The sequence below is a fragment of the Scomber scombrus genome, chromosome 7, assembly GCF_963691925.1.
Source record: "Scomber scombrus chromosome 7, fScoSco1.1, whole genome shotgun sequence".
In the NCBI taxonomy this organism is placed as follows: Eukaryota; Metazoa; Chordata; class Actinopteri; order Scombriformes; family Scombridae; genus Scomber; species Scomber scombrus.
Window position 1 is genome coordinate 2,392,511 of NC_084976.1, and position 72,089 is coordinate 2,464,599.

The following is a 72,089-nucleotide window of genomic DNA, read 5'->3' on the forward strand; positions in this document are numbered from 1 at the left end:
TCATTTTGCAGTGACTTCACCCTTACATACTGTTCATATTCTAACACATTCATACATTCCCCATTAGTTATTAAAACATGTTTGATTCATTATTCAAAATCACTATTTTATGGTCCAGGAGAACATTTGAACACATTTGAATGCTGATTTTTGATTCTTTCTTTTTTTTCAGCTGCACAAACATTTAAAAAAGCATTTTATTTGCAGTGTTGTATACTGTGGGTCACATTATGAAAAGTCCAGCTAAAATAAATGTGTATATGGGTCAGATTTGACCCTGAACAGTATGTAAGGGTTCAAACTTATATTTTCTATGAACTGTATTACATTCTGGTCTATTAAAGCAAAACAACATTATTTGAATGTTTTAGTTCACTAAAACATATTTTCTTTGTTTTCATTTCATCGATTTTAACTCTCACTTTTTGAAGTAGGTCAGAGAAAAGGTAACTAGCTGCTCTGCTCCGTAGGGGTGGAAACTATTAAACAAGTCGCACTGTTGGCCACATTACACTAACCAATGATGCAAAATACCTGCTGTTATCTCATTAATACACAATAGCTGTGTCTCATTTCAGAAGCGTCTACTTGAGTCTGCTTTACTTGAGCAAATGTGTTAGAATGTGGCAACAAGGCTGGAAATAAAGCTCTTATCCAAATTTAGAGGACAGAACCAGTGTATCTTAAAATCGTATAAAAAGCCAGTCACTTGTGTCTGAGGTTAAAGGCTCTCTTTTGAAAGCATTGGCGTTGATGCGTTTGCATTTTCAGTTGCGTCCAATGAAATGAGAGCTGCCTTTTTATGCCTCTGCACACTTGGCCAATCACCTGGAGGTTCTGTGTGAAACCACCTTATCCAAGATCCAGCAGCAGCCGCTTAGTCAGCATCTCATGTGTGTGTTTCAAAGCTGCTAAACCTTCCATGCTGTATTGAGTATTGAGACATGGCCGGAATGCCTCATGCTTTACATTTTCAGCCTCACTGACAACACCGCAGCACTTAAATTCCCCCCATGTGACCCAGTGATGATCTATCTGTTGTTTTCCATTTATTTATATGATCAGAAACTGATGAATGGAAACAGAAATGTAATGTATAAAATAGCTGGACTTGTGTTTTCAGGAGGAATTTTATTTTCTTTAAAAAGACACCACACATTCATCTACTATACCTTCTATGTCTCATAATCACACTTGCCTTATGGGGAAAAAAGGGTTAGATGGATGGAATGAGTTTGGTGTATTTAACACATTTATTTAAAATCTTAATAGAGATTTTGATCCAAAGATGAAACACACAGCATGTTGTGTGTTTGTGGGTGTGTGTGTGTGAGGGAAGAAGGGCAGTTTATGTTATCTCCAGGAGTAGATCTCAATGCAGGTGTGTGAAACATGCATCTTCCCACTGCAGGATCACCAAACTTGTCACGTCTGTTTCGTAAAAGAACCCCCCCCCCCCCCCCCCCCCCCCCCCCCCCTCCTCCTCCTCCTCCATAGAATTCTTCCTCAGTTTCTCAGACGTGTCCTCAGCTGAAAACGACTTCCAGAAGCCAATGAGACGCTTCAGTCACTGGGGTAGAGAAATGTGACCAGACAAACTTGAAGCAGCAGAACCAGACTGCAGGATGGAACAGAAAGATGTTCCCACTTCAGAGTTTTTGAGAACAGAAGTGTGCAATGGTTGGAATTTTGAAATCATTTGATTTGTCTTCTGCTGATAAATCTGTAAGAATGTGTAGAACATGTTCCAAATAAAAACCTGACTTTATGTGAGCAGATCCTGATTGATCCTTCTTGTTGCAGGCCGAGTTATTCCATACTTTTTATCTGACTCTGATGTTCTGCCTTTAAACTCTTTGACTTTGTCCTCCTACGTGTCCTTTGACATAAATGACTGATAACCTTCATTGGAAAAGACCGACCATAAAGCAAAGTGCTATCTCAGAGGTGAGCTGTGGTAGATGGATTACCTGAAGCAGCCTGAAGCAATGTTCAGATAGTCAGTAACACTGTGTGAAAAAAAACACAATGCAGAGGCTCCAGAATAAAACAAATTTTAAAAAAACTCAACTTGGCTCAACTTTTCCCACAATGCAATGCTATGTCATCCAGCAATAACTGTGTCAACCAATCAATTCATACAAATGCACATTTCTGGAAGATTAGTTTGTAACAGGAACAGGGGTAATTCCAATGTTTATGTGGGGATCTTCCAGATGGAGGATGATCGTCATTGTGATAACTTTCCAGGGTTGTAAAATCTTGTCATGGTTTTACAAACCTCTGGTCAGAAGTGTGGTGTCCGATAACCTCTCAGGGATATACACGCCCACACCAACACAGCCCTGTGCTTTGTCTGTTTGGTTTGTTTGAAGGAGTCTTATAGATGTGAACACCCTCAGTGACAGCTTTACTAACACTTATGGCTATTACTTCATCTCGGTTCAATTCAAACTTTTTTATTTAAAAAAAAAAAATCAATTTATTTAATAACTTACAATTCAAATTTTGAAACTTTAACAAAACGAAACAGCAAAAAAAATTATAATAATAAAATAAATACATTTAAATAAATGAATAAACAAAATAAAAAATGTGTATGAATCAATCTGGGGCCACAACTCATTTTGGCCCCTCTGGTCTATTGGGTTGATCCGGCCCTGCTGCTTGGCATTTGCCTGCTTTGCTCCAAGTCCAGCCTTTGGATTACATAATGATTGTCATTATAATTTCAATTAAATTATCGCTTCCTGAAAATCCCAAAATGATGTCAGGTGTGATTCTGATGGAATGTATTTACTTTTCATTTGGCCTCATACTTTGATTAAACATGGTTTTCAGCTGCAGGCCACTCTGGAAATTCAGCATCTCAAAAACCCATAAGAGAAGTAGAGTGAGAATATGTGTTGTGTATGTGACTCTATAATATTAAGAAAAAGGCAGTGAAGACTTGATCTTTTAACAATATAATCAGCTTGTTGTGACTGCTTTGGGAACTTAATCATATGGAGTATTTTTCGATCGTCATATTTTCCACAGGCTCAGTCTAATTACCAGTACATTTGCAGTTGAAGCGAAGGTTAAACCAGCGTCAACCATTTCGTGCGCCTGCAGCATCCCGGATGATTTTCTCACCACAGGCTGGATCCCATTACTAGCCGGCCGCACTGATCCAGCACAGCCAGGGAGCCTCTGCTCTGCCATCTCCATCCTGCGCTGTGCGCTCTGCGCTCTGCGCGGTGGAAAAGGACAACAGCCTGGAATTGAAACTCACTTTGTATCAGCATGACAACAATTTGCTGTTAAAAAATTAGAATATTTCAATAATATGTTGAATGATGTCCTACCTACATGTGGATTGTAATGCACTGTGAATTCCTTTATTTAAAAACTACAATTTAGTGTCTAAAGGTCGCTTTGTACTCATAGAAAAAACACTGAAAATATTCCTATGAAACTGACCTGTAGACCTGTATATGTTGATATAATGAGCACAATAAATACAGTCTATATTCCCTTATATCATGATAATATACTGGAGCTGTTTCAGAACATATTGCCACCAAATTGAAATTGAACATTTGTTCACAGTGAAAGGTTTGAACGCGCCATGATTCAACTGAGAAGATGAACAGCTCCTCAGAAAATACATCATGTTTGACTTTTCATTTCACACAAGTTTAAAACCAATTTCAAATTTAATTTTTACATGTAAATCAGAACACGCGTAGACGTCGCCTGTGTGCGTTCACACTAAAACACACACACACACACACACACACACACACACACACACACACACACACACACACATAGCATCAGCAATGTTGAACAATGTGTGAAGAAGCGTGTGTGTGTGTGTGTGTGTGTATTCTCGGCAGGCCTCCGCCTCACATGAACACAGTGCAGAATGCTGTATGTGCTCCAAACTCTATTGAAAAAGCAGCTTCTTTAAAGATAACTTCAAAATCTTCACTTTCTTATTTCTTAGTTCGAACAAATGCTTTGAATCTACTGTTAAAGTCAACAGCGACAGGTATTCTCCGTTTTCTAACTGTATGTTAATGAAGTAACATGTCACTTTTTTACCATTTAATAGACTATTTATATTCACTTATTTGTACTATATAATTCCAGTTTACAGTTCTCAGAGATGGTCATTTATTGTGTATATTTCTTCAGTATATTGAGAGCTACTAAACTGTTTTAACAAACAAGGAATGTGACTCCACATTCCTTGTTTGTTTAAACATAGTACTCTGCTATTAAAGCTGTACTAGGCCTGTTTAAGTGGTTTGTGGCACACATAAAAAAGCCTGTAAAATTGAAGGTGTATTAAAATAAACAGAGCATGTGGGCCAAATATTGAATGAAAGAAAGGCTGCTCCGAATTCTCAAATTCCTTTCAGTTTACTACATGCGTCATTTAGTTGATAGGTAATCAATAATGTAGAATGTAATATTATAAGAGAGCTTTCTCCATAATAAAGTGAACGGACGGTGCCGGCTTTGTGGGATTTTTCAATTCAGTTTGGACCAGAGGTGAACATTTTTCACCAGCCAATCCCCGTTCCTCACGGAGTTTGTAATTATAGCGGATAGCCAATGGGTACAGGGACTGAGTAACCTATTGTCCAATAGGAGCGGAGTCGCCTCGTGTGGGCGGATCTAGGCTGCAGCAGTGAGGAGGCTGGATGCGCTGCTGTGAACTCTCAGGATGGAAGATATGCGGAGCTTTTTGGAGATTCTGTCTTGACACTTTGAAGCCCGGCCGGTTTAGTTTAGCTAACTGTCGGTTATATCTGCGATAAGGTAAGGAAGGAAACATATATACAGATGTGTTGTTAAGTTTCAATTCAAATACAGCCGCTACATTTCTTTCTCAGATTCAAACAAGTGTTAGTTAGTTTTTGACGTTAGCCAGCGACTCACTGTGCCTATTATAGGCAGACTCGCTGATGCCTTCGCTAAACTAGCTTATAAACACAACTCTGTCTGGTTCATTGTTCATTCTACAGGGCTGAATGTCTCCAGAGGTTCCATAGTTTCCTGTAACATCAGGTATGATGGGTGCGGGTCAGCGGGGAGCCCTCTAATGGGCTGGAAACACCGCCTACACCCCGCTAATCCAGGATACAACCGCCTGGAAATATGGGAACGTTTGTCCGAAGCAGCTGTGGATGTTAGGCCGAGCAGAGGACGTTCATACAGGGGATACACGCTGCTCTACATGCCCGTGACAAGGAGAGGAGACACCTGCACTGACTGAGCTGCTGGAGCACACACACACAGAGAGACACAGACATGAAGGAGAAATCTAAAAACGCCGCGCGGACTCGGCGGGAAAAGGAGAACAGTGAGTTTTATGAACTAGCCAAACTGTTGCCTCTGCCGTCTGCTATCACCTCCCAGCTGGATAAAGCCTCCATCATCAGACTCACTACAAGCTACCTGAAGATGAGAATAGTCTTCCCTCAAGGTAAGATGGCTGCTTTAAAACAACAACAACAAGCCTGTTAACATCAGTCTATTTACTGGACCAATGCACATATCATGATTCATTATTATTATTATTATTATTATTATTACTATTATTATTATTAGTAGTAGTAGTAGTATTCATATTATTATTATTACTACTTTTATTTGTATTATTATTGTTATTATTATGTCAATTTTTTCGTTATTTAATAATTCCTTAATTTACGGAGACAATTTAATTGTAGTTTTCCGTTTTGAAAAAAAAAAAGATTTCCTGTATGGAAATGTTATGTTCAAACCCCCAAACTTAAAAAAAAAAAATTACATTTACAAGAACGAAAAATGTATCATACCGACAATTTAATATTAGTTTTCCATTTTTGAAAGAAGAAAAATAACAGATTTCCTGTAGGCCTATTGAAATTGTATGTTCAAACCACAAAACTTTATTTTATTTATAATATACAAGAACGAAATCATACCACCCTTTAAAATATTGAATTTGGTTTACGGGGAAAATAATAAGGATAATAATAAATAAGCGTTCATGTTCTGGTACGTCGCGCACCTGATATTTGATTTTATTCTCACAGTTTACGTCATAAAAAAGGATGTTTGCGTGTCTGTGCTTAAGGAAATAAATGAAACTTAAATAATCTAAACTACTGCACACTATTCTAATCAATCACTATTTATAATATTTTATTCCGTCATATTTCCCGCAGTTTGTGTAAAATCCATCTCATCGCTGCCATGTTGAAAAATAATTCAATATTCCTATGAAGTGAAAATGACAGTAGTGCGGGATGAATATTCTCCGTGCGTGGAGTCCGCACAGACCTCCTGTGTGTGTCCCCCTATGTGTGTCCCCTGTCAGTGATGTGGTTTCTCTGCGGGGCCCCAGGCGGCCCCTGCCAGCAAGATTAGCTGTGGCTGAGGCTCCATCCTGCGTGACTGCAGCAGAGCCGCGGATATTAGTATGATGTGCACGTCTGATCCCTCAACATATGGAGCTCCTTGTAACAGTAAAGGAGGCTGCTGGTGGGTGGAGAAGGTGGAGTGACAAAGAACCTACAGGGAAAAATCCAACTAATACTGATCATTGTCATCAATGCTGCAAACTCACATGCTGCAACACAGTACACCAAACAGTCAAAGTAGAGGGTTTGTGTGTGTGTGTGTGTGTGTGTGTGTGTGTGTGTGTGTGTGTGTGTGTGTGTGTGTGTGTGTGTGTGTGTGTGTGTGTGTGTGTGTGTGTGTGTGTGTGTGCTTTAACAAATCTGTAGCAATAATTCCCTGTATTGATTATATTCCTGAGGTACTGTTTAAATAAAGCCAGCAGACTGGAGAAACAAGCATGACACATTATCTGAAAGTAGACTATTTGTGTCAGTGCATCTATATGCTGGAAACCTATTGCTGATTATTATTATCATTAAAGTATGTTTAAAAGATGAGATACAAATCTTTTAAAACACACATGTTGTAACAAAAAATAAATGTTATGGTGAATAATAAGCTGATACAAATTGTTGAAGTAATCCAATCAGCTTGAAATCCACGTGTGATTATATGTATATATCTTACTACAAAAAATTGACATAGGCTACAATTATTATGATCAGTTCTGCTGCATTAAAATACATAGTGATTGGTTAAAGAAATCATTTATTATCTAACCACAGAACCAGAAACCCCAAAAAACTACAACATGAGCTTGTAATATTGTTAGATGAGGATGGAAGTGTGGAGGCCACAGGAAGATCACACTGTATTATTGTTAATGTGCATTTAATGATAATGATCCATGAAGCTTCATAAAGAGATGTTGATGCTTATTCAGTGGACACAGCACATGACTGTATTTTGATTGAATATTACAAAAAAAACTTGTAATGGTGCTGTGATTGTGTTACTGTATATCGGCTCTGGTCCATATTGTGCATTTGTTGCATGAGTGCAGGATGTGTGTCTGTCACACTGCTGCTTCACATGTGTGTGGAAACAGCAGCGTGCATCACCCCGCTCTGTGAATAATGAAGGAGACAATCTTCCTCACGCAGCCTGCAGGCCTCCACTCCTCCACTCCTCCACTCCTCCACTCCTCCGTCCTGTACAGGCGGGGGCTGTTGTTTTTTTTTTCTCCATTAAATCACTGCTGCTGTTTTAAAGGCTGGACCTCTTTACTGAGGCTGCTCACACCTTTACACACACACACACATACACACACACACACACACACACACACACACACACACACACACACACACACACTCAACAGCAGCCACATGTGATGATTTAGTCATGAAGGAGCCCATCTGAGAGGGGTTGAGTGATTTTGCACAAGTGTGGAGAAAAAAAGCTGAACATGCTCTTAATTTTTAGGATGTGCAACAAAGGATTTTTTTTACGTGACTTGGTGGTGGGGGAGGGGGGTGACTTTTATTTATGTCTCTCAGAGTGGTCAGAAACATGACCTTTGACCTCAACAATGTTGTCCATACCGGGTTAAATTACATGACACCCCACACACAAATATCTTGATGAATTATTTCCACGGAAGTCGTGAAAGAGATTTAAACACCAATAACTAATATTATATTTACCATATTTATTTTTACTATAATAATGATTTTATTATATTCATTTATTTATTTATTTAGAACTTGAAAAAACACTACTGAAAGTCATAAAAAAAAGCTGTAGCAAAGCAAGTTATGAGGAAAAAATAAATAATCATTTGTAATATTATTGACACTTTGTGGCTTTTTCCAGAGCTTTCTACCACAGCATAGCTTCTTCTCTTCTCCGCTTTTTATGGACACTTTTTGTCTGCGTTGACTTCAAAGTTTAGTGTGATATAGAAAATGTATTTAGGACTGTATAAGTAGTTGTGTGGAATAGTGGAACTTCTTATATCTGCATGTGTTGTTTATTATTGCGAACGCGGGATTTCATTTTCTCAGCTCTGATTGGCTGAATCACAATTTAAACGCTTAAAACTATTTAAGCGTTGCTCTGTTTACAATTATATGATGATAATAATAATAATAATAATAATAATAATAATAATAATAATAATAATAGAAATAATAATAACTGCGACTGTCGTATAGTCATGTTCAGTGAGTGACCACACGAAATGTAGCCGCCAAATTTATTATTCTAATTACTAATCAGGTAGGTTATAGAAGTATTATTATTATTGTTGTTGTTGTTGTTGTTGTTGTTGTTGTTGTTGTTGTTGTTGTTGTTGTTGTTGTTAAATGATGTGTTTTTTCTAGATGACGCTCTGTGTCACAGTCAGTAGTTCCAGGCCTCAGTGTGAGTCTGCAGATGACTTTTAATAACGTTTATGTACCATCAAAATCAAAGCAGCTCTGCTCCTGTTCATTAAATCAGTGAGTGATTGAGCTGTGAGAATATTTATACCTCTGTGATAAATAACTGAATGTGGAATAAACAGCAAATCATTTATCACACACAGAAATGTCATGATGCTGTAATTAGAGCTCTGATTGTTTTATTGATGGAAAGATCTGTGTTTTATTTGTCATATTTCATGATGCTTTGATATAAAAAATATTTGAAAGAAAATATGACACTTTTGGTTGACAAATGTATAAATCTGATCACGTGATCATTAGAGAGAGAGAAAGGGGAAACAAAGCTGCGACATTTTTTCTTGTCGTGAAGCAGAACAGTCTGTTTTTTACACACACACACACGCGTATCCACACACACACACATGTATTCACACAAGCACATAACAGTCATGCCGCTGTCTGTACTGACTTGAATCAAACCGAGATGGAAGAATGCATTTTATTTATCTGTGTATGAAGGATCACAGATGCGCTGCTCTAATCATTAAAAAAGATTACACTGTGCTAAAGCACGTCTTGTCTATACACAACAATAATTAATACATAGATAAACATTCAAATAATAATTTAATCAGTTGAAATATTTTTTAGAAATAGATAGAAGATGCTGATGAGTTGATTTTTTACTCTCTTCACACAAAGCACACAGTGTAACCCTGCTGTGTACATGAGCTGCAGTGATGTGAGCAGGTTTACATTCATTGATTCCTGGAGCAGGTCAACATCCAACACGATCCTCACTGACCCGCAGCGTCTTTATTCACACACACACACACACACACACGCACACACACACACACACACAGACAGTCTATGTGCTGTTTAACGCCATATTTCTCTGTAAACGCGTCAGATTGAAGCTTTTTATTGTCTCTCATTGGTGATCAGCTGAGCATGTACATAATTAACTTCACTCAATGAAATAGTTTTTTTTCTCGTTGCAGCAGTCACTGTTCTATAGAATGTGTGTTTGAATGCAAATAGCGTTAGTTTGAAATTAGCAGCACTAAGTCAAACATTAAGAAACGAACAGCAAAGCCACGCGGTGTGCTATTAAATATTCCTCTTTATCTTTATGTAGCCTATCTGTAGCATGAAGTGGAAGCCGCTGGTTTATTTATTTATGTATGTATTTATTTGTTTTAATCGGAACCCGTGTGTATTTGTTGGAGCAGTGTGATAGTGTGTGTAGAGCAAACAGCAGCAGCAGCAGGGCTCCCTGCATGCCGCCTGTTTATTGTGCAGCGCGGGATTTCCATGAGAATGGAGAGCTGCTGTTTGCTCTGTGCCTCCTGCGATCTCACGCGTTTTTTTGTTTTTTTTGTTGTTGTTGTTTTTAGACAGTCGTGTGGAGGGTTTGTGATAATATACAGGACATTTGTCATTATCCCAATTGGACATTCACATAGGTCCACTCCCAGTCTATTTTTAGCTGCTGTGTATTTTTAGAGCTGTAGGCAGCAGGCCATAAGCTTAACACATTGTAGGAGTTTGCACCGTGTTGATTTTAGACTTATGATGCTGAAAGTTGCAATTTAATGATCCCTCACTCTCAATTGTAAACCACTGAACCCCTCAATTCACTTGAAGTAAATACTCATATTCTATAGAATTTTTTTCTGATGATTTAATGCAGTGAAATGTGCGCAGTCTTTCTAATAAAAGGCTATTCAGTGATTGTGTGCTGAAGGATAGGGGAATAAAACATCCTATAGAGATTAGACTCTATTTAAAAACCAGCTTAAGTCTCACAGACATTATTGTAACCATTATTAGTTCTCACACTAACTGGAATGAAAGCCTTTTCAGTTATAATAATAATAATTACGTACCTATAATTGAATGATGTTTTCACACACATTTAGTTAGGAGGATTACAGCCTTTTGGTTGACAGCACAATGGTTTTCAACAGATTAGTTCCCGTCTGCTCCTGTTGTAAAATGAAAAGAGGTTTTATTGAATGATGTGTATTTTTGCTTTGTGTGTGTTTATGTGTGTGTGTTATTTGTTCACCAGGCCTCGGGGAGTCCTGGGGTCATGTGAGCCGCACCTCTCTGGACGGGGTCAGCCAGGAATTAGGCTCTCACCTCTTACAGGTACTCCTCTTAATATTAATATTAATATTCACACCTCATAAGCAACAGAACAAATGTACACAAATGTGTGTTTGACATGTCAGAATGTCCTTAAAATGTTTATTAAAAAATGCAGAATTATTTGGATCATTCAGCTCTTTATTATTATTGTTATTATTATAATATTATTCAGTCATATGTAGACAGTATGTGAGGCTTAGTGTCTGCTGCCGTCCGTCTGCCTCCTGCTGCCTTCATTCTAGTGCTTGAACAGTGAAATGAGCTGAACACATTGACGGTCACGTACAGAGTCTCCTCTCACATCAGCAGCTACACAATGGAGCTGCTGCACGGCTGCAGGCTACAGGCTACAGGCTGGCTACACAAGGAGCCCAACACAGCTTCTTTTTTTTTCTTTTTTTTTGATAGCCAGTCAGCTTCCACAGGCTCTCAGAGTTGCAGAGTAGTAAAAAGAGGACCGCTGAGCTACATGATGTCAAACAGAAAAGCGGAAGAAGAAGACAGGCTGGTTTCTAAATGTTTAGAATGATGACGCAGGTCTACTGCTGGGACCGTGTGCTATCTAGAGCTAGTTAGCCATACACGGCTACAAGCTAACACCTATGATACCAACTTGTTTGTTAAATAATTCATTTTCATTATTAGTATAGTTCCTTTTCATCTTTAATGCATTGTTATATATATATATATTTTTTAAAATATTATTGTTATCAATGAGTAATGCAAATAGGACACTAGTAATAAATGTATATCCACACACTCACATGTACACTTACACACAGTTAGCTAGCTAGCTAAAAAGAATGCAGTCTAACACAACACACCTGTAATAATGATTACTCTCAAAAAGGTCATAATGTTCAAATAAATGTTTTAAATATATTTATTGTGAAGCATCCATTACAAGCATAGCTTCTTTTCATATAAGTGATTAACATCAAAACACATCTGAAAAGTAACATCTGAATAAAATAAAGCTTTTACACGGTATAAAACAGTATACAAAGATTGATTAAACAAATCAAAATACACTAACAGCAAAATTGGTGATACCACAATATTCATGACACCAACTGTATAAAGTCGTTAAATTGTTTTGTTATATCGTTTAGATATTTTTTAAATAGTGCAGTGCACTTTTGCTGGCACTTTTTGCACACTGAGTATTTTATTATTTATTACATATATATATAAAAGCCTACAAATATTTGTTTTATTAGTAAAGGTCTTTACAAGTCTTAAATAATGATTTAAAACTTTCTAGGTTCTGAGCAGTTGGGATATTATAAGGTAGACTGTTCCACAAGTTTGGAGCAGCCACCGCAAAGGCTCTGTCACTCAGCATAATACAAGAGCACCACAAATTACAACCTTCAAAGGAATGTGAATCAATAGTTCCCTATTACTGTTTCAACACAAACATCAGAGCATTAGAACCTTTATGAAGTGGACCTAATAAACCGACAGCTGAGTGTATATTTAGTGTTCCTTTAAAAGCACATTCAACATTAGTTATTATTTCTGACTTAATGTTGACACCTGCCGTTCTCACAGTAGCTCTGCACATTCATTTATAGTCTAATGACACACAGTACAGTCATAATAATGAGACATTAGCAGTGCAAACACACACTGTGTCCATTGGAGTGCATTAAAGACAGTGGTAGTGAATCATTTATTGCTGTTGATATTCAGTATGGTGACTTCTTTATTGTTTGTTTCAGACATTAGACGGCTTCATTTTTGTGGTGGCTCCAGACGGGAAAATAATGTACATATCAGAGACGGCCTCAGTCCACTTGGGCCTGTCACAGGTTGGTTTAAAAAAAATTTAAAAAAAGTTATGTGACTTGTTCTGGTGCGTGAAACATCACAGTTCTGAGATGAATGTTCATTCCAACAGGTAGAGTTAACAGGAAACAGCATTTATGAGTACATCCATCCTGCAGACCATGACGAAATGACAGCCGTCCTCACCGCACACCAGCCGTACCACTCACATTTTGTTCAAGGTAATGATCCACTCACGCAGGTTGTGCTTTATGTGACGTATGACCTGGAATCATCTCACAGCAAGTAACTTGTTTCCTCTTTTTTATATATATATATATATATTCTTCTCTGCAGAATATGAGATGGAGCGCTCCTTCTTTCTGAGAATGAAATGTGTCCTGGCTAAAAGAAACGCTGGTCTAACCTGTGGAGGCTACAAGGTGGGAAGATGTCCATATGTCAAGTCAAAGCAACCATAAGAATACAAACAGTGTAAAAGTCAGACTTTGAATCCTTACAGTAGATTTGCAGTTGTTTTTTTTAAAGGTGATATATAATTGTACATTTGGCTGTTTACAGGAGAAATTGCTCTCAAATGTATGTTTTATAAATAGATTTCTGATGATTGAACTTGACCTCAGCAGAAGTAGTTAAGCTCATGAGAACATCAGAATGGTTTGTGATTTTAGGTTAATGGATTATCCTCTCTGGACCGTGAATATCTATGCCTAATATCATGTCTGGTATATGTCAGTATTGGGTTGAAAATGTTGACTAAGACCACAGACACAATAGAAGATGGAACCTGATTCTTCACCATTCAAGCACTAGACACCAAACTCAATTTTCAACTCAAGGTTTACTTACTTGTTTGTTCAATTGTGTCACAAAGGCTGAATCATCCTCAGCAACAGTTGTTGCAGCTGTTCAAACTTTCCATTATTCCAAGTGCTTTTAGAACCTCTTATCCACATGACTTACAAGTTCAGCTGTTCCATCTATTGGGGAAACTGAGTGATATGACTGAAAGCTCTGGAACTAACAATATATGCACTGACATACACTGCTAAAGTCCAAAATGACAAGAGAATGTCCCTCACACTGTCTAAAACTCTTTTAGCCAAGTTGGCATATGTGACTCCATCAGACATGCTTTCCTGACTTCTAACCCATCATCCTGAATATGTTATTAAAGAATAAAATGATGTGTATTCACACTGTCCATGTCCATGTTTGAACTCTTGGCTCAGGTGATTCACTGTAGTGGCTACCTGAAGATCCGTCAGTACAGTCTGGACATGTCTCCGTTTGACGGCTGCTATCAGAACGTGGGGCTGGTGGCCGTCGGTCACTCGTTGCCACCCAGCGCCGTCACTGAGATCAAACTGCACAGCAACATGTTCATGTTCAGAGCCAGTCTGGACATGAAGCTCATCTTCCTCGACTCACGGTACGTTCTGTGTGACACATTCTTCCTTTACTGTATTCAACAGCTGACACACATTTATATTCAGGTGCAGTGTGCTTAATGACCATTGAGACTATGTGGGTGTGTGTCCCTGTGTGTTGCACAGGGTTGCAGAGCTGACGGGCTATGAGCCTCAGGATCTAATAGAGAAGACTCTCTATCACCATGTTCACAGCTGTGACTCCTTCCACCTGCGTTGTGCACATCACTTGTGTGAGTTAGGTTTGTTAAACCTTCCTACAAACTCTGTCACAACACACACACTGTTCCATACAAACATAGTACATCAGGTTATGCTACACTATGTTGCTGCAATATGTCATGTTCTGTTATATTATGTAATCTAAAGTTTTGTCATGTTATGGTATTTTATGTACCGTTAAGTCATGTAATTTCATGTCACGTTATGCCATGCTAATGTATGTTAGGTTAGGCTAGGTTACGCTATATTGTTAGGTTAGGTTAGGCTATGATATGGTATGTTAGGTTAGGTTATATTAGCTTAGGTTAGTCTATGCTAGGTTAGGTTAGGTTAGGTAAGGTTACGTTATATTAGGTTAGGTAATGTTACGTTAAGTTATATTAGGTTAGGTTAAGTAAGGTTATATTAAGTTAGGTTATATTAGGTTAGTTTAATTAAGGTTATATTAAGTTAGGTTATGTTAGGTTAGGTTAAGTAAGGTTATATTAGGTTAGGTTAAGTAAGGTTATATTAAGTTAGGTTATATTAGGTTAGTTTAATTAAGGTTATATTAAGTTAGGTTATGTTAGGTTAGGTTAAGTAAGGTTATATTAGGTTAGGTTAGGTTAAGTAAGGTTATATTAAGTAAGGTTATATTAGGTTAGGTTAAGTAAGGTTATATTAAGTTAGGTTATATTAGGTTAGGTTAGGTTAGGCAAGTTGCTGTTGTTCTGAATGAATAATGTTATTTAGTGCATGCTTTATTTGTTTTACATGGTTTTTTTACCTACTAATTATGTTTCTTCATTTTCTTCCTCATCTTGGTCTTGCAGTGCTGGTGAAAGGTCAGGTCACCACTAAGTACTACCGATTCTTGGCCAAACAAGGTGGCTGGGTCTGGGTTCAGAGTTATGCAACCATAGTACACAACAGCCGCTCGTCCAGACCTCACTGCATCGTCAGTGTCAACTACGTCCTCACGTGAGTATGCTTCTCCTAAACACTGCCGGGGTTACCCTCATGAATCTGACAAACTGTTGTTATGTTTGTGTCTTGGTGCTTGAGTAGTCAGTTCTGTGATGTTGTTGCACTCAATGACTTCTTTATCTGTCAGCCATAGTAATACTGCTGCTTATACTAACTGCCAGTGTGTGGCACAAGCAGCTGTGTTATCTGTAAAAAAGCTAATTGGCCAGATATGTTGACACAGAAGCACTTAGCTTTGTTTTTAGTTACACTGTGTAGCAATTGGTGCCTTCATGACCTAAAAAAACTGTTACTATAATTATGATTTAGTGATAGTGTTTACCTCAATAATCCATCTTTGGTAAATTCAACGTTTTAAAAACTATTATATATTTGATTTAGTAGTTAATTATACAAAAGTGTCTGAAAAGAATATAAATATGGAAGTGAAAAAAGTGACAGTATTTATGACAAATTCAGATTTATGAATGTGAGTTACACAGACAGAGTAGAGGAGTCAGAAAGTAGACAGACAGACAGCCTTTTCAGTGGACTTTTTGACAGTAGATAAAACAGAATAATGCAAAAATGACTTCAAAGTTTATGTTTTAGGCCACATTTGTTAAACACAAATGGAGCATCAGCAGCAGGTGTAGACAGATAATATATTGGTTCAAATTATGTTCAGTTCCTTCAGGTGGACAACTGGGAAACATGTCTGAAGCATGTCGGCTGTAGGCAGGGTGTGACTGCACATTTCACCAACAAACTAAAGATGGCTCATGTACTTTAAGTGCCTCAGAAAAGTGATGGATGGATGGTTGTTAATGTAACACCCACTGTTGGTCATCCAGCCAGTCTGACCACAGCAACTCAAAGACACATTCCACAAATTCAAATGTTTTCTACTTTTTAATCCAAGCTGGAAACAAATGTGAAAACCCTGTACAGATACACTAAAGGTTGAATATCATTTATATATATATATGAAAATGCTATAAATGACTACTTTAAACATGTGTAGTGATACATACAGATTGGAAGGTAGTCGGCAGGTGTCAGTCAGATGGTTTGGTGTGACAGCTCCAGGGCACAGAAGGGAAGCAGTGATCTCTGTTGTGCTGTCATTCTCTGCTTTGATAAGATAATGAATGTGTTGGTACTCAAGATTTACGCAAACAGTTGCTGAGAAGCAATTAACTGAAGGTTAATTGGCAATATGACACGCGTTTGAATCTGCAAACGGATGAAGGAAAGTTTGTCAGGTCATATTCTCTTCATTTTTTTGTCTTTGTTGTCAGGGTTAGCCGGAGTTAGTTAGAGACAAAGGAAATGTGATTCTGATTTATTTTAGGAATACCAGAACTTTCCTGTTCTCTCTACCTTTGATGGTGGTAGACATTCCTGCTCTATCTGCTGTATCTGCTCTCCTGTGTGCCAGTTATGTCAGCTTGTCTGAGCCCTTTGTTGCAAAGTTTGCCAAGTGTGCTCATGTGTTGGCTGCTACCTGTGGCGGCCTCACCGTGGCAGCGTCAGTCACCTGGTAGAGTTTATCTAAGACTGGCAGTTCACATATAAACACAGGCAGGACTGTGTTTGGGGGGGGGGGGGGGGTTCACCAGCCGCTATTCTACACAAACAGTCCAGCAGCACTGCGTTACCACCAAAGTCCTCATTACTTCTCACTTCTTCCCAATAAATCAAAGTATAATCATGAACCACACTCTAATAACTAAGTGAGGGACACCATTTACTCGCCTATTATCCCATTATTTTATTACCCCTGATGTGTGTATTTCACAGATGTACCAGCGAGTGGGGGGAATGAATAAAGCCTATAAAAGCCTCCATTAAGCAGGCGTGGCTGGCTGCATTCATAGGCAGAGAACAACTGTGTTTATGGCCTTTTAATTAATAGGCTGTGAACTTGATAAGTGTTTATAGGCTCCAGCTTGCTGTGTGGGGGGGGTCAGGCTTATTTTTCTCCCTTTCTCCACTTGCTCCGCTTTTGTGAATCTTTTTGAGATGCAACGTCGGAAATGAGACAATAGGCCCTCTCTTTCTGTGCGTCGTACGCCGGACAAAAGAGAGACAGTTTGAGGTAGACTGGAGGTAAGCTTTTGTCAAACGTTGTTATCAAGACTCACCCGGTAGCTTTAGCGTATATATATGGATAACACAGGTGATAAGGGTAATTCACCTGCGTGTGAACTCCCACTGTGTGTTCAGCTCTGATAACCTCGGCACCTCCGGCCGACCTGCCACCGCTAACCACAACCTGACAGTGATTTAGCAACACTTTTTTTGAATAAAGGCATGTCTACAGCGAAAGCACGCAACCACATGTTTTACTTGTCTGTCTCTCACAACAGTTGTGCTGTCTGTTTGATAAGTCCTGCTGCCGCTCACAGCAAACTCGTTACTCTGCTGTCTTACACGCACACACCAGCACTCTGTTGAAATCCTTCAACACAACACTGGTGCCCGATACGAAGACTCCCAATGATTTATCTACATTCTGACACATTTAGTGAGATAAAATCACTCTATGTATACATTGGCAAAAAAAAAAAAAAAAAAAAGGTCTGGGCTCTCATTGCTATCTTTGGTCCAGAGTGAGAGCTCATAACTTTCTTCCTTATTTCTTTCTTCTTCTTTTTTTAATATATTGCAACAGTCCACTTACACATGGATGTTTTGGCCTTTGCCTTCAGAATTCTCAGGAAATATCTGGATCTCAATTACCAGCATGTATCCTCAACATGTGTTCAGCAGGTGTCTTATATAAATGACTCTATAGCATATATTTCTGTGGACGCTGCTTAGTGGTTGATAGTCAAGTAATAAATAAGATACTGAATTAATTTAGGATGAAAATAAATCAACATAGGAGCCTCCAGAACAGCCTCAGAGATCGTTGTCATGGACTGTTTTGATGATGATGATTGAGGGAGTTGTCACGTCAAGCCGAAATCTAACATAGGTGTTTAGGTAGGTCAAGATGTGGAGGCCACAGACTACGATTCAGTCATCTTTATACTCATCCAAGCATCCACTGAGCTCTCATGTGAGCATCTGTATTTATTCTGTTTCTCTACACTTCTATTCAAGTTTTCCCTTTAATTGCTCATCTGTCTGTATGTCGCTATTCATAATAAAATAGAGTAGATGAAATACAGAGCTGAAAGAACATGAGGCGGCTCTTGAGTTAATGCTTACAAATGTGTGTAAAGTTCACCTTAATCGACCATGACATTTTAAACACATCTGTGTAAAAACTCCAGACGGTGGAGTGATTTGACATTTGACAAAATGCCAACACAGCTAACAAAGGCATTCATAAATACTGTGCTGCCATCATGTTCAAAACAATGACAGTAGATGATAAAAACGATATTTTAACACTCTATAACTGTAACTGATGCAAATCCTAACAAATGCTTCTGCTCATATGTATGAATCAGTGTGTGTTGTGTGTGTTTGCGTAGAGAGACACTGAGAAAAGTGGAAGGATGGATCACTATTTGTCTCAAGTAAACCCCGTCCAGGTTTTTCTGTCATCTCAAACTTGATTCATCATCCATGGCGAAGATCTGCGGAGCACTTTAGTGAGAAATCAATTCCCATTTCCCAGCAGAGGAACGTCCAAGCTTCTCCTACGGGCCTGATTTAGCCAGACATAGCCTTTAATCTCCCCGTGTATTTGATTGGACAGCTTTCCCTCTGTAGAGTGTTTGTCGAAGGCCTTGCTGCAATCCTTCTGGTAAAACAAGCATCCCAACAGCCGTTCCAGCCCTCTTAGCACCCCCACCCCTCCTAACATTCACACTCTCACGCACAAACATACATGTCTCAGTACCATGATGAGGCTCTAATTGCTAAACAGATGTTAATGAATTTTTGCACCTATAGAAAAAGCAAACACGGAGGTACATGTGGGCTGTTTGTGTCTTTTAATACAGAGGTTCTCAAAATGTTTAGAGCCAAGAACCACCTCATAATCACAGCATTTATACTCTTAGATTGCCATTGGAACTATTTGTATTCTAAAACGTTTCAAAACTTAAATAATCAGACCTGTTTCATAGTGATAAACAGAAACACATTTCTATTTGAATCATGTTAACACCACTTACATACTTTAAAACATTTTATTCACATTACATTTGGATCGAACTTGTAAAGATTTATTCTCAAATGTTGTCCTCCCAGGGAACTTCTCTGCAGAACAGAAAGTCCTCCAAAATGTTCCCTGAACTAAAACAGTTAACTGAGCCACATTGGTAATGTCAGTCTATTCATCCAGCTGAATAGAAAACAGTCGACTGGAACAAAATCTATCCAATAGTTGTGAATGAATGTCATCTGAGAGTTCTCACACTAGGGCCGTTTCCACTGCAGGAACTTCAGGGTAATTTCACAGGGCCGTGACCGTTGGTGTGTGTCTCCATAGCAGAATTCCTGGGTGGGGCTTGAGGTTGACTCGGTGCTGATGGGCTAACTCAAAGCGGGATGTGACGTCAACAGGCAGAGCCAAAATAAGCGCCATTTTTAAAACCCAGCAGAAGAACGCAGCAATCGAAACTGTTTCAGAATGATTAGGTCACCTCCAGAGTCAGGTGGGTCCTATCAATGTCCTACTCTGCAATGGAGACACAACGGCTGAGAGGACATTCCTGTTAAGTTCCTGCCTCCCAAATTTTACTAGGAACTTTGCCTCTGTCTCAAGCAGAACTTCAGACATTTGAAACACCACTGGAAGTATGAATTCTTGTGCAGTTGTGTGTGGCTTCTTACTTTTAGCAATCCATTGAGACACCAAACAAGAAGCCTTTTGTGCTTTCTCTGAAGTCGTGGGCAGGTTCACCATCCATGTTTTCAGGTGTATTTCTCGCTCTTTCTATGGAAAATGTATTTTGTTTTGCTTTTAAACCAGATGGCTCTTTGGCTAGTCTGGCTTCATGGCTTCATTCACTAGCACCTGAAGACACATGATGCGTTTTGGTCTTCCAACACTGTTCTCAATAAAAACAAACGTCATATTTTCTTATTTTAGCTAGTTTGCTTAGCATCACTTGACAACGTGGATTGACTCAAATATTTCTCCATGCATCACAGCTGGCTAACTGGTTAGCTGGCTAATAAGTCAAGCTAAGCAGCTTCAGGAATGGTTCATTGTGCCCGAAAACATATCAGAGTTTCTAACCAGCTAACCTGGGTGGGAGTGATGGACACAACATGTGTTACATAACCCTAGATTCTATGAGTATAGGAATACTGCTGTTATGACACAGCAAGTCATTTCAATCAGGAGAGACAAGTGAATAGAAAGATATTTATTGTAAATATGTAATGAACAAAATCTTAGTAATGACAAAGTCTTTGGCGCCAATGAGACTAAAGAGAAGATGGAATATGGGAATAGACTGCAGATCCTGTAAAGAATGGCGGAGATGGGGAGGTGGTGGGGCGCAGGAACAGCTGTATGACAGGACTGAAGCAAAGGGAGAGAGGCACATTTAAACGGACCGCTACAGGATGATAGGCTAAGGCTGAAGTGTGGTGTTTTGCTATTAGTTGCTGAGATTGACAGGTGACTGGCAACAATTGAGATAACGCCCTAGACATAGAAATCTAGGTAATAGATGAGCATGCTTGAAGGAGGCAGAAGTTACCAGTTATGCCTGTATGATTTAGAGACTTCTGACTGAACCTTCGCTAAGCTTCATTTCTAGCAAGTTATTTCAGACCCCACTGCTTTAATAAACAGCCTTTCTATAGGACTGGGATCTCTGCTTGTGTAATTATGTCCTGTATTAAATCAATGACATGCAAATGCTAAATATGTACAATATTGCTGAGAATGCACCACATGGACTGTATGTTTGTGTCTTTAGGGAAACGGAGTACAAAGGCCTCCAGCTTTCTCTGGACCAGGTCACAACCAAGACCTCTTTCCCCTACAGCAGCAGCAGCACTGCCAGCAGCCTGACAGAGAACTGCAGAACACCCAAGAGCAGATTATCCCGACCCAAGACCAAAGCTAGACTCTCACCCTACACACAGGTGAGGACCCAATGTCTTACTGGACTGTCCCTGAGCTCTATGTCACACTAACACCTGAATACGTAGTCTCAATCTCACAGGAGCTTCATATTAAGGTCTCCTGGTTTACTACAGCTTGGATCTTTATCTTTGTACTCATCAAGTTCAGTGCTGAGATCTGGAAACAAGAAAATACGATGCGGCAAGAAAACAAAACCAAAACACAAGCAGTCAAACAATCGAACAGGTTGTAAAGGAACCAACGATTATCTAAAGCACTTTAGATAATGCAGTGACCTGAAGAATGAGATCACAGACACAAGCAGCTGGAACGTTTTTTTTATTGGCTCTCCCTCAAGGGACAGGATGAGGAGACATCTGGAAGGAGCTCAAAGTAGAACGGCTGCTCCATCACACTGGAAGGAGTCGGCCGAGCGAGTTTTGACGTCTGATTAGAATGTCTCCTGGAGCCCTGGGTGGACACAAACGACACCAGAGGGATTATTTATCCCATCTGGACTGGGAACACCTCAGACTATGAAGACAAATCTCTGGACTACTGGGACCTGTATTTAAATTAGCAGCCGGGAATGGATGAATTATATTTGGAGGTGAAAACAAAATCAAACAGCATTAGAAATGTTGGTAATAATCCTTCATGCACTGCTCATGTCCCAGCTTTCTCTTTAGTGATGCTTCATTTCCAGATCTCAGCAAATACCCTGGTAAATATCAATAGAAAAGAGGGCCAAACCTACACACATATGATCATTAGTGTCAATAAAAAAGAAATAGATCATTTGTTCCAACACAGAGCAACATTCATTCCAGCTAAAGTTGCTCATTGCTCATCAACATTAACCACAATAGTTCTTCAGGCTTCACTTGCACATTACAGACATGAAAGGAATGGAAAAAATGTATTGGATTGGCTCTTAACTTTTAAATATTTATTGGATTTTGAATCTTGTTTCCATGTGTGTTACTCCTATTGTTCAGTCATTTGGTTTTGTTATATGTGGGTTATGTAAGTGTGTTTTGTGGGTTTTGATGTTTAGTTTGCTCTGTGTTTCTCTCGTGTGTTTGTGTGCTCCTCCTCACACCTGTCCTGTATCTTCCTCGTTAGCCCTGCTGTGTCTTTCCCCGCCTTTTCCAACCTGTTCTCCATTCCCTCATTAGCTCTGTTAGTATTTAAGTTTTCTGTGACCTCAAAAAGATTAGATCCAGATAAAGTACATGGGGCTCTTAGTATAATACATGACCTTAATACTAATAAACCCTGCCTTAATTGTTTCATTGGAGGCTGAAAAGGTGTGTGACCAGGTGGAGTGCTCCTCTTTATCACACTGCTGTTCACACTACACTCAGTGTTTTAGGAGTAATTTTTGGAGTTAAGTTTTTGGAATAAAAGTGGGGAGTTAACATCTTCACATTTCTTTATACACTGATAATGTTCTTTTGTAATTACAAAAGCCTGAAATTTCAGTTTCTGCAGTCTTAAATAAATTGCCATATTCAAATTGTGGTTATACAATTAACTTAGATGACTCTTCTCTTTTTCCTTTCAACACTCCATTTTATTTACTACTGAAATCTCCTTTTTATATATCAACTTTATAATTGCAGATTTTAACACTTTATTTTTAATTTCATACAAAGAAATTGACATTTTCAAAGTTCATCAAGTCAAAGGAATTAGGAGGAAGAGTAAGAGCCCTGCCTGATTTACTGCTCAGCTCTAATATGATCAAATAAAAGAATTTGATCAGCTGGTTCTTGAAGAGGACCACAAAAGTATTTATCTCTAGTAAAACCCTCAAAACCAGCCTGACTCTGACTCTTAATGGAAACATCATTTGGAGGTGTCGTTTAGTCCAGTCCAGACTGTCGTTTAGTGCAGTGCCCCCCCCCCCACCCCACCCACCCACCCACCACAAGATTTAAGTCCAGAAAGTGTTGAACTTTAAACCTTTTGTTCCCAATAGAAATCTCAAAGAGGAATTTTTGATGAGCCTGTTTTGGTCCTGTAAGCAGAGACATTCACTGTATGTGTTCAGTCACTGAGTTTATTCTTAAAGCACATATATTGTGTTTGTGAGCTATTCCTTTGTCTCATTGTGTGTCCCCTCTGTTGAAATGTGACTGGAACAGATAGTTGGTGTGATTCTGCTGGAGAAGCTCACTTACTGTTTGACTTTAATCAAAATCTGGAGTTCCAGAAGATCTGGGAACCATTATATTTATTTATTCATTTTGTTCTCCACTTCATCATCATTATTAGTATTTTATTGTGATCTGTGTATAGTTATTTTACTGGCTTGTATTTGAATTATAAAACTGTAAAAATAAGATTATAAATAACAATGGAAGCAGCAGTTATTATTTAAGTGAACAGACTTGCTCACACTTAGCTGTTTGGTTTGCCTGCAGTTAATAAGATGAACATCTCTGAGGATCTAAAGTATGGCTCTAACAAGCTGTGCCACATCATTTTAAGGCTCTATTGTCTCTTCTTTTTTTTCGGTCTCTCATGCTGCAGTATCCTAGTTTCCAGACGGAGCGGTCAGAGTCAGACCAAGACAGTCCCTGGGGGGGAAGCCCCCTCACTGACTCAGCCTCCCCTCTGCTGCTGGAGCAGTGTGAAGGCCTGGACGCCTCCTGCGTGTACAAGCAGTTCACTGATCCTCGGCCGCTCTGCTACAGCCTGTCAGAGGAGCAGCATCACACCAGCAGCAACAGCCACACACACCTCCACACTCACGCTCAAGGTCAGAGCTGTGAGCGGGGTCGATGCGAGGCGGGGAGGTATTATCTAGGAGCTCCTCCGCCGGGCAGGGACACATGGTGGGGTACCACCCGCTCCATCCTGCCCTTGAGTAAAGGCTCCTTAGAGAACCACGAAGGATACGAGAGCAGCATGCCGCACATCACAGCTATCCACAGCTATAATGGTGAGGAATCACACTTGTCACACATCCAGTACAGACACTGAGCAGTATACACAGATATGTCATGATAGTTTCACACTGAAGCTGACTGCAGCTGCTTTTCACTGCCAGTGTTAGACTGGAGCTGTTCATTTGTTATGTTGCCTCGATCCATGACAGTCAATTCAATAAACACTTTTGGCGGCTGTGGCTCAGGAGGTAGAGCGGTCGTCCAATTGGAAGATTGGCAGTTCGATTCCCGGCTCCTCCAGTCTATATATTGGCATGTCCTTGGGCAAGATACTTAACCCCAAATTGCTCCCGTCGCTGCGCCAACGGTGTGTGAATGGTTAGCTTCCATCTGATGAGCAGGTTGGCACCCTGTGTGGTAGCTCCTGTCATCAGTGTATGAATGGGTGAATGTGACATGTAGTGTAAAAGCGCTTTGAGTGGTAAAAAGACTAGAAAAATGCTATATAAGTACAGTCCATTTACTTATACTTAATGCATTATGAGCAGATGTTGTGCCATGTTACATCAGAATTAAGTCTGTTTTCTTTTTTCCTGCCAAAGTTGTAAGAAAGGGAGTGACCATTAATTAACATTTATAATAATTTTGGCTCTGACTGTTGTCCCTGTGTGTCCTGCAGGCCGGGGCCACTGGGACGAGGACAGCGTGGTCAGCTCTCCAGATGCTGGTTCAGCCAGTGACTCAGGGGATCGATACCGAGCAGACCACTACCACTCCAGCCCGCAGGAACCTAGCAAAATAGAGACGCTGATCCGAGCCACACAGCAGATGATCAAGGAGGAGGAAAGTCGACTTCAGCTGCGCAAGGGGCCTCCAGACGTCCCCCTGGGGCCTGCCAACGGACTGCCTAAGGCCCCCGGTCTGTGCTTTACTCCTGAGTACGCTCAAGGGCCCCTGCCGCTACAGACAGTGCTGTGTCGAGGTTTGAGTCAGGTGATCAGCCCTGCGCCTAGCCCCGCCCCCCTATCCAGGCTCAGCAGTCCAGGGACCGAGCGCCCCCACAAACCCAAAGACTACCTCCATACGGACCTCTCTTTGCCTTTACACCACCCTTTCAGTCGGCCCAGCACGTGCTCGGCTCCCCCCACCCCGGCCCCGGCCATCTACCCCTCACACACCCACCCGCGGCCCTACTTGGACAAGCATACAGCCTACTCCCTGACAGGCTACGCTCTGGAGCACCTCTATGACCCAGAGAGCCTGCGGGGTTACTGCACCTCCACCAGCACCGGCCCCACCCACTACGATATGACCCCTCACCTCCGCATACCGGCAGAGCAGACCCCCGGACACAAAGGCACCTCTGTCATTATCACCAATGGCAGCTAGCAGTCATGTAACAGCTACTGGGACTGCAGTCACAGAGCCTGAGCTGGTTAGCCCCTAATACATGTCTCCATCTCATTCTGGATCCTCTCTACTGGGTTTTCCATCATACTGATCAGCTGTGATCACACTTTCATTTGTTAGGGGATATTTTCAAGACAACTACAGCATGCCACAGACTACATTTATTAGTCTTAAGGCCCATTTATGCTCAACGTACGTATGAAAACCGTCACTGCTCACATACTTCTATGCGTCCTTTACGTTGTCATGGATGTTAACCAATACATCCACCAGGGGGCAGCCCAGAGTCAAAAGTTTATGACAACAACAAAATCAAAAACAAACATGGCAACTGTGGAGGAGATATTGATAATATACCTCTTTCATAAAAGACAAAAACGATATGTTTAAAGTTTCTAACCAACTCGCACCTTTCCTCAAAAAGTTCCGCCATTGTTATTTCTTCTTCGTGTCTCACTAGAGCTATGTATCGGGTAGTGACAGCAACACTGCCCCCATGGTTTCCGGTGGTACTGCTCCGTTTGGGCCGTATCCGTAAGCTTTATGGAAACATGCAGAAATACGGACGAAATGAACGCAGAGCACGGACAGAAGGCTCCGTCCATATCTGGATCCATATTTAACATTGAGCATAAATGGGCCTTTAATCTGTCCTGCAGAGTTCTTCAAAGATCCAAAGTCTAGACCTGATCTGAAATGGACCAATTGATACATTTGTTTTCAAAGAAGTGAGACCTGATCTGAAAAACAGTCACACCTGATTTAAACAGACCCAAGAAAAACGAGATGTGTTCCAAAATGTGGCTGATCCACACAGAGAGAGAACACCAAGACTTGATAGCAGTGTGATGCTCCATCAGTTAACCAGAGAGAGAGGAGGAGCTGATAGTGAGTCTCCACTTAGGTATTAAACATATTTACACACAGACCTAACATCAAACCCAATCCCTATTCTTTATGTAAGCTTTAGTTAGGAACATGTCAGAATGATCAGCAGTAAAGTGCACAATAAGCATCATGTTAGAACCACTCATAGAAGTATACACATTAAGAGATCCAGACCTGTCATACTACAAAAAACACAACCGAGACCTGAATCTTAATGCCTTAATGAGCTGGAATATGATACCAAAATGAACTAGAATAAAAGATCAAACTAAGATTAACTTAATGTGAAATTAATCATCTGTTCATCATCATCATCATCATCATCATCAATGGCTGCAAGCGTACTGATAAATGATTTAGGTTTAAATTAGTTGTCATATTTCAGCTTGTACATTTCAGTAGTACGGTTGTTGTAAACAGCTGACTTACATTGTGTCTGCACTGAAAGTCTCAGCTGTGTTTTTCAGCATGACACAGAACAGTAGACACAGTACAGCTGTCCACACAGACCATGTTACTACTCACATGTCACATGCACTATATGGAAGTAGCTGCGACCTAAAGCACATTTTATTTTCCTCTGTTTCATGCTGTAACTGTTTTATATCATTGAGTGTCAGGCTCTGAGCATTTCCTACACTCAACACTGTACCTGAACGTGTAGACACACACACACACACACTGCTGCTGTAACATCAAAAATCAATTCATGACAGGTTTGGAGACTTAGTTGAATCTGATTTGGAACAGAAAAAATAGATTTAGGAGAAAAATACAAACATATTGTTGCACACACTGCTGGAAACAAGTGTGTATGTGCAAACTCAAAATGTACATAAAAATAAATGATGGAAAGATACTTAATGATACTGACACCTGTAGTGAGACAGCTGTACATCTGACCAGCATTGTTCTATGACTGCTGCTACACATATCAGACTAACAGAAAACAAGTAAGTGTTGAAGAAACATCAAAAACAGAAGGAACGACAAAACTATACAGTACAGTGTATCGTTGTTCTGCTAGAGAGAATGTTTAATGGTTTATTTATAGAACACCTTTCACAGACAACAGTCACTAATTCTTCACTTTCAAAATAAATCAAATCAACCACGATCATATAAAATTGAGATAAAAAGAAATAAAGACCCCAGATAAAAGATACAAAGGGATACGAGTGTCTGAACAGAAGATTTCCGCTGCTTTTTAAACTAGTCCCCAGTATCCAAGGACCTCAAGCTTACTGGGAGAATATTGGGACTATTGAGAGCTTTAGGGCTGCTGACTGGAAGGCAAAATCTCCCAGAGTCTTAAAATGTGTCCCAGGTACTCTAAGAAAACCCTGAGTAGAGGACCTAAAGGCTCGGCTTTCCAATATCCAATTATACTGAGATAAAGAAGTGTATTAACATTTCAATTCTAGATAGAATGATAGAAACATCACTGGTTGGTTACATTTCAGAGCTACAACCACTGAAAGCAAAACGCACTTCAAGTGAATTTTGCTCCACATGGATCAGTATGATGGAAAACTGTGTAAAACAGGATGAGGGTAGAACATGGCTGCAGGTCTGATACTACCCTGACTGCCTCTGTTCCAGGTGTCTAACTGCTCCATCACTTTTTTTGGTTTTTACTGAGCTGTGTAACCTTTTTGCACTATGAGAGTTGTAGTGGAGAGGTGGGAGGTGAGACGTGGAGGGTCGGGGGTGGTGCACTTTGTAGTGAGACGCAGATGAAACCTCTTACAGTGAAATGAAAGAGTACGTCATTTGAAAACTTCACACACTAATATGCAAAGCCATTCTTCATGTTGTTGTTTTTTTCTTTTTTCTCTGTTCTAGAAAGTAAAGAAGGTAAAGATGAACGCGGTTACATTCATGGATGTAGTTTAATGAGCGGCCCACCATGTCTGCTGCTTCACAACATGTTGAATGATCCCAGTGGAGGTAGAAATAATGATTGGCAGGATAATGAAAGGACCGAATATATTTTCTACAGCATTCTGTTCATTAGAAAGAAGCGTGTTCTCATAGGAACTGACTTTTTTTACATCCTCATATCTGTTGTAAGCATTTCTGAGTGATGGTAGGAAGACTGACACTTGTGACCATATGCAATTTGACCTGCTAGAACGCCGGGCAAGACAGCTTAATTGCATTCATTATGACAGATCTCTGAAGCCACTGCTAATTATTGTTACGTGGGCATGTTTCTACAACAGGTTTCTTTATTTTTTTCTTCTTGGATTTTCTTCTTTCTGTCCTTCTTCAGTCCTTAGATGAACCTATATTTATACAAGTTTGGATGATTTTTTTTGTTTTGTTTTGTCAAAAGGCTGAAATGTGCTCCATCTGTTCAAGTTATTTATGGTGTCCTGTAAATATGCTCAGAAAAATGGAAAATCCCACCACATGTAAGCACATGGGCAAAAAACTGTATTTATTGAGTAAATGTTTCTTTATGTTTTTTGTTTTGTTTTTTTGAAATATAGCTGCAATCAAATCCAGTCTAAGTGCTTGTATATTGAGTGTGTTTTTGACTGAGGCAAATTCTAAAAAAGAAGATAAAATAAAATGATTTTGCAGAGACAGCTCGTGGTTTTTTTATTAATGTTTCAAATAACATCTCCACTTTTGTGAAAAAGCAATGTTTTTATTGCTGCTGCCTCTATCTATGGAAGCGTATTGCGTTCACTTGAAAAAAATTAAAAGGCTCCATTTTTCTGAATTATCGAGATATTTTCCAGTTTTTCTGAATTAACAAGATCATTTAAAACAACAAACACTTTCATTCTCTTCTTGAGAGCTTGATTTAATGGAAGCAAACATGGCCCACTTGTTTAGTTTAATGAGAAACTGGGAGATCCTCCTGTCTTTAAGTCATATAGATGCTATTGTCATTAGTTCGTCACTCTGAGCAGGAACCTCATGGCTGTGTGGTTCAGACGTAAAGCTCATTCAGATCTGCTGGACATTGTGATGTTTCTCCACCATCAGTTGGACAGATATGGTAAGCTCCATGGATACAAGATGATGCATATGAAATGCAATTCAGAAAAACAGAAAACTGATCTTGTTAATTCAGAAAAACAGACCTTTCTTCATTTTAAGTAAATGCAATATGTTTCAGTTTCTATCACTTCTTTTTCTTTTTTTTTCTCTAGCCAGCCTTGCTGTAAGTTATTGCTAGTGGTCTAACTTCCACTAGTTAATCTTTTTTTTTCCCACACAGTCATTGATACAACCTATCCACAGTGCATTGTGGCCACTTACCCAGCGATCAAATTAACAAAACAGTCAATCATGAGACTCATTTTTCTTTAAAACAACTTGTCAGGAAACCTCATAACTCCATATTTTGTTATGGACATACTAGATTTCCAAGAGCAACCATGACTATTAACATTAAGAGAATGGATCAAGCCTTGTGTCGTATTTTTGCAGAGGCAGACACAAAAAAAGGGCACACATTGAGGGCCCCTTTCTGCTCAAGGGCCCCTGGGCACCCAGATTGCCCATATATATGGTAGATCTGGCCATGGACTGCACAAACACACACATGCTAAATTCATACATACACTATACATGTGTTTGAGATATTTCAAGTGTAATTAATACACATGATAAATGTAAGAAACACTTAAAAACATCAGTACGTGTCATTTGTAAACATTTCTCATGAATTTCACATACCGGTATGCTTTTTGTGAATCTATCATGTGTTCCATTCATTTTGACAAATCACATGATAAATTCACACATGAAACATATGTTAAATGTGTTAAAGTTAATTGTTCTAATTTAAATAAAATAAATTAAAGTGAACTTGTTTTTGCCAGTAACAGCAGCTCTACATATTTCAAGTCCAGCTGTCTGGTTGTGACTCAATTTTGATGATTTTTTTTAGATGTCTTCTTTATTTCTCTGTCAGACTGTCAGCACACTAAAATTTACACAGGTGACGTGTGGCTGCTCTGGCAAATAAAGAGTGCTGATGGAAATCAATACGGCAGAATCCCCCAATTAAGCCTGAAGATGTGTGTGGTGTGTGGAGGTCAGAGATGAGGCCCTGTATTCTCTCCAGCCTGATGGACGTTTTACTGTTTGCTTTAGTCATCTCAGTGTGCTCTGCTGCTGCTGCTGCTGCTGCTGCTGCTGCTGCTGGGCTCTCCGTGGGCCTCTGCCTCGCCTCTTACCTCCATATTTAAAAGCCTTTCATCCTGCTAGTTATTCCACACTTTAGCTCTTCTTTTCAGCGGGTTTTTCACTCGTTGCCATCGAAGCTGATGTAACGCCTTTCCCATTAGCTACAAAATGTTGCTAAGAAACCAGCGAGGTGGCAAGAAGCAGTGTCAACAGCAGGGCAGTCTGGGAAGGTGATGGGGTTAGGCCGATACAATGCTGCTGATACTAGTGTGTTATTATGATAATCAATCTGCTATCTGACAGTGTTTACAGCTCAGGTTATGTAGTTGATGGGAAAATATAATTTATTTATTTTTTCAGTGGGAGTGGCTTCATTATAAATCAATTTAAAGTCTAAAGCAGCTAGGCCAAGCAGGCACACCCCAACCAAACTTCTGAACATGATCAACAACTGGCCCGTCTCACTTCCACCAAAGCTTAAAGAGGCGCTCAGCAGACTGCAGCTCTGAGAACCCAATGTCCTGCAGCAGCAGACTGCTGTATCAGACTAGAGGAAGCAATGTGCACAGAAGCAGAAGAGGGGTTAGCAGCCGCTCTGTTAGCCAAGCTAAAAGCTAATGTGACCAGTCAAGCTCTTTCTCTTTGTGGATAACAGAATGGATCTGATCTGACTCAGTGTTCATCAGGAGACGAGGAGCTGTTGTGTTTTTCTCCTGATGGAAACTTAGCTAAACAGTAATATGCCAGACTGAGAATGGAATCAGCTGCTGGAGAAAACCTGAAGACTTAGCCTCTGCAAATAATCATCTTTAATAATAAATGATTGATGTAGGAAATCCTGCCTGACTGAATCTATGTTTTTGAGACTGTCCTTGCAGCTTCAAAGTAGAAATGCTCAGCCATGGCGTTGCCTACTTATTTCTCCTGATATGTCTTGTAGCATATGAAACACAGCACACAGACATGTTAGTAAAAACTTGTCATGTGAGGGGATCTTGAACTAGCTCCAATGCTAATTTAGGAGTGATGTCACACCTTGCTACAGAAAAGCACTAATTGTCACATTTTCTCCAGGATCAACACATCAGCTACTCTGGCTTAACTACTTTTTCTGTTGTTATGGATATTCTTGATGATTTATATGATTGTTATGGATGTTAATGAACAACACTTAACAGCCAGCTGTAAGAAACAATGTGAGAACTGTCTCCTTTTTCATCCTCCTCATGTTTGCAGTCCTGGGTTCAATTAGGAGAAAGGAGGGTCAGAGCTGACGTCAGATTCAGGGCAGACTGCTCTGACCTGACATTATCCCTGCATATACACAAGAGGTGTTTTTCATTTAGCTAATTATGCTTGTGTGTATTGATTGGTGTGTTGATCTGATTGGACGGTTAAAGGAGGGGCTGGGCTGCCGTTGAAACAGCATTACTGCAGTATTAATGATATTGATTGGAACATGGTAGATTCGTCTAGCTGCAGTACCTGTGAAAGCAGGAATGCACATATGGAGGCTCTAACATCATCATGCATTCATGCTTAAAAAGAACATATTTACATGTGTGTTCAATAGTGGATCTGACTGATCATTACATGTGTGATTAAACCTTGATTCATGTATTTTTTAGCTTTTACATCACTCATTTTTGGAGAATAAACATCTACTATCACACAATATCATGTCCTATTTTACCTAAGACATGAAAATATAACATAGCAATAATGATGTAAATGTATTTTATGTAAAGTGAAAATAACAAGAACTTTATGGAAGTGTGGGGTTTATTGTATAACCATTAGAGCCATCAGTCTTCACTGCTACATCATAAAAACTACTATCTTATTAAAACTATTAACTATTCATTTACCTAAAACACATGTCAATAGATACAGAGATAATTTGACCCAGAACAGCCTCAATGGTAAAACATTTTAAGCACCTATACAAAAATATAACATTTTAAAATATTTACATTTTTGTGCATTTTGGGCCACTTTAGGAAAAGTCATCACATTTCAGAGTAAAAGACATTTGGGGTGTTTTTACAGCTGCCAAATGTCAACACGGGTCAAATGTGACCTGAACAGTATGTAAGGGGTTAATTGTGGTCTCCTCAAAATGACACTGGAGGAAGTGAGGATGTCTCATTTGGTGAATTAAATTCAAGGAGCCACATTAGCTGATTGGAAAGCACCCAAGTATGTAAAGTATCTTACTGTGCTTTACACCTAACTGTCACTATAAAAATAACTAACTATAAAAACTCAAGCTAATAACACTAAACGCCTAATATTATTTGGCTTTTGAAGCTTACATGTTGCTTTTCAGACACATTATAATAATCAACACTCCTCCATCTGAACTCTTTTTTTTTCTTTTTCTATAAAATATTTTCAATCAAACCAGTGCAGTCTGTGGATTATCCACTGACATTCATTCTAGACACACTGCTGTTACATTTTTCAAAGGTCATTTTTCAGTGCTGTGAGCGCTGTCCACAAAACTCCATTCACCTGTTATATTAACACAGAGGTAAAAAAAAAAAACACCTCAATAACAAATGTCTCAAATCCAATAAAGTTGTAAACTCTAAACTCTCACTTTTTATCTTGTAAGGCATCAGTTACACAGCGGAGCAGTAAATGAAGCACTATAGCCTGAGGCCTGCTGTTCACTTCAGCTGTGAATCGGTGGATAACCACTACCAACGATTGGTTGTTCTAATTGGATTAACTTGTCTGAGTGTTTCCTGAAATTGATGGAGGATCAATCTTTGGGTTCCCTCTCTCCTCTGCTCCCTGCACCTCCTTCACCCCGTGCCACCCCCCTCCCCCCTCCCCCATCCCCCCAAGCCTTTCTGCAGTCGGAGGTAGCAGTGCATGTTTAATGGAGGCTCCATGAGGTTAACTTTTTGCACTCATTTGTTTTGCGAGCCTTTCTTTTTTTCCTCTGCTGCCCGTTCATGTCCATACATGTAGGCCATCTCACTGACAAATCATTTACAGATGTTTTTCAGATCAACACAGCTCACCTAACAAGCATGTAACAGCAGCTCAGGCTCGGGGGAAACTTTGTGAAATGAGCGCGATGTCTTCAAATGCAAACATTCTGTGAGATCCAGCAGGACTGGATTAGACAGTCATGCAGCTTCTACACAGCAGAGCGTGGAGGTGTGCTCGGGGTGATGGACAGATACTTGTTCCTTGAACTCTGGTGACCCAAGTCCAACCCCAAACTCAAAGCACAGACACTGACTGATTGTTTTTTAGCAAATGTTTTTCTTAACCATGACCCAAACCAGCTTAGTTTAAGTGTTAAACAAATGTTAACCAGCGGTACTTCACATATCTACATTTAAAGGCTCAGTTCTTTTCCTGTTTCTCTCTGCTGTCTCTTTATATGTCAAATATGTATTTACATCAACATCTGTTAACACTTTACAATACAGTTCACAAAACACTGAGTAGTTACCAAAGAATGAACAAAACACATCATAGTCATTATAATTTGTGACTTGCTGGTAAGTTATTAAGTTATTCCTGAATAACTGAATAGAGACTTGGAGATGCTGTGCTAATGAACAATGATCATGATCGGCTTCTACATATCTGTGAATCTATAATGAGTCACTCATGATTAACTCATAATCAGCTGCTGAGCACAGAACTAAGAGAATGGCTATTGTACCGCTCATGTAGTGATATATGAGGAGTTAGTAATCCCTTACCATTACTCACTGTTATGTCCCCAAATATATGAATAAAGGGGATGAGGGGAGTAACAATGATGGTACTAAAGGAAAAGCAAAATAAGGGAAATGGAGGAGGATCAACACAAAACTGTTTTTTTAATTTAACAAAATTGCAAAAACGAAGGAGATGTGTATTGATTGTATAATATATATACATAGTCAAAAAAGTTTTTGGTGCACACGTCCATCCAGAAAGAGGAATAAAGCAGCTGCTAGAGAAAAGACTACTATTATTATTATTATTATTATTATTATTATTATTATAGCATTGTGTTTCCAGCACAATGCTCTTCTTCACACTAAAAAACAACTAGATCACCATCTTAAATACACAAAAGGCCATGGTCACCTGATAGTCACATGATGTGTCAACCCCACTTCACAGGTGTTCAAATAGGTGCAAACAAAAGAATGTGTAAATAAAAAGAAGAAAAATGAAAAATAAATTGGATTTATGAGGATTGATGACTTCAACACCAATAACAATCACTTCCAACTAGTATTGCAGCATTCACACAGTAGCTGCTGAAATGGCCCACTGGCCCTGTCACTGGAAGCCCGGCCCTGTTTACAGCCAGCCTTAATCACACATTGGGTTTTGGTGCTCTCAGCCACACACATCACCATACAGAGGGCTTAGCTAATGGAGAAAACCACTCCTCCCCTAACATTCACATAACCATTTTCAACCCTAAAAGTAAAGCATCATCTTACAAAACTAATAAAAAATGTGTTTTTTCTGAGAAGCTGACAATTGGCTCCTTCATAATGAACCAGAATAAGCAGGAGTCTTAAACAATCTTCATCTATTCACAGGAGCAGCCTGATGATCAGGCCACATAGCTCATTTCTACACACAGTCTTTGTAATGTGACGTTGTGTGTCAGCCAGGGTATGGAAGTGTAAGCTATATGATCTAATGCTGAATGAATGAACTAAAGGATCATGGATACACACTGACACACACATACAGTCAGTCATAGAGGCTTGTTATTCACTGTAAACTAACCTCCCAAACTTCCTGCAATGATATTGTCTGAATTATTATTACTATTTTCTTTTTTGCTATTTCACTTTTTCTTTCAATTAGATTTTTTCTTTTATTTCCTTTTAGTGAAAATTGTCATTAGTATTATTGTAATAACACACTCACATTGGGCTCCTCCATGGACGTTAACAAACTACTGCTGTGCAATACATTTATGCAAATGTGCAATATATGTTTGTTTTCTTATACGTCGTTTTTGTTTTGTTTTTATTTCCAATTTTATCATTTTTTGATATTGAGCACTTTTCTTTCTTTTCTTTTTTAAAATATTCTGCACTTTTTTGAGCCATTGCAACAGAATCTCTTTCTAATGAGCGCTGTATAGTGTATAATCACAATGACAAATAAAATACATCAATCTAATAAATCTATGTATTTTCTGTGTATTTATGTTTTGTAAATGTATATTTCCTCTCATTAAGTAAAACATTGAAAACTCCTCCACTGCTGCGTTGCATTGCTTCTGGTGCAATGAGATATTTATTTGAATCATTTTTAAACAGATTATACTCATTTTTTCTATCTACTGTATCTATCTATATATCATAGATAGATAGATATATATCATAGATAGATGGATGGATGGATGGATGGATGGATGGATGGATGGATAGATGGATAGATGGATAGATGGATAGATGGATAGATGGATAGATGGATAGATGGATAGATGGATGGATAGATGGATAGATAGATAGATCATAGTACAACCATATGACCCATGGAGAGATGATGTATCTGCTCTATCAGTGTTTAAAGCATGTTTGAGTGTGTGTGTACCTGGAGCTCAGCTGTGGAAAAGAGCAGCGTGTCTGTGCTATTGATCCCTGAAAAGCAGACAACAGACTTCACTGTTAGTTTTTCGGATTATCTCTGTTCTCGTTGGCCGCTCGGTATTTCCCATCCCATTTGAGATGTGTGTCCATATGCTCAAATGTCAGAAAATGTCAGCGCAATCAACGCGGTTGAGCTTGATGCGCCTGCCGAGGAAAAAAAAGGTTAAACAACACAAACACGGCAATGTTGACCAGACTGCAATCCCTCAGAGGATGCAGAACACATACTGTATCTGTAGGTATTGTATATGTGTCTGCTAGTTAGGAGCAGAGAACACATGAATATATTGTGTTTATCATGCTTCATCCTTATCTGTGCTTTGATTCTGGCAACATGTTATCCATTGTGTGCCTGCTGGAACAAGCAAACTAAAATATACACATGTTGTGCCAGGTTTCAATATTGGATCAATGTCTAAAAACATGATGAGAACAGATGAAATGTTAATGAGATTGTCTGAATTTTAAACTTAAACTTAAGTACACCTCTTTGGTTTTAGCCTATCTGTCTGCATGTTGGAGATCATAAGGTCTGATAAATGCTTTATCCTTTATTATGCACTTTTAACCACTACAGTGTTTTTTTTAACTGGAACTTGAATGTGTTTTTATAACATATTTGAATATCCTTATTTACTTTTGGACATTACATATGGTTTTTATCTTGCACTTTAGAATCAGCTCTGTTGACTATTGGCTTTATTTTACTCTTACAACTCCTTTTTATTGTTTGTTGTTTGTTTCTTTTTTACTTTGTGATGCTTATATTGAACTGGAAACCTGAATTTCCCATTGGGATTAATAAAGTGATCTATCTATCTATCTATCTATCTATCTATCTATCTATCTATCTATCTATCTATCTATCTATCTATCTATCTATCTATCTATCTATCTATCTATCTATCTATCTATCTATCTATCTATCTATCTATCTATCTATCTATCTATCTATCTATCTATCTATCTATCTATCTATCTATCTATCTATCTATCTATCTATCTATCTATCTTGGTTCTTTAGTGTTTCCATTCACACTGTACAGCTGGATTACTTTTGATACTGAAAGAGAAACTGAATGTTGAGACATGATCTGAAGTAATGAGAAGCACTTTTTTTATGATTTATAACCAGGTGAATGCTGATTACACCAGTGTCAGTATGATGGCTGATTTGACTCGAAGAAAAAAAAATGTTATTAGTGACATTTGTGGCACTATCTTAGATAAGGCCTATCTTCATCACTCATATGTTGATAACTTCACATTTGAATTATTGTATTGTTGTCACCTGCAACTGGTTCAGAATGCAGCAGCATGTCTCCTGACTGGGAAGAGATGACATGATCACATCATACCAGTTCTGGCCTCTCTACACTGGCTTCCTGTCACTTTCAGAATCCAGTTTAAGACTTTATTACTTATTTATAAAGCTCTTAACGGACTGGCACCAGCCTATCTATCTGAGTTGTTGCACCATCATGCTCCAGTCAGAGCACCGACGTACAGTTACAGGTATATTGTGGAACGGTCTACCTTATAACATCCCAACTGCTCAGACCCATCTTACTCATAATGGTTCTTTTGTTTTATCTTGTGTCTTCAGCTTGTACAGCACTTTGGTCAACTGAGCTTTAAATGTGCTATAGAAATAAACTTTAACTTGACTTGACATTTGAATACTGTTTGTATGTGTTCAAATCACATCATCATATCCAAATAATGTACACATATTACTGTACATCACCAGTAGTTATCATTTTCTGTTCGTGCCAAAGAAACCTGAGAACATAGAGAACTGAAAGCCATCTCTACAGCAGAGGAAAGATTGAAAGACACTAAAGAGACATTGAAGATAAAAAGAGCTGCTCAGAGGTTGTTTCACTATTGTTTTAACTTGGATCACTTCTTCAAACACAGTGATAATACTTTATGCTTCTTTTGCTGTTTTTCTCATTAAAGTCATCCTGGAGTAAGAGGAGATGGCCTCTATCCATCTCTTTCACACACGCACACACACACACACACACACACACACACACACACACACACACACACACACACACACACACACACACACACACACACACACACACACACACACACTAGCAGAGACCTTGTACAGGGGCGTGTTGTCCCACACTCTGTGAAGTGTCTGGGGGGGGGGGGGGGCTCTAATGCTCTTTTTACAGTCCCATTAATCCCTCTGTTCACAATTTCACGCACAGCTTGGGCCTCGGTGTTATTTTCACAACCTTTCACCACTAATTCCTGTGAATCCTGAAACAGAACACCTTCCCTCCTCCTCCTCCTCCTCCTCCTCCTCCTCCTCCTCCTCCATGCCGCATGTGTGTGTGTCTCTGTTTTCTCCGACTAAAGACAGCTTTATCTCTGATTCCCCTCATCAAAGCCGGGCTAAAGGCAGAAAGAGGAATGAAAAGCCTGTCCTGGGCCGCATCTTTACGAGGCCTGGAGGAGAGACCGGCTGTGTGTTTAGAACGTGCTAACGTCTGGCTCCACTGTGTTCAGCGGTCAGCAGACTCACAGGAAGTATGTTTACACTGGAAGACGGACAAGACAATAGACACACAGCTCAGAATGACACACAGCTGACTATCAAACACATGGTGACATTTTTATCCGATGTGTAATGTGTGTAATGTTCACTCCATTTGGCCACCCTAACAACACGTACACTTTAATTACCTCGTGTGAGTCAATATCATGTCTCTGGCTGTGATGCTGTAACAATACACACAATAAGAATGATTTAGTGAGATGATCAGTCTCAGTATTAAATATGAACTGTGTGTAAAACTCCAGCAAATCTATCAAATCACAAAGTTTGGCTGTAACAAAGGAGAAGATTCAGTCATCATTTATAGGATCATTACAATTTGGGTTTTATTTTTTAAAGGTATGTTCCACCAGTTCTATCAGTTAAGTTAGAAATAGTGGAGCCCTCCCAGGTAAAACTGTACATTTCAACAGGGTTTCTGACCTCTAGTAGCTCTATGGAACTGTTTTTTTAATGCATGTCACATTAAAAAGAACAGGAGACAAACAAACAATCCAAATCATCCACAGCAGCAACATCACAATGTCATCACAGTTCAATTCATGACACATGCAGAAAGGAAATCTCAAATATAAGTAAATAAATAATATATTGCACATTCCCTGTCCATAAAATAAATCAATAAATCAATAAAAATCATCAATATAAATAAACAACATACTGCTCGTACCCTTGTATTCTACATTGTACTCCAAACTCTACCTGGCAACCCCAACTTGTTTAATTGGGTTACAGTCAAGGGAACAAAAGGGTTTTTGGCTCTATTGGTTCTGTGTTTTTTTTTTAGGGTATCTGTGCCTCCAATACCCCAAAATCAGAACCAACAGAGCCAAAAAAAAAAGAAAAAGAAAAAAGGGGACACACATGCACACATACTCAGGTGATACACAGTTGGTATGATACACAGTCCTGCCAATGGTTATACACTATTCCACTGATCAGCATTACACCAGCAAAGACAGGCAAGATGAACACTGCAAGAACATGGGTGTAAACCATGCAGGATTTAAAATAGGTTTACTTGATGTTAAAACACTTTGCAATGCATTCAACACATTTGTTAGACCTCAAGCATACACACAGTGCATTTAGTGAGTAACACTCAATGTTAACATAACTTCAAGGGCTCCTTTACTGGGTGAGACCCAGGCGGGGAGTTCTGGTCCTCTGAAATGATGCGAACGTGGAAGTAACTTAAAACTGCATTCTATCAAAAGGCCACCAGGGGGCGACCGTTTTGGTGTCAAAAGGACTTCCGTCTCTATACAAGTCAATGGAGAATTCACCAACTTCTCACTTGATTTCTAACCTCAGTAAACATTTTCAAAATGTGTTTATGGTCTCAATCGCTAGTTTAAAACCTTCTTCAATGCAGTATGATGTTCATTTGGGACATTTTGGCCTCCCTGTTTTTATATGTGACGATAAAGCAGGGTATGCATTGGGCGTGGCTACGTCGTGATTGACAGGTTGATTGGTTCACAGGTTCAGGAGGGCGCCTCTTGCTCCTCCTGATGCCCATATAAGTAGAATCCGTGTTTTTTTTTACCCGGCATGCACCGGAAATTTTCAAGATGGCGCTGCCCAGATCTGAAAATATTCGCTTCCAAGCAGCAGTCCACAAACCAATGGGTGACGTCACGGATGTTATGTCCATTTTATATACAGTCTATGGTGAGACCTGGGAACAGAGGGACATTACCAAGAAAAGGTGAGGAGAGGAGAAGAGGTATGGGTGGTTGAGTCAGTGGCAGCAGTAAATGATGTAAGTGTGAATATGTGAGCAGAGGAACAGTGAGGGCCACATGTCAGGTTTCAGTGGTTTTCATCTACCTGTATTAATATGATTGGACATTTCTAGTCAGCTGATCGATACTCTGCCTAAAATAAAGCCATGCTCCACTGTTTTATGAGGTAAAACGTTTAGTTAATACATCTCTTACTTCTTAATTGAAGTAAAAGATTTGAATAAAAGTGATTGTTGTAAGTAAGAAAATGACTGCTTGAGATGATCAGCCATGTAACATCCATAGTTTAAAGTATAGACAATAGAAACACTGTATGCACTGAAGAGAGAGAGAGAGAGGAGAGTCTCTGGTTGGCATCTGCAAGCAAAACCCACACAACAAAGAAAGGTATCATCAAGTCAAAGCTAATTATGAGAATAAATACCATTATATTAGTGTCTGTGCATTTCCATGTGTATTTCTATGTCGTGGTGGTCTTCCAGTTTGATTGACACAACGTCAAATCAGGCTAATACTGCTCTACGACCGCTGTGCAATTACAAGGAAATGACATTTTCCACAACCCCCCTTAGTGTGGAGATCTCTGCTGTGATTGTTTTCTCTGTTCTAAGTGGCTCGCTGACCAACGTTCATGCATGCTGATATCAATGTGTGAGCACCGCTATGTGTTCTCCACTACAAAACCAAAGCTCTTTCTTCCAGCTGTGTGATGGTTGTTATATATCTGTCATTAAAAGGATGGGTTTAGAAGTTATCTCAGGACACTTTTCACATAATGAAGGCCTAGACTAGACCAACATTCCCCCATGAGAAAGAAAAGAAAAACACACTTAAAAAAGTTAAACTCTTAAACACAGTGAGAATCCATCTGCTTCTCGGTGTAATATTTCTTTTGCAATCTTATGCTTTACAGCTTCTTGAATGTGTGTTTTTGTGCAGGAGCATCTTCTGAGTGCAGAAGTAAGACTAGCAGGCTGATTCTCTGTGGCAGAGTGGAACTGAACACTTGTACACTGACAGTGAAAGCAGAGACGTTTGGGTTAATCATGGTCAACAGAGGAAGGTTGTCTGTATAAATGTGGAAGTGAATCAGTCTAAAGGCACTAGTCTGTAATTGGTTAGGACTCAGGCTTTAGGAAAGAATAACATTAATGTAGCACTGCTGTCAAACAAGTCAGGACGTCTGGATCCAAGGTGTCTATCTTATGTGGATGTTAAAGTGCCGTGTGGAGTAACAGCTAGCTAAATCCAGCTGTCACAGCCTAACTCAGCTTTCTGTTTGTCTTTTATTTTTTGAAAGGTTTTTCTCCTTGTGTCTGTTGTCTGTATTTCCTGTGATTTCCCAAATTCGTCATGTGTTTCACCTGTGTCTTGTTTTACTCACCTGTGTCCTGTTTGTAATCACTCCATGTGTATTTAAATCTTAGTTTTCTAAGTGCTTTTTTCAGTCTTTATCAGCCTGCTGTCTCAGCATTTGGGTCCACCTGCTCTTCTATCCATGACACCAGCATTGGTTACCTGATAGTTTATGAGTTAAATAATCCAGCTGTATAATTTCTTGTCATCCTTATCAGTAAAAATGCACCAAGTAATAAAAAATAAACACTAGCAAAAGATCAATTGGTGGTGTAGGCAGATTGATCTTGGTCTTTAGCGGTCCCTGGTCGGTCTTTTGTTGGTATGCCACTCAGAATTTAATCCAAACATAAGAATTAAGTGAAGACTAATGAACATCAAATAGATTTCAGTTAGCAGAGGCTTTGTGACTTTTACCTATTCTGTTTTTTCCCAAACGTTTGTGATAACAGCACAAAAAAAGAGAAAGTGTCTAGCTGTCTGTTAAAAGTGGACTACATGATTTAAGTCAATATATAACCAGATTATACTACAGCGTAACATTCTGTTCTCTAGTCCTTTAGAAAGTCAAACTTCATTCATGGGCAAAATCCAGCATTATTTAGCAGTGAGAGTTTTTTTCTATGGCTTAGTAGTGCAAGCTCTGGTGCAAATTTATGCTGTTATTTAAAAAAAAAAAAAAAGGTAAAATACTGTATGTGAATGAACACTGTAAGAACCTCTAGGCTGGCTGTGTGCTGTTGGGACCACCATGGCAGTGTGTAACTGCAGTGTTCTGGGACTAGCTGTGTGTTTAAGGAGATAATGGGGAACAAAAGGGGAAGCTATCGAGCCTCATGCCTCCTTCTGATCTCTGACCTCTACATGTACCCTTCCCAAACTCTCAGCCTCCTCCCTGCTCTGTCTGCCCCTCTATCTCTATCAAAAAACCTCCAAAAAGGGCCTCATACCCCCTCTTCGTCCCAACCACATGGCACACCATCAAAACACCACTATTCACCAGGCGGCAGATTGCTGTCGAAATAGACCACATGCCTTACATCTAGACCTTAATGTCTGCAACTGCCCCTCTCTACCTCCTCCAGCATCCTTCTTTAACATACAAATTGGCTGTTTTGTGTGGCTGAATTGGAGATTAATTGCACACACCATTTGGCGGCGCTTGTTCAAAAAGACCGAGGCCTTTTTTTCTCCATCGTGTCGCAGTGATTAAGGTTAGAGATTAGGCACTGGAGATTACTCCACACTGCTTTCTTTGTGAGGCCTTGGAGAGGCAGGCTGGATTATACTTTAACATCCTCTGAAGCAGGTGGTTCTCATGGGGGGCAAGCCAGCCAGCTACTCTTGTCCTTTTCTCTCTGCCATCCATTAGCAACAGACAATCAGCACACATTCAAACTCTTACCAGCAATAGATTCTTGTAGTAACATCTGTGAGTTTTAGTGATCTGTACATTTGAAGAATCCATCCATGCTTTTCAGTTTCACCTCGGTCCACTCTAAATACAAAGTGTTTAATCTGTACAGCCAACACAATCCAACATTTTGATCTAGCGAAACGTACGGTTTCATTCATGGTTGCCAAAGGTTGATTCTTATTCCTCTGGTTCACATTTTCCTTTTAATGACTATAATATAATATGTCATTTGATAATGATTAAGGGAAGTTGGAGACAAAGCTCTGAGACACAAAGTGTTCTCAAAACTGTACAAGACGTGTTGATAACTGTAGACGGTGAACAACAGGAACACTGACGGTTCTTCAGGTCAGCAAAGACAAATGTGCTGTAAATGGGTGTATGGTTCTTTATGAGGGTAGAAATGTTTGGTATGATTAGCTTCTTGGTATGAATGGGCCTTCCTTTTGTTGGCCCTATGTAGGATCAGTGGCTGGAATGTTGGAAGGTGGTGTTTCTTTAGAAAAAGGCAAATAGCTCGGTTGTAAGTCAATTAAGGTTCTTAAAGTGAAGCCTTTCCAGATGTGAGGCCATCTGTTTGTCATGCATCGACACAGACGACGTGTAAAGAAACACAGAAGGGTGGAAGGTGAGAAAGAGAAGGTTAGAGATGAAGTAGCAGACGCAAGATGAGGTGAAGCTCTGAGCAGAGGCTGCTGGGCTATGCTGCGATGCTGCACCTTGTTACCAGCTGTGTGTACATGACCAGGAGGACAAAACAAACACACTTGTTTTTTTTCTGAAAAACTGATCTTTTGTTCAAGGTGGCGCAAAAGACACTAAAGATTACACTGATGTGTAAAATGCCATCAGCACCAACTGCCACTAGCTCTCAGAACCTCATTTCTACATATTAATACCTATATGCAAAGAAGCACTACACTCACATTTCATCTTGTTTGGGAATACTGGGTATCCAATACTCCAGAGGTCACTAAAAGGTGGATTGTGGTCCATATCCTGACCCAGATGCTGTGCTATCCGGACCTGGACCTGTAGCTGATGAAATATTGAGGATTGTTACATTTTGTCTTATCGTTTCTATTTTAACAGGCGCAGCTTTTCCAGCTATTACGGTAAAAGTGGAGCGGCCTTCAGAAACTCACAGACCACTGTGCATAGCCAATCTTCTCACATGACGCTAATCAGCCAATCAAATCCGTGCATTTGGACATGAGGACAATAAAATAAAATGTATTTATCTTATTCTTTTTATATTCTTATTTTATTTATTTTATTATTTATTATTATTTATTCTAAAATCTAGCCAATAGACACATATGCTGATGGAACTACAATGCTAAGGCGTAAGGGTGTTCTTTAAGAGAGCACAGGGACAGCCAAACCACACCAGGAAAAGATGAGCTTTTGCTGCTATGTCGGCAAAAGCAGCTTTCGTGAGCTCTCTTGCACCTGTAAACACATCCAACGGTGATGTCACAATGTACTGACACACCAGTAAGCCATGACAGTGATCCAGCATGCACAGTACCAGGACCCTGAAACTGAAACAGCTAAATGGAATCCAGCCATCGTTGATCTTATCATTTCACCTGTACTTTTCCTACTGCCACATGTGCCACCTACTGCCACCTACTGCCATTATGTTCTGTGAATGAGGCCTAAACGCAGACATTTGCCCACACTACTATTCCTGATGCATTTCTAGTATGGTCCTTGCACGTCTAATATTAAACATTCAGTAATTCGGGTGAAGTAGGCTCAACAATGAAACAGTCATCCACTGTGAGTGCTGTGATATTCCTCAAGGCATAATCCAAAAAATTTGACCATTTCAGATGTGTGAATCATCACATTTTCTTACTGTGAAGGTCGAACTCAACCACAGAACACACACAAATACCCTGAAGTCATTCCCCCCAAGGCTCACTGTTAACTGCTGAATAATGGAAACACTCAGTGAAGTACAACTGTGAAGCATAGACAGTTAAATGTTAAAGATCTACCAGTGACAGCCTGTTCCCATAACCCACCACTGAACACATTCATTAGTAGATGTTCAGAGTGGTCAGTTAACCATTTTTGTCAACAGGAACTGTGTTAATAGGTTTTTAAAATACAGTTTGAATGTGTGCCTCCGTAATTACAGTCTGGACATTATTCTGTCAAACATTGTTGTGGACGTTTCCTCTGAGCACTTCTATAACACTCCACTCCACACGTTCCAACAAGAAGCTTTTTACACGTCTATAAAGAAGGAAACTGGGAGTCTGGAGGAGAAACAGAGTGAAAAAGCAATAAGTGGACTTGTTAGCAGTTAACCCTTGATGACAATCATCTTGTCTCTGTTGTGACTCTGACTTAATATTTTAAATGATGTCATTTTACTAGAATAAACCAGGGCTGCTTCTTATAGTTCTTAAGTATTTGTTGCATATTGGAGAATATTAATTATAAAGAAACTTAATGTCCTAACACTGCTTTTAATTATATGACTGCATATACAAGCAAGATTATGTAAAAACATTCCATTCAGTTCAATTCAATTTAATTTATTGACATAAGGGTTTCGAGATTAATGTTGTGTGTGTGTGTGTGTGTGTGTGTGTGTGTGTGTGTGTGTGTGTGTGTGTGTGTGTGTGTGTGTGTGTGTGTGTGTGTGTGTGTGTGTGTGTGTGTGTGTGTGTGTGTGTGTGTGTGTGTGTGTGTGTGTGTGTGTGTGTGAGATGGATAGAGGCCATCTCCTCTTACTCCAGGATGACTTTAATGAGAAAAACAGCAAAAGAAGCATAACGTATTATCACTGTGTTTGAAGAAGTGATCCAAGTTGAAACAATAGTGAAACAACCTCTGAGCAGCTCTTTTTATCTTCAATGTCTCTTTAGTGTCTTTCCATCTTTCCTGGCAACAAGCCTCTGCTGTAGAGATGGCTTTCAGTTCTCTATGTTCTCAGGCACAAATGGAACATGTTTTTTTCTGTGGTCCTGTACCTGGTTAGGATCTGTCTCTGCTTTCTATCTCTGGCAGGAGAGAGATATTCTACCAATTCATCATCTCTTTGGATGGCCAGATAACATTCTGATCTACTTTGGCTTTTTAGTTTCTTCTTTCCAATGTTCCAAATAGATTTCAATCAATCAATCAATCAATCTTTATTTATATAGCGTCAAATCACAACAAGTCATATTAAGGCACTTTACACACAGAGCAGGTCTATACCATGCTCTTTAATTTAATTTAAAGAGACCCACCATTCCCACATGAGCAGCACTTGGTGACAGTGGCAAGAAAAAACTCCCTTTTTCTTTACATTGTGTTATCATTTAGTTTACTCTGATTGGTGTTTGGACAGCAGCAATGGTGTCAGAGTGGTCAGAGCGTGTCTATGAGGAGGGAGTTAGGCCAAGCATGAGCTGACATAGGGGACTATTTTCTTGGCTCAGCTTTGGGGGTGGAGGGATCTGGAATTGAGGGTGTCTGGGGGCTGGATTTAATGTCATTTGTTGGTAATGTTCTATGTATGTGTAAAATGTACCTGCAGCATTCTGATAGATGTTTGTCTTAGTGGGGTATGAGTATGATGACCCCCATACTTCACTGACATACAGCACAATAGGCTGAATGACACTACCAAATATTTCAAGCCAGATTTGAATTGGATTTATTTAAGATTTATTTAATTTGGAAACCATAAAATGTTCTCTTAGTTGCATTTAGATCTCTTTATGCTTTAAGCTTTCTTTTAGTGCATTCACTGCCATGCTGTAACTCCCAGATGATGTTATGCTTATACAAAGTTAGGTATAACTCATTGTACGTCCAATGATATGATTATTTATGGTAAGCTGGTATTTGTTCTCTTGACATCTGAGGCGTTTTTGAAAAATCATGACATTAATTGTCTTCATATTTACTGGCAGAGCCCAGTTCTGACAGTACTTTTCTACTATATCCAGCTGTTGCTGTAGAGACAGTGGAACAAGGTCATCAGTATAAAACAGAGACTTCACCTCTCTATCTAGGAGGGTGAGGCCAGGAGCAGTACATTAATCCAACTAAACAGCAAGTTCATTTATATACACATTAAATAAAGATGAACACTTCTTCTCTGGGTGCGGTGAAGAATTTCATTTGTTTGTCTCCAATTTTAACAGCAAATACACAATGGAGCCAAGACACTGCCATGACGCGAAACTGAAAGAAAAAACGTTGAAAGTTTGAAACTCCGTGTTTGAAAGCGTACAAAAGATTAGAAACTTCGGAACTAAGTTTTGAAGCTGTATAATGTTTTGATAGGATGAAAAAAAATTCAAATCTCTGAAAACATTATTTTGCATTTGAATTTTTTTGTTTTTTTTGTTTTTGGTGTACATGTTTGTTAATTAAAGTGTGAACTGTATATACATGGTTGGTGGTGATGTGTTTTGGGAGGAATTTGATTATTAAAATTATTTTATTTATAATACTACAGAATAATTTACATTGACATTTGCTGACACATTAGTTACTAGGTTCTGATTTGTCCCCACTCATGTGAATGGGGGCAGGGGGGAGGAAATGAGCCCTTTGCACCAGATGTCAGGAAAACATCAATTTCAGCACCACACCCTGGATGTTCTCTGATGTTCTGCATTCAAGCATTTCATTTTTAATGCTGTCTGGAACACAATTTCTTCTCAAATAGAATCTAGGGTGGGTTTGATTGTCTTTAATTGTTTTCTTCTAATGTTTGGAGTTTTTCTTTTATAATACATTGACCTGAATTAATTAGATTCGTTGGTATGTCTTTCCGCATATTTTCAAAATGTGCTCTCCAGATGTCACCGTGTTGGATGAGTTATGCTTGTGGTTGCTTTGTGTTGAAGTCGTTCCACTTATCCCATAATTGATTTTGATTAATGGCGTTCGGAATAGCTTCAAGTTTCACGTGTGTATATTTAGTTTTTCGTTCCTAATTGTACATTTACATTCGCTTAAAATGTCATTGATTGTAACTAACATGTAAGGCTGGGTTGTTTGGTTGGCAGTGTTTTTCATTTGCTATTTTTCTCAGGTCTTTTGTCAGCGCTTTGCCTTTTTTAACAAGCTTCCTGTTTGTCTCTTAAGGTTTTAATAGCTGCCTCATAAAACACCACATTGATATCGTCTAGCGGCCTTTACACCATTTCTGTTTAGGAGCGTATTGATTTGGGTCGTGTATTGACCGGATGAGTTCAAGGTCGTGATGAATTTGTCTCCACTGTCTGGGGCCCATCTGTAAATAGGATTTAATGTATGCAGATTACTGGGTTCCCCCTTTGTGTCACTCATTTGACCTTAGAGTTTAAAGAATGCATTTATTTAGATGTAACGTGAAAGGGGGGGGGGATTGCTGTCTGACAGTGAATGCATTGATAGTGGTAAAGTCCATGTCAGTGATTGCATAGTCTACTACACTAGACCCAAGAGTTGAGGAGTATGTGAATCTCCCTAAAGAGTCCCCCCTTTAAACCTACTATTAACTATGTGCAGAGCTGCACTACCTTCCTGTCACTTTGATTTATTGCAGAGTCAAGGTTGTTCTGATGGGTGATGGTTGGTGAGGTAAACAGAGAAGGCTGACCAAACACATGGTTGTTGCCCCATGGGTCGATTACATCAGGTTCAATTTTCCTGTTGGCTCATTCAGATCTCCAGTTACAAACATGTTTTCCCCGGGCCTGGAAATAGGTGATTTGTGAATGGACAGTTTCAAAAATGTCTTGGAGAATGTACTGAGATATAGATCTCATTAGTGATGCCCAGGGTTTGATCTAACCTTAAACAAGTGTGTGATTTACCCTGTTTTACTGGTGGAATCTAATAGCAAAAATCCCAAGATCCCCCCCCCCCAATGTTCTGCCTTTGTGTATATTTTTTTTAGTTTTATAGAGGGCAACATGACTTAATTATTTCCTCTGGGACAGTAAGTGAGCAGATCATTTTGACACCATGTTTATATCAACACAATTACATCAATGTCTTTGATAGATTTGATCAATTCAGGGTTTCCAGTCTTCAGCTCAACGTTTGAGGAGTGGAGATATATAAAAGGAACACATTAAAAACAAGCAAAATCGATCCGTATAGTGACACGAATATGAGAACACCTACAACAATACTATTTTCACTATTATTACTACTACTATACTGACTATTACTAATGCACCTGAGGGTGCTGCAGGGTTTTGACAGCACTTGCTTTACCAGGAAAAACCTTGTTTGCGTCCAGGAATGTCCCTTTAGAGTTGAGCCAGCAGGACAACTTGTGGGGCTTGCTCTTCAGGCTCAGTGGAGGGAAGCTGGGATGGGCAGAGCTGGATGTATCAAGTGGTTCAATAGTGTTTTTTGGGGCTGGGTGCAGAGCAAAGTAGTTGAAACACTCTGTGCTTGTCATTGTAGGAACTGATGAAAAATGTAATGTCAGACGGTGGACTTGGTCTGGGTCAGCTCCTCAAATTCTGCAAAGTCTAGTCCAGTCCAGTCCAGCAGAGATATACTATCAGCTGGTTGATAGAGCTGGCAGGTGTTGGAGGACAAAGGACTCCAGGTTGGCTTCATTCCCTTGCACCATCCCCTTTCTTTGGTGTAAGATGTGATGGTAAGCAAGCGGTCGTCCTTGTCAAGGTGTTCATCTTTACGTCCTTGTTTTTCCCCCTGGATGTTCCACTCCTACATTTAGCATTCAATCTCCCTGCTCTCTGTTCTGAAAGCTGCACTGTGGTTAAATGCCTTCTGACCAGTGTCCATGACTACTAATGTATTGCTCCGAGGGGAACTAGGTTAACTATTTACTTTGCTAGCTATTCTAGCCTACAAATGCTGGCACAACACTTACTACACTTCACCAGATATATTAATGTTACCAACAAAGATCCTTTATTTTTTCTTTTTGTTAATAATTCTTCTGCTGGCATCTTTAGTGCAGTTTCTCCTTTGGAATGTTAGTAACAGTATCAGGTAGCAGTTAGCAGTTGATAGCCAAGTAGTTGTTTTGAGTCTAAAAAATATATTCAAAGATGATATTTCCTCTTCTGTTCATGTTCAGTTCTTTCTGTGGATGATTTAATTTTTGAAGTTTGAGATATTGTCTCATTCTCTCTTATTCCACAGCCTTCATGTGTACCAGCACACATGCATGCTTTTGAACGTATGTCCTGTCTTACTTGTTCTGTTGTGCACACACATCTCCTGAACATCTGTCTGATCTAAGAGAGGAGATGGACAGACATGCTGGGCACGTTCTTTTCTTTTCTTTCCTTTTTTCCTTATTCAAATTAAGAGTCTAAGGTTTAGGATGTTGTATTGCTGAATCGTATTGTTTGTATTGCTGAACAGACTGTAAAGCCCCATGAGGCAAATTTGTGATTTACTGGGCTATACAAATAAAATTGACTTGACTTGACTTGGGAATAATATATAATATTATATTATTTTGTAGTGTTTAAACAGATAGTGTGTGTGTGTGTGTGTGTGTGTGTGTGTGTGTGGGCTGCTTCTTATAGTTCTTAAGTATTTGTTGCATATTGGAGAAGATTAATTATAAAGAAACTGAATGTCCTAACACTGCTTTCAATTATATAACTGCATATACAAGCAAGATTATGTAAAAAGATTCCATTCAGTTCAATTCAATTCAATTTATTGACATAAGGGTTTCGAGAACAATGTTGTGTGCGTGTGTGTGTGTGTGTGCGTGTGTGCGTGTGTGCGTGTGTGTGCGTGTGTGTGTGTGTGTGTGTGAATAACTCAGTAAATGCTCGGGTAGGTTTGTGATGTTTGCATGTGAACTGTTGTGACTCCTAAATCTCTCCTTGATACTGTACATATCTATAGTCTCAGCAAACTCCATCCCCTGTAGAACACAGTGCCAAATACCAGGCATGGATATGCTTCAAAAAATAAAGAAGTGAAGAAGTGTCCAGGATCAAAATAACGTCAGCAGCCACAAATAAGTTTATGCATGATCTTGACCGCTTGAAATTTGATGCATGGTCATGATTGCAGAAATGATCTTCCATCTCTGACCTGTCGTGTTTTGAGGAAGTGGAACAGCCTGTATAGATAGATCACAATGACAAATGAGGTGGGTAAGAACATCAAATGTTGCTCATACATGCAATCAAATGGAATCAAACTATTTCATTCCTTTTTTCTTTTTCTTTTTTTTTTTTAAACCAAAGTTGCAATTTAAATCCATCTATCTATTTTAATCTATTTTCAAAAAATACATTAAAAAAAACAACCTGATGAAATGATTCCCTGAATGATTTATTCCCTGAGACTCTTTGACTATTGAATGCTAAACCTCTGCCTCTTAAAGGTACATTCTATAAATTCTGAATAGTAAACTTCCACACACTTGATGTATGTACTTTTTACCTTATCTTTTATAGTTATGGTACTTTGTGCATGTAGAAATAGTCTCATGTTTATGGCTTTATTATTAGTATGTTGTGTTGAGTGTTGTTTTGCTTCACCATCACAGCATCTTAACAATGATAATAATAATAATGATAATAATAAAATGTTACCTACTAGTGTTTTGTCCTATTCCAACAAACATCTGCATAAAAAGCAGGGAAGCATCTTGGACAATGAGAATCCATCAGTACCTTAACATGTAAAACAAAGACAAGTAGCACAGCATTTTCCAGTACAATGCATACATGTCATGGTTAAAGATTAAAGTTCACCAGTTAACTGCTGCTAGGATAATTGAATTATATGTTATTAGACGTAAACTATCAATAAGTGAAGGATGAATAATGTAGTAATGTAATAACTGCTTCATTCGTGTTGGAGGTTCATGCAAACAGTTAGAGCTCAGACACAGTGTGGTCAGTGGCAGTGCTATTCTGTGGCTGTAAACATGTCTGTCCTGGCTGAGGTGCAGGTTACACATGGACTCCCTCCCCTGCCAGATTTATGTGTGCTCTGACAGCAGGGGCGTCCACCTGCACAAACACTGTCCCTGACTGCTGCTCATTGTGCTAACAAGACCTGTAGCAGCTCCCTGGATGCAGCCTCTCCACGACCTGCAAGACACTGAAACCACACACCACAGGGAGCATGTCTGACACACACACACACACACACACACACACACACACACACACACACACACACACACACACACACACACACACACACACACACACACACACACACACACACACACACACACACACTCTCTTGCACAAGACACAAGAGCAGGTTGGAAAAGGGAGTCTGTACACATTTCAGGAACCAAGAATCCAAGATTTTTTTTAAACCTGGAAGACCGTTGCATTTTTGCGGTTTACAGATCTTCATGCACCCACAAAGCAGTTCAGTGGAGGGTGAACCCACCTACACTCAGTTCACAGAGCAAATGTTGCATGTTCATAGAAACCACACAGTCTAGTAAAACAGATGTTTTTCAGCTATGAGTAATCATGGCCAAAGAGTCTGCAGGTTCGTATGTACAGCTGCTGAGTTCACTCAGACTGAAGATAAATGTAAAGACATTGCTGATGGTTTAGTTTGTCTGAGTTCTGCTGACTAACAAAACTGGAGCTGGGTAGTTATTCTTCACTTTCACTGGGTTTACCAGTCTTTAGCTCTTTCCACACTCCAACTCCCTAAACGATACTCTGCTGTAACATAAGGAAGCATTCACCACTTGCTTTCTTTGATATGAGTCATGATAAATTGTAGCTCTTCACAATCCATAATAATACTTTCTTATTTATTCAATTTATCTTTTTTTTAACACAAATGTAATAATGATCAGTTTATAAGTAGTAAATGTTGAACTACTTATTAGTATTAATACACATTATGCATTATGTAATTTGTAATCCTTCAAATTGCTAGTGAATTAAAAAATATTAGGTTAAATATATTGCAAATGTAATGAGATCACCAGGAAATTAATTAATTAATTAATTGTCAAAGTGTAACACTATATTTGCTTCAGATTACCTTGTTAATTAGTATAGGCAAGGCAAGGCAAGGCAGTTTTATTTATATATCACATTTCATACACAGTGGCAACTGTAATAAATAAAATAAAAATAAAACCCAATAATAGTAAACACATACATATGTTCTTAAGCTGATAGAAGGCTGTTTTGGTGATTGATTTGATATGACTGCTGAAGGTCAGATCTGAGTCTATCAGCACGCCAAGGTTTCGGACTTGGTCGCTAGTTTATAGAGAGAGTGACTCGAGATGTTTACTGACAGCAATCCTCTTCTCTTTATTGCCAAAAACAATGACCTCAGTTTTGTCCTGATTTAATTGAAGGAAATTTTGGTTCATCCAATGTGTTACTTGCTCTAAACAGTGACACAATGACTGTATTGGACTGTAGTCATCCGGGGACAGTGCTAGGTATATCTGCGTGTCATCTGCATAACTGTGATAGTCTACATTAGAGTTCTGCAGAATTTGACCCAAAGGCAGGTATAATGCACTAATTAATATTTTACAGTCGTAACAGTGGATCAAATGATTATGTGTAATATGATGTTTTATGTGATGAAGCCACAGAGTTATTACTAACTCTGGAGTTTCTCTCAGGCTTTTTAGCCTTTAGGCTTTTAGCTTTTCTCTCATTGTTTTGGTTGTCTGGCTGACAGATGCTTTCAGCTCAAAGTGCTGATTAAGTGACAGTACTGCTCAGCAACAAACAGCTGAGAGATAATGTCTGTGAGGAGCTTGTGAACGTAATGGACCATTTAGTTGCTAAAAACATCATAAGGTGAGAGTATCGATGTTGTGTTTACAGCTCACTGCTACTAAGTGTCAAAAAATCTATTAATGCAGCTTCAACACTCAACATGCAAACATAAACAATGGATCCATTGTACAAGTTAAAGGTGAACTTAGTCAGATTATTAAAACTTGTGAACAGAGTCATATACTTTGATTGTTTTTTTAATGTTTTTTTCTAGTTCACAATTTTTGTTGATCATTTTAAAGCTTATTAAATAATTGACTCAGTAACGGATGAATGTACAAATATAAAGTAAACAATTCATTACTTCCACCTCTGCTTGTTGTTATTTATTTATTTCTATGTGCATTCTTTTGGAAAATTATTAACAGGGACCAAAATAAATCAGTGCTACTACTACTAATGCTTGCAATAGGCATACAATGCAATAATATTACATACTGCGCATGAGAACCATCCAAAAAAAATGTGACCCTGGTCACCTAGTCACCTCCTAGATGTATCCCTGGTTAGCAGAATGCAGCACTATTAGAGTGGCGTGGTGGTTTTTAAAAATTGTATTAAGCAACACATATACTGTATAATCTATCTATCTATCTGTATAATTGTTATATTTATCACAGATGGAAGATGTATTTTTTTCACTTCTGCAATATGTCCACATTATATAGTCTACTGCACTGCAATCTGTGCAGCAGTTAATGAAAATGTTGGTCTGGACATTGATGTGAGACAGATATTGCCCCCCCTATGGCCCTGTTGCTAACGGTAACAGTGCAAAACCCTCTTCTCTCAATTTGTGTAATTGATATAAAAATATTATATTAACATTACTACTCTGGTTTACGACACTGTCATGTCAAGTCATTTCAGTGATTGTTAAAGAAACGAGATTCTTCAACTGCCTCAGATTACTTCCTGTCACTTGCTCAGCAGGATCATGCTCCTGCATGCTGTAAAAAGTGACTTCAGGCCGGATGCTTGCAAGGGGTCCTGGAGGTGTTAAAAAGGTCATGGTGGGGAACTGGCCCCTGACACGGAAACACAGGGCCTTCTTTAGACTGCCTGTCTGCATTACTGGAACAGTGGAGGGGTTAGGAGCCAGGAGTAATTTTGATTGACACACACTCGCACGCACACATACACACACACAAGCACACAAGTGTAAGCATATACACCATATGCATCCACGAATATGTGGTAACACTGGACAGGCAAGGCAAGCATGCAGTTGGTTTATAAAAGAAATATCTTCAGTAAGTATTTAATGAGCAAGTGGAAGAATATCTGATTCAGACTCTCCAGCAGACTCTGGCCTCTCTGCCAGGCAGGGTAAATATGACTGGACAGCTGTGTGAGTGAATGTGTGCGTGCAGACCGTTCAGCAGACTGACATTGAAACGGCAGGCGCTGCTCGCTGCTCTGTGTTCCTTTTTTTGGGTGATGAACTTGACAAATTCTTGGCTGCGGATAGAGACATCATCCTGTCATTGACGCCCCACTTATCTGCAGCTCACAAAATATCCCAACAGGCCGTCACGGCGTCGTCTGCCCCTCGACAATCAACAACAGTTCTCACACTTTCATAACTGCCTCTCCTCAGCTCCTGCCACTGTCACTGTCAATATCTCGTCCATTTGCCACTCAGAGAGTCAGGTGCTAATGTCTTACTGAGTGCTAGAGGAGAGTTGATAGGGAGAAACATAAAAGAGAGTTGCCTCATGCTTACTTTCACAATTCAACATGTATCTTTTTTTATAATGGAGGCTCTAACCTGCACACCATTAGTGCTGTAAAATGTTATAAAATTATAATAATAAAGTTATAAAATGATGCCACTCATTAGTCAGAAAGACAAATACAACAAACACTGAACTAATAAAACAATACTGAAATAAAGTATTTACCTTCTCATTTTGCATTATGCCAAAAAAAACTGTTGTACTTTAAGAATTGATGTATGTATATTTTTTATTTAGTTTTTACTGTAATATGCATTTGAAAAATAATTACTCCTGAATACAGTAGGTTTTTAAAAATGAAACAAGAATGTAACACAAAACTGTAGAAGGGAGAAAAAACAAATAGAAAGACGTATATAAAGACATATATATATATATATATATATATATATATATATATATATATATATATATATATATATATATATATATATATATATATATATATATATATATATATATAATCAGTGCAGTTCACATTCTAAGCTTTTTACAATGCCAAAATATTACATGTTGTGTCCTTGCCTTTATTCACGGATAATAGAAATAAGAAAGTGCTCTGCTCGCTTAAAATAATAATAATAATAATAATAATAAAAAAGTAGTCCACATTGCCCAGAATTAATTTTTAGACCTGAATAATTTCTTCCAACTTGATGCAATTTAAGATATCTTCAATCCAACAGGCATGAGATTTCCATCAGATCAAGATGAGTCATCTCACCAACAGAGTGACAAAGGCGATCACAGCCTTATTCATTTGAGTCAGTTGCAGTCCTGGTGGAGAAACCCCAAATAATGCTATTATAGGTTCTGGTTCAGTCTGTGTACTACTTTTTTTTCTGAGTGAGTGTTATAATGTCTTACCAGAAACCAGCTGGAGATGGGCAATCCCAAAAACATGTGGACATGATTCTCTGGTGACAGCCAGGATTTACATCATTATACACTTTGTAATGCATGATTTCCTTTAAAGGTAAAAAATATATCATCATACACTGGGAAAAGGACAGGTGACTTAAACGTGTAAAATATTTCATATAATACTTTAAAAAAACACCAAGTAGCTCAATTTCATGATATGAATTTGCATATAATAACAGCATTTACAGTCAAGAAATCATTTTAAGGTTGAGCTCTGCATTACTTTATTAATCTTTGCTGTTTCCTCTTTCAGATTCAGACACCGGTCTAATTTAGGCTGTAGTCCAACTGTATTGATCACACTGCACTGTGCTGGCTGCACACATTATTCCTTTCACCATTTCTCAACCTCAGCCTGATTTAGGTTGTTTTCTCGAAGGAAACTAAAGATCTACCCCAAGCTTCAGTTTCTGATTGATTGGCATTCTGATGAGGCAAATACAGCTCTAGTTTTCATATTTGTCCCGTTGGAGTGGGGAGTGTAAGCTGATACTTCACATCAGAGCCTGGTTATTTCTCCCTTGCTTTAGGTTACCAGAGGGCAGGAGATGCCAGAGGGTGAGGAGATTGACACATGTGGTGTGTGGATGGTCAGGTGGAGAAAGGAGGCACTAATTTAGTGCAACCAAGAGTCTATTCTAGGTCTGTTGAGATTGCATTTCTTCTACACTGTCAGGCTCTCAGCCATCTGTCATTGTATCAATGCTGTGTTTACATGCACACACTATTCTCCTCTTAACAGGACTGCTTTTGGATAAACTCTTTAAGAAGCCTCGTCAAGATGCCTGGCTTTCTTCCAAATGGTCACTGTGACATACAGAAAGCATGCGCTTACTTTTTATAGCAAACTGATGCAAGGGAATAATCATACATGAATGTGCAATGTGTTTTGATAACACAGTATTTGGATTGGCTTAGTGTGCTGTTACTATATCATATATATATACACTTTATGTGCAGTAGACATCTTGGTAACATGACAGTGTTACTTTAACAAAAGTAAAAACATGTATTGCCAACTGTTGGACTGCCTTAATCAAGCTAGATTAGAGTATGTGTTAAATGATTTTAACAAGATAAGATGTATCTTTATTGATCTCCCTTGGTGGGAGTTCAAATTGAAACAGCAGTACAGTGGAAATAAGTAGCAGTGTAAGGGTGGAAGTGTACTAATAGAATGTGTACTAGAATCAACAAGAAATACGACAAAAATAGGATCATATAAAATACTGTTTACAGTAAACTGCAAAAAAATAAATGTGCAATGTGTAATGATTGTAATAGAATGTAGTGGCTGCCTGAAAGGAAGAAAAAACACATTTAAAATCTTAAATTGTCCAACCTGTTTTTATTCCATATGAGTTAGTGTTCTCAGGCCCATTTACTACCATTCTACGTCAACTAATGTTGGCCACTAGGGGGCAGAAGTATCAAAACAAGTGCACAACCAAACACAGCTAACACATATGCTACAAAATCTGTTGGCAACAAACATTCGAGCAATATCATCCCATTGGACTCGTGTTGCTGGCTTCTGGATCCAATATTTACTGTCCTTTTAGCTCTGGTTTGGTGTTCGGTTCCAACTCTACATTTTGAGAAGAATACAGTATCTGAGTCTAGCAGTAATAACTTCCAAAACTGCTTTGCGGCTGCATGATTTATTGTTTTCCTATGGAGGTAGAATATGCCAAACCTCACAGCAATTCTACGTTGAGCATGGCATAGCAGTAGGATTTTGCACCTCTGCTACTACACTCAATGTTCACTCAGCTTCAACTGTGACCTTTCATTGCGAGATGTAACCAGAAATGATGGACAAAGAAACAGATGCATTCAAACTTTTCATGCCAGAACTTTCTTTTGTGTTAGACGGCCTTAGACTCAACCATTCAGTGCACTCCATAGAGCAAATGTCCTGAATGTTAAAGGACAGGTTCACAGTTTTCAGGTCAGGAGCCCAAATAAACATTGACACATGTTTTGCTTTATGTAATCATTCCTCCTGTTTCATACTGGACAATAAAACATATTTTCCTTATATATTTTCAATGTAAGTGATTGGGGAAAAAATCCACAAATCTGTACTGTATCTAAAGGTTTATCTGAAGTAAATATTTGGCTGTAAATATAACTTTATAAGGCAGATGTCCACTTGATCTGATTGACTCTGATTAGCTTCAGAAACATTTATATAAACTGCTCAAAATGAGGACTGATGTAATTGAGAGTTCATCAGGGATTTTTTAATAGCCCGTATGAACAGTAGGGGGTCCGACCGACAGCCAGCCTCTAAAGTTGTCATCAGAAACTTGCCAGACACAATCATAACCAATAGGACATCTACCTCAAGTCTGATCAGATCATATCCGGCACTCTATGTTGCTGATAAACCAAGCTGTGTTGTTTCAGGCACACTATGGCTGCACAGATGTGTAGTTTAAAGCCTGGAGATATTAAAATCATAGGCCTCATTAAACTCGGTTATTTATGTTCATCTAAACCCCCACACAGCAGTCAACCCAGTCAGATCAAATCTCTCTGGCGGTGCGGTGGTCGTGAATTGTCGTCTAAATATCAGCAGCTGTGAGAGCCTGTCGAGTCGGGCTGACTGATGTCTTGGCTAAGGATGCTCCCGGATCACAATAAAACTGTCACAGACATTTTATCATCTGCATTCCCTGCTCAGGACATTTCCACACATCTTAAATTTCCATGAGACGAGCAGTAAGATGGACATATTCTCGTGTTGCCAATGTGCATACTGTACATCCTCGCACACATACTTCACTTCACTGTAGACTTTCATTACCTCTATTAATGGAAAAAAAACTCCAGTATTCAATGAAATCCTGTCCAAAACCGTCTGACAAAGTCTGTTGCAGAAGTGATGGGGCCTGAAGGCGATGGCAGTCTGTCCACTGAATGCGTAAATGTCTTGACATACTGCCAGATTACCATGAAATTTGGTTAGGATATTTATGGTCCCCAGAGCATGATTCTCAGTGGATGATTTCTAATGATTTTCGTGGTTGCAGGATGATCTTTGGTGTTGGTGCCAGCTTCCTGTCCGAACTTTCTCAATGTTCAATGCTTGTTGAGTTCCACCAAGACAAACTGCATTTGTTAAGTTTTGGTATTTAAAAGCCAGCAGAATGGATCGATGAGTCAGAGCTGGTCGTTTTGAGTAAATGTTGTGTTCTTTTAACCATCCATGCAAACATTCACAAACCGAACCATATCTACAGTACAGTAGTCATGTTTTTAAGTGGTAGCCAACAGTTTTACAGATGATCTAGCTGATTGGAGCATCAGAATAGAAAACGCTCAAATAACAACATTAACACAGGTCGATTTTTCAAAACCCCAAATTACGTCCAGTGTCCGGGTTTTTTTTAAATTCTTGCTTTCTGCTCATAGCAACTACAGTATGGTCAGGTTTAGAGGAAGATTGTGGTCACTACAAATCAACTGTGGTCAAGGTTGGGTTGAGGTTAGGTTACTGTAACACTTGATAAAAGTTAGGAGAAGATTACGCTCAATAAAAAAGGTGAACATTAGCTGCAGGTCTGTAACGGGATACAAACTCTGGTCTTGTGTATAAAGGTCAAACTCCCCACACACCAATCTTCCACACCCTCAGTTTCCGCCTTGTTACTACTTCCTGCATTGGCAATGAATGTTGAATGATGTGCTACACCAATTACATCCATTTTACCCAAATATGGATGGAATTAGTTGGGCTAATGGGCTGACACTCTCATGAATTCCTTTTTTTTTTTAAATTACCTACAGTATTTCTTAAACATTTTGTTGCTATGATTCATTGCAAAGAGTCTGAAGGACTAATTCTCAAATATACCTACAAAAAAAGGCTCTTGATAGCCATTTTTAGTAGTTTAACATAGTATCATTTCCAATGGACAAATACTTTTCCTTATGGTGAGTTTCTGACCTTCGCCTTAGTGCCACCTTCAGGCCAAAATGTCAAATTAGCTAACAAAATATTTTATAATCGAATCACTACCATCGAACTTTACTCAGCACACTCTTCCTCATGAGTGGTTAAGCCCTTTATTTCTAATGACAGGCAGTATGACCTTTCTTCTAGCGCCACCTCCAGAACAAACCCTATATTTTTAGCACTACCAAGGCCTGAAGTGTAACCAATTGTCGGGATATATTTCCAACGCTTGCCTCAGTCTTTAGTTCTTGCTCTTTGCATTTGGCTCGTCATCTCCTTCTATTGCTGTCTTGCCCTATTCCCACAAAGGGAAATTACCTCTTGTGACATGATACCTAGATCACGGATAATCTGAGAGTGATCCGGGGATGCTGTGTAAATACCCCTAATGTGGATGTTTCCCAGTGTGCAGGCCAGCACGGAGTGGATGTTGCCACTGATATGACAGCGCCGTACAATCTGCAGTCATCCTGGGTGGGCGAGGCCAGCCATGGCTTAACAGGATAATCTTTCTCCACGACAGGCTCAGCCCTTTGTTCCTCTTCAAAGGATCTTTGAAGGGGAAATATCCACCTCAGCTTTTACAACCCGAGTTAACCCCTCAGACAGAGCAGGCAAGACCCCTCACCAAAGACCAGTATCCACAGTACATTACAGACGCTCAACGGCCGGATGGAAGTCTCACTTTTGTTTTTTGGGGATTTTTCCCCCCCCACTTGTGCCTTTGATGTCTTTGGATGACTCAAACAGTTACATGGCTCCATACGCACGCACACACACACACACACACACACACACACACACACACACACACACACAAACACACACATGCACTTGCACGCATTGGGGAAACTTTCACCTCATGCTTTGGTCTGGTTGCTGCTGCTGAACACAGAGCATTGGAGGTCAGACGTACCAAAGCCACAACAATACAACTACACAAACATGCACCTACCATTTAACCTTTGACCCTTACCCCAACCCCCCACCCTGATCACTGAGCAACAGAAAAAAAGGGAGGACGTGGAATGGGAATGGATGAGAGCAGCTGAAGGGAGAGATAGAAGACTCTGTGATTGAATAAAAAAATAAAAAAACTTAATTTATGTTTATTGTTATGAATTTGCTGCCTCTTGGTAACAGAGCTGAATGGGGCTGATTGACATTGTGGAAAGAAAAACAAATGCTATTACTGTGAATTATAACATAGACAAGATTAAAATACTATTTAATTAGTTTGTGAGAAATCTGACATTTTTTTCCACACACACATACATACACATACAAGTAGACACACATTTCATTTTGATATCTTAATACATTTTCACTACAGTATGACTTGAACACACACATTCCATTGAACATATTAATTTTTTGGATCTGTAATTCTAAATTAAATTCTAATTGAACCCTTTAAGTGTTTTAGGGCCCCCAACTTCACTGGTATGGTTGAATCTCATCGGTCTCATCAATCTTGTTTCCACTAAACCATTTTCAGTGAAGATAATTGGATAAACTCACTATACGAGGCCAACAATTAGACAGTTACCAACTAGCTGGTGAACATAGTGGAGCATTTAGCAGCTAAAAGTCAGAATTTTGTGAGAGAGACCAAAGCAGAGCTAAAAGGATAGTGAATGTTCACCAAGTTTTCTAAAATGTTCACCAACTTTATAAGCTGATGAGCCGTCATTGCTGTGCTTGCTATTTGTGTCCAAACAATCAGTGTATTTGCACACTGGATCATTGCTACTGAACATTGTTACACTAAACATGTAATATATTTTATAATCCAGTATGAGAATATTTTAATGAATCTACTGTCCTGCACTACTCATAGGAATGAAGGGAGTGGACAGCACCTCTGTTATTTTAAATATCAATGTTAAAGCTTCTGACAACTAAGTTTAAAATCTAATTTAAAACCATACAACAAAATTTGGAGTGCTACTCTTGTAAAGTGCCGTAAGTTAAAAACACATCCTCTACACAGTCATTCAAACATATTCCACACAATAATAAATAATGAATAATGAGTAAAAACAAAGTAAATGAAGCAGTTAATTATTGCTGTGAGAAACTGCATATATATATATATATATATATATATATATATATATATATATATATATATATACACATATGCAATATTATTTGTTAAGAGTTAAGCTTTATAAGCATATTTGATTGACAGCAGTCTGATAACATAAAAGAAACAATATTATGTATATATATATATATAAATTGGATTTAGTCTCTTCATATTTTCATCTTTAATGTTCCTTAGTGGTCTTAATGAGAATTTTGAAGCCTTTTTTGTAAACTTCCCCTGAAAGCCATTTCCCAGAGCCTCAGATCTGCTACCTATATATTTTGTATATGATGTGGTTTGTTAGTCTAAATAAGAATGTAACAAATTATTTATGATCATTATTATCTGGTTTATAGTCTTGTCTTGTTAAACTGTATCTCTCCTCTCTCTAGTATGAACATATATTTTATAACACATTTTAACAATTATTAAGATATCTGTTGGATATATTTGATGGTGATTGTTACTGTTTATGTTATATTTCTGGCACTAGTTGATCTTGATTGCATATTTTAAAGCACACAGTTTAACAAATATTTAGAAATATAATTTTGATATATTTTGTGGCAGCTATGACTGTTTTTTGTGTTTTTTCAGACACAAATGTATTTGATCTTTTGTATTGAGTCCTCCTATGAATCGTACACATAATAACATCAACATTATGTAACATACATATATACAGTACAGCATGCTCTTTATCTTTTTGCCTGATAAAGACTCAGCAGGTTTGAAACGTTGCCTTTTCCAGTGAAATACATTTTTTGGGAACTACAATCCAATATGCAGACACCTTACTTTGTTATAACACAAAGCAGACAACCTAATAACTGTCATTTATTATATAGATGTTGACTTGAATGTTGGTAAATGTAACTGGATAACCACTAGAGCGACTTTACCACAGAAATTGAAGCGGTTAACATGTTTGAAAATATACAACACTCAAATACAATTACTTTGAATTATGATCCCAAGATAATACTTTGACATAGATGAGATAATGTGGTAATAATGTTGTGATATTAAGCTAACTGCCCTTGGATTATTAGCACCAACATGTTCATATTTTTAGTCATATTTCTCACCCGGATTACATTAAAATATGAAAAACTTGATTCTTGTATTTAATTTTTGGTCATTTCTGGCAGTATGGATATTGAACAAATTAAAGGTATTATACATTTACAACATCTGTATTTTGATACTTTTCTAAATTAACATTCAACTTTAGTCCATAAATGTGGCACATAAACACAAAGTAAATGTAATTGATACACCCGAGACATTTGGCCTTTACATCCTCACACTCTGACCGATATTGTCACCTCTCCCTTGTTCAGTTGTTCATGCCTGCTGGTGGATGTATGCTGTACATGTGTTATATACGTTGACACACATACCGGGTGAACACAATCCCCCTGCCTGGCCTGGAAGGAGCAGGGCTACATGTCACCATGACACGCAGACTAATGCAGGAACAAGCAGGACATGGATTAAGCAAAAATCCTACATGGGATTCCATTATGTGGCTGCAGTCATGATGGAGACCAGGCAGGTGTGCTGCAACAATGAGCTCTTTCAAATGTGGAACCACTGTGTGGGTATGTGTGTGAGTATGTGTTTGTGTATGGATGACCAATTATGCTCATTAGAGCCAAATGATGAGGTAAACACTTCGGAGCAAGAACATTTTGTTTGGAATAATAAAAATGTGGGTTTCACACAAGAATGAGGAAATAACACATTTTTTCAGCTTATGAATGAAAAGTTGAATTCATAAGCAATAACACAAGCGTTGCTCAATTTTTACTGCTACGGCCGTACTGGGTCTGTAATGACCAGTAATGGTGGCTGTCTCTGCGCCATCTGAGTCAGCTGTGGATGTGAGTCATGCATGCACAAGCTTTAATGGTTTACAGCACATAAGTTCTGCTGGGGTACGGAAACACCACTTGGACAAACCATATGTAGAAACTGCAGTACACTGTGATGCTAAGACCAGCAGTAATAATCATGGCAATTTGTTAAGTTTAGTTATGGTTATCATTACATTTGCTTATGATTATTTTGGACCACGTTGTGTGGTGCATTTCAATTTTTTTTTTACATAAATATATTGGTTTATGTAGACTGTAAACAAGGATACAAGTAATGCAACTTTGCATTTGTGAGAGGAAATAATGTGTAATTTCTTCGTTCTTTTAAACACAAACCCACATTTGTTACTATGTTATTTTGTTACTATGATGCTGTCACAATAATTGAGCATCTACCATTGTATTACAGTTATTATTGCCTTGTGGCCACAGTGGCTGCCGTTCATTAAAAGTTACATACAAAATATTAAGAAACGTATGATGAGGTTTAACCTTTACATACTGTTTAATATTTTACACTCTTAGAGTATGCGTTGGGTCAGTTTAACCACAGATGTGTTTAGAAAGCATCAATAGTGGATCTGACTGATCAATAAATGTGATTAAACCTTGATTCATGTATCAGAGAGCAGAGAGAGTGTATTTTTTTTAGCTTTTACATCACTCATTTACTAACAGCTACTATCACACAATATAATGTCCTATTTTACCTAAGACATGAAAATATAACATAGCAATAATGATGTAAATGTTTTTTATGTAAAGTGAAAATAACAAGAACTTTATGGAAGTGTGGGGTTTATTGTAGAACCATTAGAGCCATCAGTCTTCACTGCTACATCATAAAAACTACTATCTTATTAAAACTATTAACTATTCATTTACCTAAAACACATGTCAATAGATACGGAGATAATTTGACCCAGAACAGCCTCAATGGACAAAAATGTGTAGCACCTGTACAAAAGTAGAACATTTTAAAACATTTTTGTGCATTTTGGGTCACTTTAGGAAAAGTCATTAAATTTCAGAGTAAAAGACATTTTGGGTGTTTTTACAGCTGCCAAATGCAAAACAGGTCAAATTTGACCCAAACAGTATGTAAGGGTTAAGCAAGCTAAGATGGCTCATAGCTGGCCCAAGGTTTAAGAATACTAAATGGTGGTGGCTGGGTAGAGGACATACAAACACAGTTCATTTTTATTTATTTATTTATTTAAAACAGAATTAATTGATTTTTTTGGGTATAACAGGCTGTAAACACAAGCTATAAACTGACATATAATGAGCTCATGAAATTGTTATGGCGTTCAAACTAGCAACCAGTTGCCTATTTACATATCCAACAGTCACAGAGCACCATTTAGCATTTATTTAGTGTCTTGTTTGTGTCCACCTGATGAATGTAAATCTCCACCAACTCCTGAGAAGGATATCTGTCTCTTAGCAGCAAATGTTCCAATGACTAGTGTATAATAGGGTGACCAGACGTCCCCGATTTCCGGGGACAGTCCCCGTTTTGGGTGACCTGTCCCCGGTCAAAGCTGTCCCCGAAAATGTCCCAGATTTTGACACTGAATGGGTGAAAAATGCGCGCAGACTCAAACATCAGTTATTACGGTAGCCATTTAACGCATCGCCAGAGAAGACGTCGTATGACGTACAGACGTTATCAGGACGTACGACCAGGCGCAGCAGCGCCGTCAACAACAACAATCTAGAGGCGGCAAAAAGGAAAGAAAAGAAGACCAGCGGTCATAAATGGTATGTTGTATATGAACTTATTTATTTTGTGAAGTGATGTAACGTTAAAGTAAGTTGTTTATCTGAACTGAAGACCTAACGTAACGTTATAAAAGTCAGTGGACGTTAACATTATGACAATGTTTTCATATCTGTCATTAGTGGCGCTGTAACGTTAACGTTAGCATGAGATTACCAGGTGATGACAATGTATGTGGCCCTGTTTTGGAAGAGGGGGAGGTGGAAGACTGCTTTGGTAACATATGATTTTCCTGTAGGCATAGGAACATGAGACTCTGTTAAAAATAATAAATAAATTAATAATAAATCAATGGTTGATAGTTGTGTGTGTTAGGCTAACTTCTGTATTTTGCAACTAATGACTTTAGTAGTTATAAATGCAGACCATCTGATTATCTGATGCCCTGAGTCATGTATAATATTAATATACTCATATGTTTTGACTTGGTAATTATTATTAATTACATCTTGATGATATTTACTAGCTACTGGTCTGGCAGCTGTCTTTGCACATGACACTTAACTTTGGAAGAGAGATGTTTTTTCTAAAGTATTCTACATTTGTGTTTTTGACACTGCTGTGCGCTACTGATACATGATATTTGTGGGTGCTGATATTTTGATTTATTAACCAGGTCCTTTTGTGTAATAAAAGCTGATTAAAATACATGAAAAAGTACTTGTCCCCATTTTTTATTTCATAATGATAATATTTAATGATTTTTCACTGCCGCATTGAAAATGTCCCCGATTTTCATTTCAGATATCTGGTCACCTTAGTGTATAACTCTGCATGTCTGCTGTGTGGTGGTGGGCAGGTAGTGTACAATGAGTCTATCTGAGCTCTTTTGCTAAAACAAGCCTGCTGCGGCTGTAAATGGGAGTAATGAGAGCAGTGAGAGTTAGCCTATAAAGTTGTCGTAAAGCCTAATCAGCACGGTGTAAGACCCTAAAACACTCCTCTCTGTGAGTTCATCCACTTTCATACCTGTATTTAGTCCATGGTTAATATGAGAATACAGATCCGTGCAGCTTTAAGTAGCTCCACCAAATCATTTTTGTGTTGTGAACATAAAATATTTTTATAAGTTGTTTTTAAAGGTTGTGATCTTGACACAATGTGACAAAAGAATTCTTCACAACCACGTTCAGCGGCCTTCCAGAAATACTGCTATTCACTGTCAGAAACCCATAACAGTCAAACCCGATTCCACCAAATCGTAAATTATGTCCAGACAGGGCAGACCACACAAACGAAGAGGTGATGAGAGCAGCTACCTGTGGAGAGAAAGTCACCGAGGAAGGATAAAGATTTTTAGAAGGGTGGATGTTAGGTTGTTGTTGCTTTCGGGAGGGGGGCCGTGGGGGTGGATTCCGTATGCTTTGACCTCCTGCTCCGCTACATCTTTATTTCATGGCTGACAAAGTGAATGCCAACGCGGCGTAAGGAATTCTGCCTCCGTGTCTGATTTATGGTCTTCAGCTGCTGTCAACCACCAGCTGGCCTTCAGATGGGCCTCAGAGAGAAGCAGACAGACAGGCAAAGAGACAGACGGAGCGAGAAGGAGACTAACAAGTTGGGTAAGAGAAGTGCAATGTGAAAAAAAATGAATGAGTAGAAATAAAGAGGAAAAAGGGTGTGTTGGTGATTGATTTGGAACAGCTACATATTAATGAGTGTACCTAGTATCTTTTTTAAACATTTATTTACAGGTAAACCATCTATGACACAAACATCAGTGAAGTCATCATTGGAATCTGGTTGGAAGAGAGTCTGTCTATCACCATCTATCGCCGTCTTACCCAAGTCCCCAGGAACAGTGCTGGGCCTTGAAGCCAATTTAACATAGTGGCCAGACTGTGTAATTACAATGTTATGTGATGCTATGGGACCCAAAAAGCCCCATAGACATTGTGAAAGAGACATCTATAAATCAGCATATACATTTTTTGGAGCATCAGAATTTGATCTATTCAGTCCGATCACATTTCGAAAGTCCAGAAGAGCTGCACAATTAAACGGTTTTTATCCCCTTTCAGTTTAGCTGGAGGGCAAAACTGGAAGTTAGCTGTCTCGGCCAGTAGGGGTGTCTAGTGAGCACACTCCATGGGTTCTGGGGCCCACCTAGCATGTCCAGTCATTTTAGGAAGTGGCTCTTTTGGCTTCATGCACCACCGAGTTACTGTACCATTGTTCTCTTTATACATACATCAGACATATATGCTTATACCATGCAAGGCAGATGTATATCACACAAGATTCCTAATTTGACGCTGATTGTCTACCAACTCCTTATAGGGAATATCAGGCTCTTTAGCTGCTAAATGCTCCACTGTGTTCACCAGCTAGTCTACAGCTAACTGTGTCTGTTTGGCATTTGGTACTGAGCAGGTAGTGTACAATGGCTTTTTAGAGCTTTTTTTTCTGAAAGCAGCTGCCTGCTGTGACTGAAAACCGCTGAGAGTGAACCAAAACAGTAAAGTTGCAGCCAGACAGCTAAACAATGAGCTGAAACTCACTATAAAAGCTCTGTAATGAAGGGGAACTGCAGAGTCACTGATAATTCTCTGTAGGTTAATCGCTGAATGACGCTTCTCACATTACAAATTTCATACATTGTTACTATTAAAGAAATGATTTTAACCACTTAAATAATTAACCATTCAGTGATGTGAGCATGTAAACATGTCAAATGAACAATTCAAAGATGCACGGGTGGAGTTTACTACACAAAAACATTACACTGACCACCTGTCTCCACTGAGGCAACACACAACAAACCAAAATGGACTAGAGCCCCTTCTCATAGCTCTGCCACCATTACTAAGAGTTATAAGGGATTGTTCTGCTTACCAATTTCATCACTAAAATCTGGCAATGGAGGGATTTGGAATGTATTGCATAGAACAACCACACAAGGAATTAAAAAAGTTATAAATCTCACTAGTTTAAAGTCAGGGTTGTGTTCTGCTTTAGTTTGTCATGGAAATCTTAAGAAATTGTCACCAAGGATTCGCTGTAAAAACACTATTAACCAATTGCCATTAAAATGTCTTCATAAATCTCCCCTGCAGTTTCTTGTGATTTGCGCAGGATTAAACAAAGTTATCAAATGTTCAGTATAGCATCGGTACAAATGAATAAAAGCACACCGTACAACTGTAATTGTTGCAATTCAGAATTAAGTTATGGGAAAAAGTTTTAGAATGACATTTATTATAATATAATACTTGTATAACCCCTTTTATTTATTTTATTTAGAGACAATGTAGCCTGAGGGAAGAAAAAAACAAAGAAAGAATGTATTTGGAAGTGAAAAGGAAGATGAACACACCTGAAATGTCTATTATAAATGATTATACTTACATATTATTCATACATTATTCATGTGCTTTGTGCACAATGGGTCATTGTGAATGCAATGCACAAGTCAGGGTAATTGTTTTAACATACACCCTCATCTTCATTTCCATTCAAGTGGTTAGGTAATGCTGGTGTGTTTGGTGATGTTATTGCAATCCTACACATAACAATTATATAACATTATGACCAAAATCATTTTTAAAACAGAAATATCCTCAATCAGTACATAAACTGTCACAAACTGTTAGGAAAGTCCTATGTAATACAATATGTCCTCATCCCTGTGACAAACTCTTTGTCTCTCTTGATTTAAAACATCTCTTAAAGCAGAAACGATACTAATCATTGAGAAATGAATCAGAAGACACTGAGAGGTGAGGGGGAAGGGATGTTGGGGGAGATGGAGGGGGGGAATAAACTCAGCTGAGCTTGTTAAGAAAGTCATCTGAATTCAGGCCTCATTCCCTCCATTGATCTGGCCGTTGAGAGGGAAACCAAAATGTTTGGCTTATTTTAGCCAATTAAGCTGTGAGAGAGCCAATTGTGGATGTGCTATTGAGCGTCTCTTTGCTTAAAGTGCTATTGTCGGGCCGCTTGCAGAAGGATCAATTGCGGGCCCTGTGATCGGATTAGCCAGGTAATCAATGCCGGTCACTAATATATTAACAAGGTAATTATAGTGCTCTGCTGCAACAAATGCAACACACCATCATTCCTAGATATTACAGGCTCGAGTGAGAACGACAAACCCACCACATTATTCTCTCTTTTCCTCTCCACACACACAAAACACACACACACACACACACACACACTCGTCTCACACAAACCGCTGCCCCCTACCGCCCTTGTGGAGAAGGTGTTAATCACATTACTAATGATAACACTTCACACTCCCACCATAAAGACATGCAGCAGCAGGGCTCAGACTCTTAAATCTCCCTGCAGCCCGCAGCAATTATACTTACACATAAACAGTGATGTCTGAAGCCCGGCTACGCCTGTGTGTGTGTGTGTGTGTGTGTGTGTGTGTGTGTGTGTGTGTGTGTGTGTGTGTGTGTGTGTGTGTATAGTCCACACACACACACACACACACACACACACACACACACACACACACACACACACACACACACACACACACACACACACACACACACACACATCACATTTAGCTAGTCCTCTTATGCTATAGACATTCTAGCAGCAACTTCAAATTCAATTCCTGCCCTAATTTAAAAGCTCACTGAAGAATTTCCTGGAGAAAACGTGTGTGATTGATGTTGATTGGCGTGATTTCTGGATGACTTAAACATATGAAAACTCTTTGACCTCAATGTGTTGGTAGAGTTATAAATGTAATGGTAGCAAATAGAACATTTTTTGCATTAGGCTTAAATGCATAATAATAAACAAACTGTACATCTAGTATAAGGAGCATAGTGACAGTTTATTAGTGATTTAAAGAGTACGGTTTAGACCTGCTCTATGTGTAAAGTGCCTTGAGATGACTTTTGTTGTGATTTGGCGCTATATAAATAAAGATTGATTGATAGTGTGCAATTACTGAATATGGCTTTGTCACAAATACAATGGGAGTGAATGGGCCTCCATGTATTATAAAAACATATTGTAACTCATACATTCATTCTATAATAGATAATAATAATCATATATGCAGTTTACCAGTGTGAAGCACTTGCATTGTAAAAGTGAAATACTAAGTTATAAATACTATGGGAGTGAATGGGCCTCCCCAGGCTTTAATTAATTACATAGGTCATAAACCATAATGAGCTTATGTACAATTATAAATGTGTAATATTCAGTGTTTTGAAAACTGAATGAAGTCTGTGCTGCATACACTGCCTGAGATATAAATACAATGGATGAAGTATAATCATGAAGAATAATAAATATAAATTAAATACATATAAAAGAATTAGACAGGTAATTGTCTTGGCAGCATTACTGGGAGACAAAAAGCAAAATATGTATCATATATAGTTTCATATGCAAATGAATGGAAACTGCATAGAAAAGCAGGAGACTGCATATTATCACATATAATATGTTATATTGAGATGAATGGTGTATGTAGCATTGTTTCCAAGTAAGAGTTGAGTAAAAAAAGGCCCAT

The 72,089-nt window shown here is 38.8% G+C and overlaps 2 protein-coding genes across 2 annotated transcripts in view; both read left to right on the forward strand.

Moving 5' to 3' along the window:
* ascc3 (activating signal cointegrator 1 complex subunit 3) overlaps positions 1-1,788 on the forward strand; it is a 174,518-nt gene extending 172,730 nt beyond the window's left edge. The window contains exon 42 of the mRNA XM_062422423.1: positions 1-1,788. This exon is cut by the window's left edge and continues 360 nt beyond it. The gene's annotated coding sequence lies outside the window, so the exon portion shown is untranslated.
* Positions 1,789-5,304: 3,516 nt separating this feature from the next.
* On the forward strand, positions 5,305-25,684 carry sim1a (SIM bHLH transcription factor 1a). The gene is made up of 11 exons (XM_062422846.1): positions 5,305-5,479; positions 10,885-10,964; positions 12,689-12,778; positions 12,868-12,976; positions 13,092-13,177; positions 13,988-14,187; positions 14,312-14,418; positions 15,220-15,367; positions 21,250-21,418; positions 23,937-24,348; positions 24,975-25,684. Exons 1-11 carry the CDS (start codon positions 5,305-5,307, stop codon positions 25,682-25,684), a joined length of 2,286 nt encoding a protein of 761 aa, XP_062278830.1.
* Positions 25,685-72,089: the final 46,405 nt, after the last annotated feature.

Excerpts from the sequence above, each read along its gene's own strand:
- sim1a (XM_062422846.1), top strand. The coding sequence starts at position 5,305 with ATGAAGGAGAAATCTAAAAACGCCGCGCGGACTCGGCGGGAAAAGGAG. Across the intron at positions 5,480-10,884 it reads GAGAATAGTCTTCCCTCAAG|GCCTCGGGGAGTCCTGGGGT; the intron begins GTAAGATGGCTG and ends TTTGTTCACCAG. Across the intron at positions 12,779-12,867 it reads TCCACTTGGGCCTGTCACAG|GTAGAGTTAACAGGAAACAG; the intron begins GTTGGTTTAAAA and ends TCATTCCAACAG.